This window comes from Mchenga conophoros, linkage group LG15 (genome assembly GCF_057382185.1).
Source record: "Mchenga conophoros isolate Kocher_MC1m ecotype Shallow Benthic linkage group LG15, M_conophoros_male_GT1.1, whole genome shotgun sequence".
NCBI classification, from domain to species: Eukaryota; Metazoa; Chordata; class Actinopteri; order Cichliformes; family Cichlidae; genus Mchenga; species Mchenga conophoros.
Genome location: NC_140540.1, coordinates 2110836 through 2182924, shown reverse-complemented (window position 1 = coordinate 2182924; position 72089 = coordinate 2110836). Strand labels below are relative to the sequence as shown.

Sequence of the window (72089 nt, the reverse complement as noted above, 5' to 3'; positions counted from 1 at the left end):
CCACCATTTGTCACCGTCAGCTAATAGTAAATACATTTGGTAACACAAGAGATATTTATTTAACTATAAAAGCAAATATATTTGACCATTCTTCAGCCAAGAAGGAATGCAGAAAGGTGAAGACATCCTTGTTAATCTGATCGATATTACAGGGAGTGCAGAATTATTAGGCAAATGAGTATTTTGTCCACATCATCCTCTTCATGCATGTTGTCTTACTCCAAGCTGTATAGGCTCGAAAGCCTACTACCAATTAAGCATATTAGGTGAAATATCTCAAGACTGGTTTTTCTAAGGTTTTATGGACTGATGAAATGAGAGTGAGTCTTGATGGGCCAGATGGATGGGCCCGTGGCTGGATTGGTAAAGGGCAGAGAGCTCCAGTCCGACTCAGACGCCAGCAAGGTGGAGGTGGAGTACTGGTTTGGGCTGGTATCATCAAAGATGAGCTTGTGGGGCCTTTTCGGGTTGAGGATGGAGTCAAGCTCAACTCCCAGTCCTACTGCCAGTTTCTGGAAGACACCTTCTTCAAGCAGTGGTACAGGAAGAAGTCTGCATCCTTCAAGAAAAACATGATTTTCATGCAGGACAATGCTCCATCACACGCGTCCAAGTACTCCACAGCGTGGCTGCAAGAAAGGGTATAAAAGAAGAAAAACTAATGACATGGCCTCTTTGTTCACCTGATCTGAACCCCATTGAGAACCTGTGGTCCATCATCAAATGTGAGATTTACAAGGAGGGAAAACAGTACACCTCTCTGAACAGTGTCTGGGAGGCTGTGGTTGCTGCTGCACGCAATGTTGATGGTGAACAGATCAAAACACTGACAGAATCCATGGATGGCAGGCTTTTGAGTGTCCTTGCAAAGAAAGGTGGCTATATTGGTCGCTGATTTGTTTTTGTTTTGTTTTTGAATGTCAGAAATGTATATTTGTGAATGTGGAGATGTTATATTGGTGTCACTGGTAAAAATAAATGATTGAAATGGGTATATATTTGTTTTTTGTTAAGTTGCCTAATAATTCTGCACAGTAATAGTCACCTGCACACACAGATATCCCCCTAAAATAGCTCAAACTAAAAACTACTTCCAAAAACATTCAGCTTTGATATTAATGAGTTTTTTGGGTTCATTGAGAACATGGTTGTTGTTCAATAATAACATTATTCCTCAAAAATACAACTTGCCTAATAATTCTGCACTCCCTGTATGTTTATAAATAGCTAAATATGGAGGAGGATGTTTTTGTTTGTTGGTGTTGGTTGTGATGGGCTTTGCTTGCATTAATCAAAAACCACACACCACTAATGCACAGATTTTTATGATAACTGCAGGGTTCTGCCCACAGTGATCGGGCAGCGATTAATAAAGACTAACGAGAAAGAAGTTTATTTATTACCACTGATTACTGTATCAAAACCCCATTTCTACAATAATATTTAGGTGGAATAACAGTAAGGATGATGGGGTCTGTGCATTTCCATTTACTGAAGACTTTCTGAAAATGACACATGTAATAGTCCTTAGTTTGTGAAGGCTGTTGACAAAATGAAATCTTTATTTGTCATAAATTTATTTATGTGCAGGAAGTATAACAAAGTTTCATTTGTGAGTAAAGTCATGCTGCACGTTCCAAGATCCTGCTAAATGGCCATCAGTGAAACACAACGGCACGGTCACCTTCATATTAAAATATGCAAATGATATCCATATTCAATACTGACAGATGTTCAGATGCAAATTTGTGAGTCTATGAACTCTTAAATGAGCAACATTAACACCACTGTTATGGGAAAAACCCACAGGGTTACTGTAAGATCTCGCTCTCTCTTTTTGTTCATTAGCCGATTGCATCTGCGTGTCAGGATTAATGCAGGTGGTTTTTCACATTAAGGGGAAAAAAACCTAAAGCGCTGATGAAAATTTGGAACAGCATTCGAACATTAGACAGATGTTTCTCAAGGGGGTGCTTAATAAAGGTCAGAACTTCAAAACTTGAAAGGCCACAAGTCTGGTTTTGATGCATCTGAGACGGATGAATCATCTTGTTATAGATAATCCCAGGAGGGCCTTCCATTATTTTTGAGACCTGTTGTGACTCGACTATGAAATTTTATCAGTGCTCAAAATGCATCGACACATAAACACGGTAAAAATCCCATTTGGTGTTTCATAAACGCTTGAAAAAAATAAATGAAGCAGTCACTGAAAGTATCAAGTGTGGCCCCCTGTTTCTCGAGACGTGTAGGCGAGGCCTCCTTGGCACCGTCTTCGGTGATGACACAAGAACATGCAGGGGTCGGGGTCACATCTGGCTGTGCCTGGATCTGATCTGAGCAATCAGATGGAGCTGGCGAAGCATCACACGCCAGCCACTGAGTTAGGGGGGGAGCAGAGAAAAAGGCAGGCCGAGGAAGCGCAGTGGGTGAGAGGTGTGCAGATGGTTGATAACAACTCATATATGCTCGCCACATTTCCTCCTGCACTGCTGATTGGCAAAATTTCATCTTTTTGCTCAGTCCATTCTGTCAGGTTTTCTCTTTTAATTTGAGCTGAACTCCAACTTAGCACTGATGCATTAGTTAAAAAACTGCATGATGTTTTTAGCGTTTACTAAATTCTGGTAACATCTTCATTCATTTTTGCTTCACTAACATTGAAGAAAGGCGAAAATCCATCTTTAAAAAACGAGATTTTGCAGCAACAAATCAGATCATGTTGTTATGAAATACACTGAAATATTACGAAAAATATTTGGTCGTCTGCCTTCACACCCATAACACTTTAGTGACGTCCCCTTCTTACTCCATTGGGTTTAATATGATGTCAGCCGATCCTTTGCAGCTATAACAGCGCTGGCTTTTTCCACAAGGCTTTTCATGATGTTCAGGAGTGAGTTTATGGGAATTTTCGACCGTTCTTCCAAAAGCGCTTTTGTGAGGTCAGACGCTGATGTTGGACAGGAAGGCCTGGTTTGCAGTCTCCACTAATCCCAAAGATTTCTGTCGGGTTGAGGTCCGGACTCTGCCAGCCAGTCAAGTTCTTCCACAGTGGCCATCCCCAAACGGATCACACAACAGCATGAAATTGCCCCAAATGTCTTTCCCATCAAACTTTATACTTGGCACAATGCAGTCAGTTTTGCAGGCAACCGGCAAACCTAGACCCATCCATCGGATTGGAAGACGGAGAGTCGTGATTCGTTACCCCGGTGAACACGTCTTCTCTGAAGTCCAGCGGCAGCGTTGTTTATATTGGGCTCAGTGGTGTAAGGCTGGGATGCAGCTGCCATGGAGACCCATTCCATAAACTCTCTATGCACTGTTCTTAAGTTAACCTGAAGGCCACATACACAACCAATTCATTCTTCAGAAAGTCTCTACAAACGATGCTTCTCAGCATCTGCTGACCCCACAATGTGACTTTATGTTGTCTACTACTTAGTGGCCGAATTGCTGTCATTCCCAATCCCACTAACTGTGATTGTGGAATATAGTAGTGAGAAAATGTCATAACTGGATTTGTTGCACAGGCGGCATCCTATCACAGCACCACGCTGGAATTCACTGAGCTCCTGAGAGAGCTCCATCCTTTCACGAATGTTTACAGAAGCAGTGTGCATGCCCAGGTGCTTGATGTTATACACCTGTGGTCATGGAAGTGATTGCCTGAGTTCAAGGATTTGAGTGGGTGACTGAATACGTTTGGCAGTATAGCGTGTTGGCAACAACTTCATAGTTGTTGAATCGTTTAGAAATCTTGATGTTTTTGTTCACAGCTGAGCTGATACAGGGCAGTGAAATGGAACCCTCCACCTATTTTTTCATGTAAAAAATCCAAGTTGGATTTTTCAAAAACAGTTGAAGAAGATAAAACAATGAAAGGTGCACGCCGCTGAGTCAATCCAGCCCTCTGTCATTCAATACATATAAGCGAGGCTTCCTTGACACAGTCTTCAGTGATGACACAATTATACACACACATTTTTGTTCAAGTCATGTAATAATAACTGGCTGCATGATATAAATATTACTCTTTCATTTTCACACCTTGTGGTTCATTTTTCAAACCCTTACTTTTCACACGTGTCTTGCGAACAGCTTAAGGAGCATGTCGCATTGAATTTCTCCTTTATACATGTGACGCCTAAACTAAAACAGGTGGCTATACGTGCACCTGCAGTCGGTGATCCATAGCCAAAGTGATTGCTTAGCAACGTGGGTCATGCACTGTGGATGGTGTCTGCATCCCCTGAACATCCAGATGCTGTATGACAGACGTATAATGTGATGTTGACCCAAATGTCTGGGAAAACAGTGGTTGCATGAAAAACACATTAAAGATATAGCGAGCCACAGCATGTGTGCAGTCTGTGGGCCAGAGCTGCCAATGGTCTGTGCCAGTTTCAAACCCTCCTTTGGCTTTAAAAAGCAACTGTCAGTCGGTGTTTACTGAACAGAAACACTGTCAGTTTGTTTTGTGGCCGATCTTATTGCATGTATAATTGCAGTCTCTCTTTTCAGAGTCTGTTTTGTACCCAATGTGGTCATTTGGAATTGGGTGAAGAGTTTATCAGAGTTGAGATATTTTGTGTGGGTGATGGCTTAAAGCTGTGAGTCTAGTACCTTCTGAAAGATTGCTACACTTACCTACAGCACGAAGGCAATAACAAAAAAACAGGGCTTCTTGTTTTTAACTCGCTGCAACTTCACATGCTGGTAGTAAATTGCATGAAATCCTACATAACCTCCAGCATATCACCAGGTAGACGTGATATATAGAAGCCATTACAGGTCTGTGTTGGATGGGGTGGTGTGTTGGTCTACTATCATTGTCAGTTTAGCTTTTTGCGATGAATGAGAATAGCTTAAAAGGCCATCTGAAGTAAAACCATCTTACAACTATTTTTTATATATTGACAAAATCATAGATGGAATAACTTCGTTCAAAATTGGCACACAGTGCAATGAAAATGATATTTGCTGTGAGTTTATATCAATTGGACGCGTATCCTGTTGCCGAGGATGCTACTACTGCACATTCACCTAGTGCACAGGTGTCGAACTCCAGGCCTCGAGGGCCGGTGTCCTGCAGGTTTTAGATGTGCCCTTGATCCAACACAGCTGATTTAAATGGCTAAATGACCTCAACATGTCTTGAAGTTCTCCAGAAGCCTGGTAATGAACTAATCATTTGATTCAGGTGTGTTGACCCAGGGTGCTATCTAAAACCGGCAGGACACCGGCCCTCGAGGCCTGGAGTTCGACACCCCTGACCTAGTGTATGTATTATATATAATATTCTCCCCCCCCTTTTTGCACAAGTCGAGGATCGTGTCAGGTTTCATTTCACTGTGTTATACCTGTAAAACTATGCATGTGACGAATAAAGAACCTTGAACTTGAACCTTGAACCACCAGCCAAAGTTTTTCTGGCAACCGTTGCTTGTTTCTCTTCCCCCGTCCTCATCATTAATGATCTAGTCCAGTATTTACTTGGGCGTGACTTAACCAATTAACCAATACCTACCTATTATATGTCAGCTGATCTATCTATTAAGTTTTGATTGGTTAATTTGAATTTTTTCTGTTTCCTGTCTTGTATTTAAGCAATGACCCTGATGAAGGCCACAAGCCGAAACGCGTTGGTCAATTATTAAGTTGTTCATCTTCCCTCAAGTGTTGCTGGAGTTCCTGCTTTGTGAACCGTTGCTTGTTTGACTTTGTAAGCAGTTAGTTGTATTCAGCAGTGAGTTCATCACATTAAATTAAGAATTAACTTTATGTGCTCTCCGTTCTTTTACGCTTCAGAAACGATCCACGGGCACTGACCGTACGCAAATAACACCTAACATTTAATACTCAGCCCAAAGTCATTATCAGTTCCTTTCTCTGCCAGCTTTATTTACAGCACGCCGTGCCAGTTTAAATTGGAAGATTACTCTTTAGTCTACGATTTAGAGAATGCAGAGTGTTTCCCTCACCACGAGGCTTTGAAATCAATACGTCAATAAACCTACATCTTACTATCCGCCCCCTCACTGCTGAGCATGTACAACTTTGCACATGCTGCTCAAGCTTATTCATATATGCAGATATTTGCATTCCTGTGTTCATATTTCTGCTGGTAAAACTATAAATAATAATAAGTCAGCAAACTGACTTGACTGTTTTCCTTTAACTGTCACATCATTTATCAGACTGTTCACCTCTATGAAAGCCTGTGTGTCTACGATTTCGATATCATATATGTTATCTCCTTGGTCAGATAACACTGGGCATGTTTTATTCATAATGCGGCCTGAACTCCAGCCTGACTAAAGTTGGCTCAGAATGAAGACGGGGCACGTTAACTATTTATCGCACATTGCGACATTTAGACATGAGCCCATCCCGGCTTGCAGTCCATCACGGCACGCTGCCTCGCTCGCCGTCTGCTGCAGAGAAACCTGCTGACAGGGGTGAAACTCTACACTTCTCCTCTCTTTAACAGATAAGGATCCAGACCTCCTTTAGTAATCGCTAAGCTCCCCCTGTGTGCCGCAGACTTGAATTGAATTGAACTGGCAAGGGAAATGAGGACAGGCGATCTCTTAACATCGGTTCTATTGCCTTTTGTCTGCTGTCTTTCTGACAATGAAGCGCAGCGGTTCCTCTCTTTTCACTTGTCAAAATGTGTGACTGTACCCAGAACATGGAGATGATCAATTACCCCCGATGTCTCAGTCAGATCGAGCATATTCACGGTGCTTTGATAAAACGAGAGCGAGTGCTGTAGTAAGGACTCTGGGAGATAGAGAAAAAGAAAGAAAAGTTTACATTTTTCTCCAATTTTGACAGAAATGTAGAGTTAAAGAAGCTTTATAAGAAAGTTAAGTGTCTCTAAAGACTAAAACTGCCTCACAAAAAGATGCAGATTTTCCATCACAGGCATCAGATTGTTCAGTTGGACCTTCTTTTGTTAATCTTTTAGCATTTATTGCTTAGTATTTATTAATAGGAGAGCCAAAAGCATTAAAGTCATAACTTTGTTTGAGCAGCTGCCTCCTGCTAACATTTATGGTTGCTAAAAAAACAAGTGTACTAACTGAGCTAACCTTTTAGCCAAGCTAGCATGTAACACATTGATTCATGGTATGAAACCGGAGGGCAGGGTTTAACCGATGCAGCTAGCTGATTTATGAATGTTCACTAAATGAAAGAACAAAAAGATTCTCTATTATCGCGGTCCCCGGGCCACCGACCGGTACCGGTCAGTGAGTCGTTTGGTGCCGGGCTGCAAGAGTTGAGGCTCAGGTGTGAAACTTATAGTTTTCAGGGTTTTTATCGTTAACTCTGTTTCCCTGGGTCTTTCCTCGTGCGTTAGAAGAAATCTTCTTTTTTTTGGTTCTGGTTTTATTTTGTTGGATTTATCCGCGACACCTTAAAGGCCGGCCCGTGGAAATATTGTCGGACATAAACTGGTCCGTGGCGCAAAAAAGGTTTGGGACCGCTGCTCTATTCCTTGAATCTAAAGCTAATATGTGCTTGCTAACAAGCAGTCAGCAAGCTTGCTAAACAGACTATATTCCTCCATTACTTTTATCTGTCTACATATATTTCTTGTTTTTAATTAAACTGCAAAAACCTGATGACCTGATGTTTTTACCAGATATTCTACTGTAACTATAATATAAAAATGCAGAATTTTAGTTACTAAATCTGTGTGCTTAAACGGGCCTGAGTTAAAAAAAATATATAAATTTTTAAGATAAAAATGCAACATGGGAAATAAACTGTAAAACAAATGATTAAATTACATCCCATAGTAATGAGTGTTTTACATATACATAATTTATTGGTTTATTTGTACAATTTCTTTCAGTAGTTTAAATTTACTGGTGTAGTAATGCGACTATAAAAAATTATGGAGTGCGTATATAACAAATAAATTGTGCTGAATGCCTGCAGTGCTGGGCACTTACTGTACTTACTGTACTGGCGTTTCAGTCAGCTCAAAACGGAGGATTTGCTGACAGTTTGCTTAGATCAAGCAGTCTTCCATTGGTTTCTATATCCTGGAAAACTGCATTTGGGGGTTTAAAGGAGCACTTTTAACTTTAATACATTGGAAAGTGTAGATTCCTGCCGCTGTGATAGAATTCTGGATTTATAAAATCCCTTTATAGCAGACATAGTGCTGCTGTAGCACTGCCGTATTATTACAGCTTACTCCTATAAGCCCCATTTTCCACAGAGGTTAACAACATGTTTTGAGCCTGGATGAATAGCTCTACATTCTGTCCTCAATTCATGCCCATATTTGGCTTGTGAAATATGAAAACCAAAACCCCACAGGTGCATTGATTTGAACTATATTTTCAAAGCTTTCCACCTTGTTTTCCTCTCATCGCGTACTCATATTTTATAGATAATATAATAGCTTTTTGTTTCCAGAGGTCAAAATATTGTTCATCCATTAGTCATAAGTCATGGAACACCAAACATATTAGATCAGGTCGTCCAAAGATGATGCCAGAATCAAAAGGAATGGCTAATACAGCATCGCATCATCGCCACAGCCTCAAATGCCTCATGAAGCTAATTATTTGTAATTAGCAAGATTTTGTTGAAGGCGTAAACAAAGAAGATTTGTGAATTCAGCAAACTTCTTCTCTGCTCCAGCTCTTTAAATCATGCAAACATTTTCCTCGTTGCAGGCCGGACCGGGCCTGGGAGATTTATCAATTCAACCGAGGCGTCAATCATTTTAACTTTAGTTTCAGTTCATTTACAGCTGGCGTGCAAACCGAAGGCCCTGACAAATTAGCACTTAGAAAATGATTTTTGGAGAATTATTCCTGTCTTTTTTTATTATATTATTTCAAATAACAGAGTAAATATTAAAGAAACAAATTATAAATCAGAATTATCAAGCATGTTTTATTTAACCTCATAATAAAGGGCAGCATAATACATCCAAACTAATTTTAAGGTTGTGCCTGACAGTTTTATTAGCGTCGCACGAGCTGAAATTCTATTATCAGAGAAAAAGCAATGAACTTGTTGGGTTTTTTTATTTCAGTTTGTCAGATGAGGTCAGAATCCTTTCAAATTTGACTTTTTTTTTTTTTAATTGTAGAATAACAGCACAGCCTGACATTTAAAAGGCGTGAAGTGCTTTTGAGATAATGAGTCTGAAACAGAAGGCATCACAAAACTACCGGTTTTACTGAGTCGCCTGGTTTTGCCTTTATGTTGGATTTTTTATTGCTGCATGAGATCTAAGCAGACATTTGTCTGCTCATTAAATCAAAGTTGGGTGACTGTGAATCTAAATACAGAATCTGACAGAGTGCCAGCTAACTTGGTGGCTTTCTTGCAAGATCTGGTGACTTCTACATTTTTCTTCTTGGGGTCGATGCAGCTCTCATCCCCTCTCCTTTCAAGACACTCAGTGCTTTTCCTCTAGTGTCTCTGTGACGTGTGACTGAGTCTGTGAGGGCTACTCACTGATTCCCTGCAGTCAGACTACTGGAAATCTTTGTCGTTGTTTTTTTAACATTTAATGTAAAATTTAAAACATTTGTGTCTGTATCAAAATCCATTCAGGATCCAATTCTAAGTCTTCTCTAATTAAACTAATTGTACAGATGTAACCTTTATAAAATGATTTTAAACTAAAACATATTCCTGTCATGTTTAGCAGGACTTTTTAAATTAAAAATTATGTCGTGTTTAATGTCTTGGTTGTCCACATGTGCTCAGTGAGACAGTCACACACAAAAAGTCTTATTTTGTTTTTGTTTGTTTTTTGGGAAATATTATACTCACACGGCCTCTTTATTAGGTACACCTTCCTAGTACCAGGTTGGACCCGGTTTTTCTTCCAGGACTGCTCTAAATCTCAGTGGCACAGAAACAATGGTGAAAGAATGTGGTCCATGTTGAGTTGACAGCAACATACAGTCATAGATTTGTCAGCTGCACATCCATCGTACAGATCTCTCATTTCACTACACGCTGAAGATGCGCTATTGATTTGAGATCCGGTGCTGAACAGTGAACTCGCCGTCATGTTTGGTTTGGGATGACTGGAGACTCCACAACAGTCAAGACTCATCGAAGCAGCCACTGTTTTTCCAGCCGCCTCTGGTCTAATTTCTGTGACCCGTTCAAGGCTGATGTCAGTTTCCCATTGGTGGTACCTGATGTTGTCGTCTGCTGCTGTAGTCCTTCTGCTTCAGGGCTCAATGTGCTGAATGTTTAGAGGTTTGGTTGCAATGGTTGGTTGTCTGCCCTGTGACCTCAACAAGGCCACTGTCCACCCAGATAACTCACTGAACACTTTCTCTCTTTCAGACCATTCTCTGTAAACCTTACAGACGGTTTTGTGTCCATAACAACGATAACAGACAGCAGTAGTATCCAGATGAGCAGAGTAAGAACTCAACCAAACATTGAAGCGTCTTTATCGAGTCAAATCATGCTCATTAAGCAGTTTGGTTTTCTACAGGGACAAACAGGTTTCCCTTCGTGCAGTTATAGTTTGGTAAACCCAGAATCTCCATTTCTTCCTTTTCTTATTTAGAAACATCAGCTCAATGTAAATAGATTTCCTGTGTGTATAGATACTATGTAATATGAGAACTGCAGTTATTTGAAAAATTATGAATTCCAAGTCGTCATTTTGCAGCATGCTTGGTGTGTATTATCCTCAAACTTTTTATTGGATTTGACTGCTGATTATTCTTCTGTCCCAGAGATCGCTGAGCCATATCATTACGGCTACAGCCGAATGCTGTTTTACACTCTCTCTGCTTCATCACAGACATTTCTACTGACCATCCTCCACCAGCTTTTAACTGCTCTTACTTTCTGACAAAGAAAAAAATTTAATCATTGCAGTTTCTTTACTTTGGAAGTGGAGCCCAATTTATTTTTGGCAGCTGAAAGAAAGAAATTATTTTGCCTGATGGATCACAGATTTAGTTACAAGTAGATTTTCATGTCAGTCTGTCTCTATTTTACAGGGAGGGATTTAAGGTATGCTATCAGCACAGCCACGGTACTCAGCAGATAAATCCTAATAACTTTAGTGACCCCCGGCCTGACCTTTCCTCTAGTGCAGGTCAAGGTTTTGATTTATCCTTTGAAATATGTCAAAATCTATTATTGGGTGGATTGCAGATGGCATTTGGTGTAGCTCGATAAGGAGACTAAGAATGGCATTGTACCTTTTAATAGTTTGAAGACCATGGAGTCAAATCCCCGTGGGGTTTATTTTATTTCTGGTTTTTGGTATCATCATGTGCTTGTAAAAAAATTCTTCATTTCTCATTTTAAGCGTGACTGGCCGCGATGCACTTTCAGAATTTTAATATAGACTCATTAACCTTGACGTATTGTGTTAGCTTTGTTAACACAATCCATTCTGCTGTAACAGCCCGAGCTGGGCACGTGTGGCAGGACTGCAGCTTGTCATTTCTGTTCTGCATTTTTAACTTCTATATTTGGAAAGGAAATCTCGTCCGGGCTGCGGTTCCCATTCGTGACATTGCTCTGTCAAAGAGATCGCTGACAAATGTTTCACAACTGTCTCTGCCACCGAGGAACATGGGGAGAGCAATTTACTACGCTCACCACTCCCTCTAATCTTCAAAGGATGCTGTTAGTGCAGCGCTTGCATCGCTCCCCGCGCAGTTTATCTGGCCCATCCTGCCAGAGAGTGTCAGGTGAAGTAGTAGATTGTGTCAAGTGAATGCCCCCCTCCAAAAAAAGACAGCACTTAAAATATTGATGCTGTGATTGATTTTGTTTCTTAATGCTCTTTACCAGTTTTTTTTAAAAGAGCAAGTGGGGGAGCAAATATGGCGATTTCCTCTCCGTATCTGCGTTACGCCAGGCCGCAGGGCTGCGGGCTGTCAGGCCAGTTCGGATGGGGATCAGCTGCGTGGCGGAACCCGATGAAGCGGCGGTGTACAGCGCTGTAGCCACCCACCGTTTTCTCCCCAGATCAAAGTCAGAACTCCAGCAGAGCAGAGTAGCTGTAACTACAATGCATCAATGGCAGCGCTCATCTTCGCCCAATTGTAAGGTGGTTCAAAGGGGAGCCGAGCTGCTCGGATTAGATTGTGCAGCCGTCGGTGGGGGTGGGGTGCAGAACGGAGGTGTAGCATCGAGACGGAAGAAGAGACAAAAGAGTGAGAGATACAAGTGGGATGACAGAGGGTGTGGGTGGGGGGTGGCTGGCACTGAGAGCAGAACAGAGTGGAGGAAAGGCAGAGCCAAACTTGTTCCCTTCTCGTGCCAGCACATTTCATCCCATTGTCCACCCCCCCATCCTATTTTCAAAGCACTTTGCCAGTCACAGTCCACAGCCCAGATGAGGCTTTGGGCCACTAGTCTGGAAGAGATATAAGGCAACTGAAAATCCTCCTGCCAAGTCTGCGATACTGGATTTGCCAAAATTGCCGCTGTATTATTTTTCCAGTTTTATTTTTGGTTAAGCAAACGAGGGCGCTTGGACTGTTCCCTCGCGTTGATATTTGAGTTTAGAGTAACAGGTCAGTGCTCCGTTAGAACTTCATTGATTAGGTCACAGTTTGTTTAGACCAAGGATCTCCAACTCATTTGACCCTAAGTGGGCCAGACCAGTGAAGAAATGTAACTAAACATTTAATCCCTGAGATATCGAAATATAAGAAAAAAACTTCAACAATATTTTTTCTTAGTTTTTCTACATGATTAAAAAAAAAATTCTGTAATTTTCCTAATTTATTTCTTACACAGAAAAAGAATGTTTCTGTCAAATGACAGGAAATATTATTAAGTTTAATTCAATTTTATTTATACAGCGCCAAATCACAGCAACAGTCACCTCAAGGTGCTTTATATTGTACGGTAGATCCTACAGTAATACAGAGAAAAACCCAACAATCATATGACCCCCTATGAGCAGCACTTTGGCGACAGTGGGAAGGAAAAACTCCCTTTTAACAGGAAGAAACCTCCGGCAGAACCAGGCTCAGGGAGGGGCGGGGCCATCTGCTGTGATTGGTTGGAGTGAGAGAAGGAAAACAGGATAAAGACATGCTGTGGAAACATCCGTTTGTTGTAAAAGACAAAAATAAATAAAAACCCAGAAATGTATTTAGTAGTAGAAGCTGCAAAACGTATTAAAGTACAATGAAAAGTCCAAAATTGACGACACCCTGTCATGGTCCTGGGTGGTTAGACCCAGCATTTTGTGTTTAACATTGGTGTCGTCTGTATCTTGTTTTCTCAGTTCCTGGGGTTTTGGTTCTTGTGTTTAGTCCTTTTATCCCTACCTGTGTGTTCTGTTCGTGTCCCTAGTTTGTAAAACAGTCTGTGAATTTCCTGTTTTACTTTGAAGGTCTGTCTCGTTATGCCCATTAGTTTCAGCTGTGTCCACCCCTGCGTGTCATTTCTTCATTACACGGTGTGTATTTAAAGTGTGTGTCTGCCTCTGCTCGTCGTTGCTCCGTCTGTGTAATTTGGTAAACGTCTCTCCGCTCTCCCTGTGTCACCTCCATATGTTTTTCCCTGCGTGTTCTGTGAGATATGGTTTCGGGTTTTGTTTCTTACTCGTTTTCCCAGTTTAGGTTTATGTTTAGTTCTGTCTGCACTTTTGTTATTTTCACCACTAAAGCTCCCTCGCATCACAGCAAGTGCCTGCATTTTGGGTCGTTTCACACAAACACCACACGACTGCAGCCGTGACACATCTTTACTTCCCAAGACTGTTTAGTGGGCCGGCCTGGATACTTCGCCGGGGCGATACTGGCCCCTGGGCCTTATGTTTCACACCCCTGATGTAGAGGAAAACCGTATTCTGCTAACAAACACGTCACCATTTAAAAATAACAAGAAAAACAGCAGCATTTTAATTCAAGCACCCATGCAGGAGCCAACACGCCTCACCCCTCGTCTTTGTTCACTTGGCAGGTATTTGTAAATGATTCTGTATGTTAAATTGAAATAGCATGGCAGCTCTGCAGGCTCTTGTGAGGTGGTGATGAATGCAATTAGTTTCACATCACTAATGCATAAATAATGACTCCCTGTTGGAAGGCAGCGAGTGTCCTCTGTCAAAATGCTGTCGTACGCTCTGGATCTCTTTCTCCTCTGAGCTCGTTCTTATTCTATCGGCTAATAGAGATTGTCATTATAAATGAGTAACACTGTTACTTGTGCTACTAGCTCTCGTCTCTGGCTTTGCTTCATTGTAAGTTTATGTAAAGTTGGTTAATGTTGTTGCAGCCTGTAGACAGACGTCCACTGAATGTTACGGGTTGGAGTCGGTTTGATAAGCAAGCGATGACACTCGGTTTGGATCAGGAAACAAAGTATGAACACATGTCGAGTCTGTTTATTCACCATATTTCACTAAATCAATCAGGACAATTTATTTATTTTTTGGTGCGATTCCACATTTCTCAATCAAACCTGCAACTTGTAATCTGAGGTTTCTTCGTACAGAACGAGCGAGATCTCGCTGCTTTGATTTGATCCCCGATCAAAGTACGCTTCACTTTGTCTGAGCTTTCCCACTCACTCTCTTTCTTCCACTTTTGAAACACACTTGGAGAACACAACGAGGTTTACAGGCTCACATGTCGTACAGTCTTATTACTTACTCAACACGGTGACAGCAGCTGTTCTGTGTTTGGGTGTGGTTACCAATCGCATGCGTTATGTGCCTGCGTGCAGCTGAACTGTCCGAGCCAGGATTGGTTATGCAGTAATCACACTAGGCTTGGACATGGGGGGATGTTAACGTCATAACTGTCAGCCTCTTGACTCAAAGAGGGCCAAATCTGTGGTGCACCGTCGAGACGAGGTGTGATCAGAGAAGCAGAAGTATCCGGTTTAGTCGTGATGTTCCCTCAGCAGTGATAGTCAGCGTTGGGAAGGTTACTTTTAAAATGTATCCCACTACAGATTACATGCCCCAAAATGTATTTTGTAATTGTAATGTTACTTATTATATTATTGTGCTTTTTACAACTACATGAATGTCCTACTGCTGTGTGATTTATTACTATTACTGAAGGTTACTCTCCATACCAACACCAACTAGATGTTTAAATCTTAATATAAATGAGTAACAGTAGGTGGACATTAGGTAAGGCTGCACTTTTTGCAGCGATCTCATAGAAAACTGTTCCGCGCGTATATAAAACAGGTCTGTGGCTCTGAACCGTAGTAAAGGACCTCTGGCTAATACGTCGGGTTCGTGTCGGGCTCGTAGCTGAAAACTAGCTTTGCTTTGTTGTCTGGGTCAACTTTGCTAGCAGAGACAGAGAGAGGCGTTGAAAGGCTGCTTCAATGGAACTTATTGTTTCAGAGGAAAACAGGAACACGGTGTACAGTCGAGTCTTAACAGCTTACTTACAACTGGGCTCGTCAGGCTCTCTGTTTGGCTGCAGTGGTTATTATTATATTTACATGCTTCCAGCTCCCGTTTCTGCTCGGTGACAGCTCGTACTTTTCCTTTCTCTCCTCCCTCGCTCACAGACACATCACGGGTATGACAGTCCATCCTCCCCAACACTGGTGATAAACCATCTGTTTATTTCAGTTCTGATCAGTTGCAGTATTTGTGATCATGTCACAAAGCTCAGACTTGGGCAGAGAGCAAACGTCACATCAGCTTTGTGAATTTTAGAAACTGTTTCATGTGAGGTCTTCAAACTGCTTTAAATAATATGTGGATGTGTTGAAAATATGAACTGTGATGTCTTCTGCATGTTTGACGTGAATGCTTAATGACTGAAAAGAATAAAAACGTTGAGTTTGTGCTTTTTACTCGCTTCGAGGTTACTGAGAGATATTTTATTGAATTATCCATAATATACATAACTGGCAGCAGGAGACTCACCCAATCTAATGACAGCTGACAAAAGACGATGATGAGCAAATTGTGAAGTGGAGGCTGACAGTTTTCATAAGCACTTGTTGTTTCCTAGCAACATGCTGTAAACCAAATGTATTACCTGAGTGTATGACATATTTCTGTTATGTTATTTTGAAAAAAGAAAACGCTTGAGCTGAAATCTGACAGCTTGAATTTATTCAGCGTTCGGTGACAACCGGAGGAGGCGGGAGGAGTTTAAAAAGTAGAAAACAACAGTAAAAGACAGAATTGGACTTGTTTAATTCAGTAATCATCAGCCTTTTGATTGGGACAGTGTTGATCTACAATCATCTGATTCCCCAAACATCATAACACACAGCTGCTGAACAACATCATTAGCTTACGGCGCTGTCAGTTTCAATCACATTTTCCATGTTGTCTTCTGGATTTGATTTTCCAACAGCACAGCTCATAGCTGGTGCTCACAGCCAACTTTCAAATCTCAGTTAATGTAGCCTTTCATCATCAGCTGCATCAATTCTGCTTTAAGAAAAAAACATTCAGACAACTGACAAAAAACTGCTTAAAAAATATTTTAATATTTTACATGACCTACTTTCAAGCTGGCAACTTGGAAGTGCATGTCTGCAATCTTCAGGACAAGGAGCTCATAAAATCAGTAACAGATTGAATGTAAATAAGAAGCTTGTAATCAAGGTTGGAATAATTACCACAGACTGTACAGCCCAGAGCTGTTACATTTCCCCTCAGGCAGGTCCTTCAATGTTGAGGTTTCTCATATCATGTCATGCAAACTGTGCTTAAGAGTTGTCCACAGCATTGGACATGATACAAGCGCCTTTGTGAGGAAAAGCCAGCAACCTCCCAGCACCACTGCCTGGGTAAAATCAGTTGCAAAGAAGGTGCTGTGCCAAAAACCCTACATGGATGCTTTGATTGCTAACAGAAGGGATGGTCTCTACATGCATGGTTCCCACCGGTGTGGGGGGGCTTTGCTATGACAGTGTGAGGATTTATTCAAAATTGAAGATGCAGAGAACCAGCATCCTGCAGAGACATCCCATCAACTATCACTTGGAGCTCTATTAAATATTGAAGTAAATATTTTCATCTTTATCTAATAATTCATTCCTAGTTTTATATCTCTTGGAGATATATCTTTTATATACTTGCACCATGGGGGGCTTGGGGTGAAACAGCATTTCGTGCGCTGTTTACTGTGTTTACTGTTGTACTGACAAAGATCTTGAAATCTTGAATCTTGAAATAATATAAAGAGCTTGAACTGGCGCTATCATAAAAATGTAGGTAAAACAGTAACTGCAATATTGTTGCAAAGAGTGTTTGCTTCAGGATGGTGTAAAAAAAACAAACAACCTCCTTATATGGAAGATCCTGATACAAAAGTTTAAATATGTGATTCAGTGGACAACAGCACCCACCGTTTATCTTGAGGCTATTCTGTAAGCAGTTTACCTTAAAGTCCTATTGTGTCGGCTTCAACCTCAGGAGATATTAGTCAGAGTGATGTTGGTCTGACTCAAGCAAAAGCCTCTGTCCTCTTATCTGTCAGTTCAGGTGTCCCATGAAACGGAGCTTTGAACAGATCCTATCTGCACTGCTGAGAGTCGTAAGGAAATAAAGGTGTAATGTTCTTATATCCCAGTCCCTGATCACAGTGACCTGCCTCGGGGGAAATGTGCAGTGTAAACAGTTGCAGATACTTAACAAATGCAAGGCTATACTGTGCAGTTCTTAATTAATTTCCTTACTCCTAAAACAGGTTTCTAGTTCTCCCCCTCTGCATTAAACAGGATAGAAATGTTTTATTACTGCGGTCGTTTTTTCTACCTGTTTTATATATATAAAAAAATAAAAACATTAACCTCAAGCCTCACGATCTTTTTTTGGTCATGGCCTACATTTAAACAGGTCTTGAAATCGCTATTGGACTCAACAATGATGGGCTTGCCTCGAGCCAAAAAGCAAGAAGTCTCATTAAATTTCACAAAATAAGCCCCGAACACTCAACCACGAACACTGCATTCCTCCCGCACAACAGGATGTTCTGTCAACAGCTAAAATTGGAAATGCACATTGGACATGGTTGAGTAAGACAAAGCTTGTGTCTGTAGAATTAAAACTTCTCCAGTCTCACCTCTTGACACGAACTGGCCCTGATCTACCCGATGGCCTTAAATATCCACACCACGGGGGCGTGTGCCACTCGTAAAGTTAAGCACAGACATCAGAAACTGCAGCCAGATGTTCTCAAATGTCACCTGCCTCCTGCTGAGGAGTTAGCTCCTGTGATTGGCTGAAACACAGAATTAGACGTATTACAGTTTGACATCCCAGCCTTCATGTTCTCCAAGATATAATTAGTGCAAAATCCCTCAAAGCCACACATGCATATACCCCGCCCCTTCCTTTCGTCTACCCCACCACCGACTCTGACTAATTTATTAATGATAAATGTACTTCATCTAAACTCTGACAGGATGATTAATGTGAGTCAGAATATGAGTATGTTTCACGCATGGAAGATTTTAGCTGTGTTTTTTTTCTGTCAATATGACTAAATGACAGTTCCCCCTTGTATCAACAAACATAGCGGTTTACCTCCACTAGCCTTTGTTAGCAAGATATAAGGCCGTCCGGGGGATTTGCGGTGCTCATTACTATTCAAACCCAGCAGCTCCTGTTCCTTCCCTTCATGTCTGTGCACGTTAGGCAGAGTCAGATGTGCAATTTGCTCGGCTGGAAGCCATATTTTGTTTGCCCTTGAATGTGCATTTTGTAATGTCAATTATTTTTAACTTCAAAAGAAACCACAATCCAAGTTCATTTTCTGCTACGCCAGCTGTAGCGGGCCGCACTCTTTTTAGTGCGCAAGTAGCTGCCTCGTCAGTGGTCCACGCCATTTAGGGGCGCAGACGAAAATGTCAGGACAGTTATTGTTTTTCGAGCAATACGAAACAACCATGGCTTATTCGGAGTTTTTACAAAGCATACAGCTCGGCTCACTTGGGACCTAACAGAGGACAGGGAGGCATTGTGCTGAGTGTGCAGCGCTGATGTAAATCCAGCGCTGAACCTGACGGTGAAAAGTCGGCGTAGTCAAATGCATCATTACTGAATAATGAGGATGCATGCGCTCTGCTCGCTCCACAGACACCTTCAGCAACATGACAAGTAGCCACAGTTGCTACACTAATGTTGTGCTTTAAATTGAAGGTGGAGGACGGCTGAGCTGTTACTTACAGTCTTTACTAAAGGCCTGACTTATATCTGGCAGTTAATTGATTGCCGGTATTTTTCTGCACTCTAAAAAATGATTATAAATATGTTCAAATCAATAATTTGGAGTAAAATGTAATGAAATACATAAAATCAAAAGGTTTATTTTATTGGTATAAACTAAACGTATCCTTGAAAATGTGTGATGATAGTATCTAAGACCATTTTACCATTTCTAATTTACAGGTACAAGTTACATACTGTAGCAGGCTGGCTTGACAAAGCCTAAAACCCCAGTCGGAGATAATGGATATCATGCATGATGCTGGTTATCCATCCATCCAGTTCATGGTTGCAGACGGGCTGCTGGAGCCTATCACAGCTATACAGGTCACCGGCCAATCACAGACCGTGGTTATCATCTTTCTCTATTATCCCAGACTCTCTGTTTCAGGCTTCTGCTTATTCCACATAAATATAAACCCATCGAGTGTCACCTACTTCAGTCACAGGAACAGGTTATAAGGGGGGTTGTGAAAAATATTAAAAATTATTCAGGCAAAACGCAGGCAAATAAGGAAAGAGAGCGAGGCTGCAGAAAACTGTTAATCTTGCGAGTTGATGGGTGAATACATTTATTTTACCCCTCAGTGCGCTCTCGGTGCTGCAGTTTATTTCCAATGTGACAGCTGCACATTAAAGCACTTAAAGCTGGTACATTTAAACATAATACTTAAGAAGTGCACTGAGCTCTGACACGGCATGATGACGATGTTGAAATCACTTCAGTTTTTAGCCTCATAAAAGTTAAATAATTTTCTAAATTGAATATCCTCTGTGGACTTTAGCCTCAACTTACAAAGCTAAACTGTTAATCTCGCTTTGCAGTTTGGCATTTGTGGGAATGCCTATAAGTTATTTGCGATATTATCAGTACACAAAGATGCAGTCATGATACGTTACAGCTGTGTAGTTGCCCTACTTGTGCATGTTACGGTTACTTAGTATAGTATAGTTACACTGGCTTAACACTGAGGTTTGCTATCAAACCTGGACTTCCTGCTGTTTAGCTCATCAGTAGCCTGTGTGTTTCAGATCGAAATACTATACAGGGTCTGAGTATTAAGGTTGATGCTTTATTAGGGATCTAAAACACTGTTTGCTATCAAATTATTCTCTCCTATAGTTTGTGCTTCGTTCTGACTCTGTGCTCTTCTTTTTCTCTTTCCCCTAAACCGACACAGCATATGGCTCCGCCCCTCCCTGAGTCTGGTTCTGCCAGAAGATTCATCCCAGTAAAAATCAGCTCCTCAGTCTTTCTTACAGCTTTCACAGCATTATAATATATCCATGAATGAGCCAGTTTCACTGAATTCTTTAAGAAATTTTCAAAGAAAAAAATGCAGTGAGAAAATAAAACGTTTGGAGCTCTTTGGGGAACGTGTGCTGTGTTGACGTGCAAAGCTCATTCTGGAAACACCCACTAATAACCGAAACAAAACCTGATCAGTGACACAATGTTTTGATTAGCTTTTCACATTCTGCGTGCTGATTGCACTTACATCATCAGTAAATAACAAAAAAAAGTATAAGAAACCCGAGTAAAAGGCTGGGCAGTGCAGCTCGGCGTGTCTAAGATGATGCGTTTCCAGAAAGTTACCTCAATAAAACAGCAGGGAAAATGTTGCCTGTCATCTCCATACTTGGCATAAATGAATATGCTGGCACACGAGGTGATAAGTTGTTAATAATGCTCGCTGGGCATTGTTAGGCAGTGGGTTTTTCCACTGTTCAAAACCAATTAGACGCGATTCAGGAATGGCTGTTTTCTTTAAACTGTGGGAAACTATCAGGATATCAACAACTCGACATTTTACACGTTTACATGAAACGGAAAGGAAACGTTTGATTACGGGACTGATATTTAGAACAATTTGCAACAATTAAACGTTCCCTGTAACAACCTCCAGAAATGACTGGATTTTTCTTCATGTCTGGAGGATTCAAATATAAACAGGGGTCACAGACTGCAGCCCGAGTGCACGAAAAGGCTCTGGCGTTCATAACAGGACGTATTATTTTCAAATGTTTTTCCCAGTGAAGGCCAGACGCATTGTGAATATAAGTTGGTATTTGATATACTCAGAGGGGCGCACTTCCTGGGGGGAGAAACATATGACAGTGTTTCATTTTGAAATGAAAAAGTTCCAGTGAACGGGGGGAAAAAATACCCCGACGTACACGGAGGACGGCGAATATCACATTTTTGACGAAACGACCTTTCCTTTGATGGTTGCCTCGGCTGTGAGATGCTGCTCTCACACGCGCGTCCTTCAAGGTAGAGCTAGAAGTCTTTGGACGACTTCTCAAGAAAATGAATCAAACTTGCCTTTTATACACATCCTGTAAGATGTGCTTAAACCTTTGCCCTGATTATACAGCTTAAAACCCGCTCTGGCATTTATGTGGCGCTTTTCTAATCGTGTTGATCAAAGCTCTTCTTCTGCTCTTACGTGTTCACTGGATCTTCTGCTGTGACTGAAAACAATCACATTGCTTTAGCAGTTTTGCATTTGGGGGAGACCTACAAATAAATTAGAGGTAAACATAATTATCTGCTCCATAGTCATTAAAGAGGAGAGCTGATGGACTCTTACAATAACTAATAACCAAATTACTTTATCATCAGCTTAATAAAGCTCGTGTTTTAGCCTCCACTGAGCATTGATCACAAACAATATATTTGTGCTTTGCAGTAATAAGAATGACAGTGAAGGTTGCATTACTGATGGTAGAGAGCACTGAGCTTTAATGTGCAGATCTGAAATCCCAATACATTTTCCCAGAAAGGTTTTACGAGTAACAGAAAAACAGAGTTTGTAGATTAAAGAGCTGCAATTAAAGCCGGCGTGACCCGGAGAGACTTTTGATCAGATGAATGGAAAGCCGAAAGTGAAACAAAGTGCAAGCAAACAACTGAAAAACATGTACAAGAATATTTGTAATAATAATTGGAAATAATGTGCATTAGTGTAATTAGACTGGAATATTGAAATTAATAACTGCGTGAGAATTTTATTACTGGTGTCAACAACATACCAGGCTGACTTTATCAGCAGATCTCAGTTATTTTTTTCTCAAGTTAAAGCTTTTCTCTGTAAAATTGATGGTGTCTGTATTTGGGATGTTTGTGATAAGATGATTTCTTACATCTGTAGTCTTAAACATTACTTAATAAACCAGCTTTGAGCCCGGAGTGGAGCCCATTTGGAGTTTTATGCTTCAGTCCAGCCCACAAATTGAAAAAGGAACGAAGAAGCAGCTTAGCTCTCCCATTCCTGCGGTTTTATTATTGCCATCAGTCTGCTTGTCTCACTAAGGTTTCAGTCTCGCAGGCTTCAGACCAGCCAGCAACCACGAGGGAAATACATGTAATCTCTGACCAGATGGCTCCAGGTGAAATCAGCTGCATACAGGATGCTGCACCAAGAACTTCCTGCTCAGACTGCAGCAGTCACTTGTAGTTTTCATGGAAGATGCCAAAGTAAAAGTTACCAAAAAACAAAACATGCATCTTTGATTTGAAGACATCAGGTCTCAGTGTTTGCAGAGAAACTCCATTCTGCTGTGGAAGAACACACCGACCTCCTGTGACCAAAGCAATCACAGAGAGGTTTTACTTGTGACCAGTTTCACCTGCCAGCTAGTTGCATGACACTCATTTTTCAGTGACATGTCTCTAGACTGGTCAGACTGGGCCCTTACATCTGTCTGTGGCCTCGACTCTTCGCCTTCTCTCAGCATCAGACTGCATTAAATGTTACTAAACAATCAGCTCCATTATTTAACTAAAAATTATTTTACATGCAAACATTTAACTAGATATCAGCCAATCGGTTTCTTTATTCCTTCTGAAGCTGCTGAACATCTGGATATCGTGCAGAGTCCATCCATCACTGCATTAGCTTTCATTTATACGTTTTGTTTATGCTGGCGTCCTGCCTGCCCTCTCAGCAGTCCTATCCTCCTTCTTTGCCATCATCACTCTCTGCAGAATATCGTGAAGTTTGTCCCTCAAAGGCAATAAAACTATTTGCAGTAATGAAGTAAGTATTTCACTTCTTCAAATGACTTTTGAGGCAAATATTGTTTTGCACCGAGCTACACGATAACAAGCTATTTGACTTTTATGGGCATTTTTCTCGATAACAGGTTGACTTTGACATATTCAATAAGAATTACTGGACTTATCTTCTTGGCGTGCCCTCTGGAACAACTCTGTACAAAACGAACACGTAGCCTCCTCTTACAGCAGATTAACAAAAGTCAATGTTAAATCAAATCTGCCTGTTTTTCTTTATGATCAGAACTGTGGGTGAACAATTAGACAGGACAAAGCAGCGGCCGCTGTGCTACATCTGACTCCGACACTAAATGCCGCTTCTGAAATATGAATCGGGCCACAGGAATGCACAAATAAGGAGAGGAGCTAATCAAACAAGAGCAGAACCAACAGGATTATCACAACCTGACACTGCAGTCCAACATAATGGAAATATCGCTGCAAATATTTCCTTCCAGTTTCATCCTGTGCCAATTCATAAATACCAGAAAAAGAACCTTATAATAATCTTTGCTATAAACCTGTGTAATCCATCACTAAAGGTCTTTCATGTTTAAAAGGATAATAGGGGTATATCGGCTAATATCCCTCCTTAATTAGTCGACCACGCAAAACATATATTTCACGCTGATGAGTCGTCTTCAGCCAAAACACGTGTTTGTATCCAGAGATGGTTTTGAACGTGCGTCTCGGCGTGACGCTTTAATGAAAGCGTTCTAATTACTGACAAAGAGCAAAGGTTTTCAACAACAACAACAACAAATCTTTTCTTTGGCAGCGTCTTTTTGAAGCACTTTTTTATTTTTAACTTGGCTTTTTCACACAAACTCATTTTTGGTGTAGAAAGAAAAACAACCTGCGATAAGCGGCGAATAAAGTGAAATTCAAAGTCGCGAATCGGACCGCGTGCTCTAAGATCTCGGGGATTAAAGCCGATCGTCCTGTCAGGCTCGAATCATCGAGAGAGCAACAAAGAAAAGCAGCCTCCCGCTAAACGCAGTGTTCGACGGTGTAACAGCTACAATAACCACAGACAAGACAACGGTTCTTCTATTCTTTGTCTGTCTTTTCACCTTCAGGCTGTCAGTGTAACCATTTCTCTGACCTCCACATTATTATTCTTGAGTCCGGGGCTGGCTGGGAAACTCTAGGAGGGGAGAACTCCCCAAGCAGACAGCCTTGAGGTGCCAGAATTACTCCACTTGAGCTGCTCAGAAAACTTTGGGTAGTACTTGGCAGCTCTTAGTCAAATCAAAATGTAGCAGGTACAGATTTTATTCACCCACACGAGTGGAAGCGCACACAAAACCACATGCTCGGGCTCACACATGCACACACGCACTTACTGACTTAAATGGAATCTTTAATGGACTTTAAGGGTCATCAGCGGCTGGCTGCGCGAGATAGCATCTGTGCTGCAGCTATGACACCACTGGGACGACTGGGGCGGCAGTGGAATCAGACTGGCCTAATCTTCCCGCAGGACTGACGCTATCGGCCGGCTCATCTCTGCTGAGAATGAGATCCCTCTCTCGACCTTCACCAGATCTTTATCGCGCCTGCACACACAAAAAAAACGAGTGTGTGTCAGAGCTTGTGGACTGGCAGCTCTCAGCGAGTCGGTGAATGTAGAACTGCAGCGCCTGTGTGAGCTCTGGAGACTTTTAGAAAACCTGTCAAAGGCTTTTTGAGTTTGAAAGAATTTGTGTGGGGGCGCCTGTACAGGCCAACTGGAATGCTGCTGTTGCCCTCTGCACTTTAATTGCCTGATTTTTCCAATCACCACATAAAGCTTTGAAGCCCAGAGGAGCACAGAAAGCTTGCAGCTTAATGTGGTTGGATTTTAAGGGGAAATGTTTTTTTCTTCTTTTTGGAAACAAGCACATTTACATTCTTATCAAGAGCTCGATGAGAAGATTGATTACACTCTGTTGATGAACGTTTGTGCTGTAGCTCGAGCCAGATGATGGTTAGTTTAGCTCAGCATATGAAGTGGAAGCAAGAGGAACTTTAGCATTTTATCTTTCACATCAGTTACTTTTAGCTGATTGGATGTGACCATAAAGGAGGGTTTTTCCTGCAGGGAGAAATTCTTGGCCTGAAGGAAACTCACAAGTCCTGAGATTGTTTTTATAAGTAGTGCTCAGATCCTTCAGAATATTTTTTGATAAACCAGTTTTGTTCATTCTGTTTGCATTTACTCAGGAACAAAATAACCGTTTGCTTTAAATTGCAAGTTATCAGCTAAATATGCTTCAAAACTAACAGTGTGGGATTGTTGAATGAAAAGTACAGTGAGGTGAAGTCCAGTGTTCTCACTCAAAGAAATGAACAGTCTCTACTTTTACTAATAGTTTCATTTTAGTGGAGAGAAGCAGAATATCAACCAAAAATCCTAAAAATAGACATAAATATATGACTTAAAAGGTTTAAATGGATTTGCACGTCACTGAGTGAAGTAAGTATTTGATCTCCATGGAAATCATGACTTAGGGTTAGGAAGCACAGCAGTAAAACATTTCTTGGAGGTCGTCACCGGGTTCATTTTAGACTTTGGCTCCAGTCTTTGCAGAAACTCTAAACCTGAAGGATTTAGAGTCTAAATCCTTCAGGTTTCTTGGCTGCTGCTTGTCAGCTCTGAGCTTCAGCTGCCTCCACAACCCAAAGCATGATGTCTCCACCTCCGTGTAGATGGTGTTGCTTGGGTCATACTCAGCACTTTTTCACTGGGCATGTACACGTGCCTTGTTGAGCAGGAAGACGTGTAGATGCAAGATTTCAATCCACTGCAGCGTAGTGTGGTACCAGTGTTGGTGTTGGTCAGTGTAGTCCCAGCTACCTTCAGATTAACAAGCTCCTCCTGGGCTGATCCACCACTTTTCTCATGATCATTCCTGCATCAGAGGGTGTCTGATATTCATTTTGAAATATAAAGGAGCACAAGATAGATGGTGTGCACATGCAACCTCTAAGTATCTTCCTATATTAAAACTGCCCAAATGTCTCATTTGCAAATATCCATAATCAATGAGAAACAGTCTTTCTGCTTTGCAGACGTGGTTCATTTTTCTAAGGATTTGTCACCGTTTGATCCAAGAATCAAAACACTGTTACAACAACATATGTTAATAAAGATAATTTGGCAGCATTTAAAATGCAATTATAAATGGCTTCTTGCTTTCTGTGTTAATTTAAACTAAACTGGCGCCACTACCAGCTTCAAATGCAGCATAGAGGCTCCATTCAAAGCTTCATTCACATCCATTGTGTTAAGGTTGCAGCGAATGAATCAAGGTCCGTGGCTGCTGTGGTCAGCGAGTGGAACAGTGTGTCTTTTGTAAAGCGGTCAAACCAACACTTAGACTCCAACTGAACTTTAGAACACAAGGTGATTGTGGCTGAAATGTGTTTCTCATTTGATCCGTTATAAAATATTACCACAGATTTCCAGAACAACTTCAAAAATCTTGGAAGGCTCTAAGATCTCAGATATGTGTAGCTTTTGTAACACGCTCAGTAACGTGAAAACTTAAGTATGCAAGAATACAAAACAAGGGAGTTCTTAACATCAACCACTCCCCAGAAATGAAGTGTGAATCACAGAAGCACTGTGTGAACGCAAAGATGACCACAGCTCTTAACTTTTGAATTCAGGTGTTTTAAGTTCCCTTTGCCACTGGTGTATAAATCAGACTCCTGATCATGCAGCCCCTCATTAGAAACATTAGCTGGAAGTGGAGTTACTGGAACTTCAACCACGGCGGTCCACATAAAGAGCAGGATGACTGAGTACGGCAGTGAATAGATCACCAAAGCTCTGCTGACTCAGTAACTGTAGAGTTACAAACCTCGTCTGTATTCGGCACAAAAACTTTCCTCTGAGAGTGAACAGAGGCACGGGGAATACGTGTGAACAAAGCTTTATTTACAGGTGGAAAACACAGAATGACAAATTAAACTGTGAACTAAGAGCAAAGTGTGAGAGAGTGAAGCCCTTAGGCTGGCGTTTATACATGAACACTGTGGCGTGGGGCTAAGGGGATGGTGTGACGGGGAAGCCAGTATACTCAGTCAGTGCAACGAGAGGAAACCGCTATCAGGTGGCGCTCCAGAGTGAGCCGCCTGCACTAACAATGGTTAGCAGAAGATCTGCTGAAGGGTGATTGCGAACGCTTAAATGCCAGCAGCTTAATTACCCACAGGTGCAGCCAATACACGCTGACACGCAGCGACTCCGCCCAGAGGTGGAGTCACCGGAACTCACCCGGACCATGACCATGAGAGCTTCGTGGCGTGGGTGTCTATGGTCAAGCAGCTCCTGCTGGTCGCACATATCAACACGGTGCTATGTGCGTGTCCACATCATAGATGGACATAACACCATGATGTCACCAGCTGGCTTGTGAAGCCTCAGGTTGAGTGTTTTCTCCACTGTCATTTTGGGGTTTTGAAACTGGAGGAGGGACTCAGAAATGTAGGGACAGTCTGCTAAACAACCTTGAATGATCAGCCAAAAACCAATGAGCACTCCTGGTTTACTTTCAGGCTCTCAAAGGTGCTGGTATGTTCTCGGGGAAGTTGTATCAGGGCGCGAAAAGAGACAAAAAGTTCGTAATAATAATTAAACTTGATGGCCGAGCTGCCATCGTGACCAAAAACAAGCATGAAAAGAAGCGTTGCTGCATCTATTTCTGTAGTGTGGAAATAATATATTTCTAGGTGAGTTGTAGTTGAGTATGGGGGATGTAAGCAAGCAGTATGCCAGTGCTTCATACTTTACATAAGTAAACCCTACGCTACATATTACTCTGACCAACATGAAAACACTGCATGCAGATGAGAATAAAAACTTGCCAGACGGCGGCGGCCATCACCCTAACGGAAAGGAGTCTACCTTTGGAGTCACTCCTGAGACGGATCAGGAACAGGAAGTTTTTTGGAAGCGTTTATTTCCATTAAGAGAAATCTAGCTTTTGGCATCGTCACAAATATGAAGCTGGAATAATAACTGGTCTGTGTGAAACTGTGTGAAAGTACTTTCCTGACTTGTGGGAGATATATAGAGTCTGACTGCTGGTGTTAATATTCTGATCAGCATGGCAAACGTTGCCTTAGTAAGTACTCGCCATTAGCCTGTTTCACCTGCCTTTGCTTGTCTCGATACAACAAGATGAAAACGCAGAGATCATTTTCTTAAATAAAATATTAACGAGCTTTCTGAATAGCAAGTATCACACTTTGAGCAGCGTGAAGCTTAAAATGAGAAACTGGTAGGAAGCAAATGTAATCAGATATACGTCTGCCTTTCTTTTCACAACTCAATCAATGCAGCACTCGATACAACACCGTCTATTTTTTATTTGCTTTTTTTATATTACCTTAAAAAACTAAATAGACTTTTGTTTCTCGCGTCTATCACACGCAATAATGCACCGAAACTGTCAGATGTCACGTAAACCAGTCGTGCAGGACCAGCGATCGTATCATAATGACTGGAATTAGCAGTGAGTGGAACCACGATGCAGATTATCAAAACTGAATGAGGCCTTTTGCACAGCTGACAACAGGTGGCTGCTGATTTTTTTTGTTTTGATGTGTAAAATGAACAATTAGACTTACAGATAGATCGATCGATCGAGAGCAGCTGCAGCTGGTGAAGAGGGAAATTGAAAAGTGCTAATCAGCAGCTCAACTGTTTAATTGTAGAAGTGAATGGAAAATCCAATTTGTGTTTTTGCTATTGTATCACAAACCACAGTCGACTGTGCTTTCTGCACCTGCAAAGCTTGATTAAATTGTGCTTAGAACCTGAAACAAGCCCAAACAACATAAAAACAAAGCAGCCCTTTTAGAGGAGACACGATTTATGTGCCTGACATGAAATTAAATTGTGTTTGCTATATTGATACAGTTTAATTTTACGAACAATTTGCTATAATTCGCCTGAGCCAGACCCGGTAATGTTTTCCTTTTTAAAAAGGCATTCGGTAGTTTAACTTATCCGTAACACTCACATTTGAAAAAAGACACGGGAGCAGCGGAAAATGGCACGAAAGCTCTGACATGATTCATTTGCAGCAGATTTTGGGAGGAAAGATTGTTTTTTCATCTCAAATCATGCGCAGTATCCTGTTCTTAGTATGTCTGGAATTACAGATCAGAATTCATTTTCAGGGGAAAGAAACAATGGGCTCTCCTGTTGCTGTGGGATGATCTGTCCTCTATACTCAACACAAAGAGCTTACAGGATCACATGACTCAGCTCTGTTGCCTTTTATCACAGTGAGCCGCAGCAGAATCCATTATCTACCTTCTTCAACACCATCTATGACAGAATGGGAAGCAGAAGTAAGGAGAGGCCAAGAGGAATTACAGGAAGATTGGTTTTGATGGAAAGTCTCCCGTACTGTGGCTGCATGTCACAGGCCTGTTTCCCTGATACAGACTCCACAGAGATCCTGTTAAAGCTACATGACGTGGATTTATCAAGCTGTGCTCTAAATCATTCACAAACATATGAGCAATATTCGCCCAAATGCAGCAAGTCTGTTGCAATCCACATATCAAAGTGGCGGAGCTTCTTCGCTATCTCCAAATCTCCCACCGGGAGCGAGTTGTGCTTCGGATTGGAGGAACTGGAGGCAACATATAAAATCGACAGAGGCCAAAAAAAGAGGCCAAAAAAGAAAAAAGAAAGGCTACATGTTTTTAGCTAGTAGCTAGCAACATGGCTCCAAGCGATGTTGCTCTTTCAGTAGCGCTGTCTGGCCTAATGTTGGTCATTCACTCCAGCATTGACTGAAATATCCAAAATATCAGGTGGACTGAGAAACAATTTTGTGCTGTTATGATGCAAGAGGACAAAGACAGCACATACACTGGATCTCACCTAGTTAACTTGCTTGCTTTTGCTAGCAATCTCCAGCAACCACTTGTAATCAGTTATACTCATTTTTTCCTACCAAGCATGTTTAGGTGACTGGTCCTAAGCTGCAAATTTCCCCCCATGCAGGTTGGGCAAATCTATGTTGCCCTGCATTGGTGGTTGCTTGTTGAACCCCTCCACCACCCCATCATCCACCTATAGGCTCTGGGGGAGTGATGGCTCATAATTCCCAAATTTTGTAGCACTTTGAGTCAAAGTCGTAATCCCACTGCATCCCACTGTAATGACATAAAGCGACATATTTAACTGATTGTGGTAGAATTAAATAAATCAAACCCAACAAAAAATCGGACTCTGTCTTCTCAGATATCTAAATGAGATTTGGTTTTCAAATGAAAGTTCAAAGCATGCAATTTTATCTTTAAACTTCTAGTTAAAGTGTCCTAAGAGATCGTGGACAGGTCGCTTATTTCCAGAGAGACAAATGATTCAAGACACACCTCCACAAACCCCACCGAGCCAGACCCCTGCACACGGAAACAGACTCGGCTTGCTGTGAGGAGGCCAAGCTGCTAGCATGAGACACATGTGTTTTATGTCCAACTGCTCCCACTGCAATCTGCATTTCTGTTCAACAGCGTCTGAACTGAACTAAACTTTCACTTTTGAACCTAATTTAACTCAATTTTATAATTTGGACACCTTCAGACCTCTAATCTACAGTGTGTCCACATGTAAATGGACCTTGTTCAAGTTTTACTTGTCAGATAAAGCTCAACCTTGTTCAGACATCTGGGAAAGTCGTCTCTTCAGTGTCTTTTTCACTGTTTTTGTTGGGTGGTATACGAGCGTATCATCTCAGTCATTTCATGCATTAGGGCTATATACACATCTATATGTGGTCCAAAACAGACAGCCATGAAATGGATTAAACATAGCTTGGATTACTTTTGTAGTTAAATAAATGACATGACCGGGAGACGAGCAGAGGTCAGTGGATGTCTGCTGCATGGATGTCAAGATTAAGGAAGTTTTAGGACGTTGGTTACATTGGCTTTGCTTTCACTGAACCCACGTGTTGCCTGAAATGTAAATATGTGTTAGAATATTATACACACAGCTTTGAGTCCTAGTTTAATCGGGACTTCTGATAACTCCCTTTACCTGCTTTAGTTTGCGTACAGTCCTGGGGAGAAACAAAACATGAAGAATGGAGGGATATTGCAGAAGCAGTCTGGAGAATAATGCACTGAGTACACACATATAAAATGTACAGGACTGAGGACCTGATATTTTTCTGAACAGCCTGTAGCTGTTTTCCTTGCACTCCATCTTGGTCTCGCAGTAATTCCACCACCGCTTGTTCCTTCCACAAAACGGCATCACTGGCGGCAAAGGAATAAATCTATTTTTACATTCATATTTTATTATTGCTGCTGTTTTGTGCTTTAACTGGCATTAGACTTCCACTAATGCATGATTTTGCCTAGAAGTTTAACTCCAATGACGCACGGCTTCCGCAAACATGCGACCCTAAGAAGTGGGATCTTTTTCTGGCAGTTCTGCTTGCATGGTTGCATCAAACTGTGCGATGCTGTTGTGTTGTACTCGGCAGGCAGCTGCGTGTTGTAACTGTAGCTTGGAAATGTTTCATAAATTTCAGGGAATAAAAAGTCTGCCTTGATTTCCGAACACTCGCTATCTCAGGGACCCAATTCTCACCAATTATGATAATCAGGCTACACTTAGACATAATGGATACAGGAAGTAAATGGCGAAAAAAGAAAACTGACATTCTTGTCTAATTGGTATTTTACTGAACGCTGAAAAAAACTGTGAAGACACATCTGCATAACCTTGCAGTCAAATATACACAGAGACACAAGCACAGCAATCACCCCCAAAGCAAGAGGTGTGTGCTGTTATCGCTTTCAGGAGGATAAACAATGTTAGTGAGAATACTAATCTTGGTGTACCAGCTCAAAGCGTCTCCTCCATTGCCGGGGTATAAATAGCATAATTAGCCACGGGAGGAAACACAAATGCCACTTATCTCACTAACCGCTGCACCGCGCTCCAGATTCCTCATGCGCATTTCTTCCTCCGATCCGTCCTCCTGTGCCTTCCGTCACACTCGGCATCTGAGACTGAACGGAAATGCAGCGATGTCAGGTTGGGGACGCGGGGAGAAGACAGAGGAGGAAGGAGGGGGAAAGAAATGACAATTTATACTCAGTTAATATTCTCTTTCATCTTCAGGTTTTTGGAGGCCGGGACGCTCGGGCCTGAAGGGAGATGGAAAAGTGAAGAGGAGTGAAGGTGAGGTGTGCTTTGCCGGTCCAGGGAAAGCAGCACTGATATATCACTTCCTCCCTTGCTCGCATGCAAAACAGCAGAAGGTGGCACTGGAAGTCCAGCGAGTCCTCTCTCAGAGGTCATCGAGCCAGATGTTGTCCGCTGGGGCAGAGAGGAACACTGGGACATCCAGTACACTAAGTCATTACTTAGAGAGCAGTGGACTGAGCAGTTACATACTGCTTAAATAAGAAAGAAGAGACATGTAGGACACCTGAGCATAGTAGCTGCAGTCAGGCTTTAGTAACATGCATGGACTGCGTCTCATCAGGAAGTCATATATCCTACACTTATAGCAAGTGTCACTTTGCATTAAAAACATTCAGCCGGCTGAACACCAGGTGGCTTTGCAGTTACACATGATTGGTTATCTGAGTTTCTTCACTAAAAAAATCATGTCCCTACCTTCCAAACAACTGCCTTTTTACTCTCCCTACACAGTGCTGCTGCTGCCCTTTCTAAAATGCAGAGTACATGCTATCTGTACACACAGCTTCATCGTGACATTAACCCCGACACTTCATCTGTTTGTGCATGCTCTGTGGATAAAGCTTGTTTTTCACTTGTGCTGTTTGTTAAGATGCTGGTTTATAAATGTAAGCACATGCATCGGACCTTTTTGGTACAGTGAACTTCACGTTTTATAGACTCGGACAGCACGAGTCTGTTTGACACACGCATGAAAGACATGAAGAATCTGATCAAAGTTTGAAAAAGGACTGACAGCGGTAGGACTGTGATCAGAGAAGTGCAGCAACTATGATCCGATTAGTTTTTTCTAATAACAAGTAAAGGAATAACTATTGCAAAAAAGTAATTAGATTACTGTTACTTTCTCATAAGCACGCTGCATTGCTGCGTTACAAAACCGTGATTGTGAGTGTCTCATGACAATGATGTACAAGCCTGCAACGTCCTTGGCAGCCGTGTGCAGATCAACAGCGGATAATATGGAGTGTTGGAGAGAGTAGAAGCGTGCAGCATTTAGAGCTTCCAGATACAAAAATAAGTTGACCAATATTATACGTGTATGTAGAAAGGAGTATTATAGTAAAATATTGAACAACAATAAACATAATATGAAAGGAATATGGGATGTTTTAAACGGTATCATTAAAAATAATTCTGGACAACATAGTTATCCACAATACTTTATCGATAATGGCAATATTATGGAAAACACTGCTGATAAGGTCAACAGCTTTAATCATTATTTTGTAAATATTGGACCAAAACTGGCAGAACAAATTCCTGAGTCACTGCCATCAGTAGACTGTAGTGAAAACCTGATTGATAGGAACTCTAACTCAATGTTCCTCACATCAGTGGAGGAAAAAGAAATAATTGACATTGTACACATGTGTAAATATAAAACATCTACTGATTGTAATGATATTGACATGAAAATCGTCAAGAAGGTCATTGAAGGAATTGTAGGACCTCTAACATATATTTGCAACTTATCATTTCAGACGGGAAAAGTGCCAAACAAAATGAAAATAGCTAAAGTTGTGCCGCTGTATAAAACCGGGGATAGACGCCACTTCACAAATTACAGGCCTGTTTCTTTACTACCACAATTCTCCAAAATCCTAGAAAACCTGTTTAATAAACGATTAGACAAATTCTTAGATAAATATAAATTACTCTCTGACAGTCAATATGGATTCAGATCAAAAAGATCAACATCTCTGGCATTAATCGAATCAATTGAGGAGATTACGAATGCTATCAGAAACAGTATGCAGCTGGAGTATTTCTGGATCTCAAGAAAGCATTCGACACAATCAATCATGACATATTAATTAATAAACTGGAACGGTATGGGATTAGGGGGGTTGTACTGCAATGGGTGAAAAATTATTTAAGTGACCGGAAACAATTTGTGAAGCTGGGTGTCCATTCCTCATCATGCTTGGACATTGCTTGTGGTGTTCCACAAGGCTCTGTACTGGGTCCAAAATTATTTATTATTTATATAAATGATATTTGTAAGGCATCTGATATATTAAAATTAGTATTATTTGCAGATGACACAAATATTTTTTGTTCTGGGGGGAATCTAAAGGAGCTGCTGGATACAATTACTTCAGAAATGTGCAAAATTAAAAAATGGTTTAACAGGAACAAACTATCGCTAAATCTAAGTAAAACTAAAATTATCTTATTTGGGAATTCCCTTAGAAATGCACAAGTGCAGATTCATGTAGATGGTGTGGAAATTGAAAGAGTACTTGAACATAAGTTTCTTGGTGTGATTATAGATGATAAATTAAACTGGAAGTCTCATATAAATCATATACATAACAAAATTTCAAGAAGTGTCTCAATCTTGAGTAAAGTAAAACACATTCTGGACCACAAACACTCCACATTCTCTATTGTTCCCTGATTGCACCGTATTTGAATTACTGTGCAGAGGTTTGGGGCAATACTTACAAATGTTCGCTATCATCAATCTTTATATTACAAAAAAGGGCCATAAGGATAATCCATAAAACTGGTTACAGAGATCATACAAATCCACTATTCTTAAAATCAAAAATTCTAAAATTCACAGATCTGGTTCATTTTCTCACAGCACAAATTATATATAAAGCAATAAATAACCTGCTTCCTGACAATATTCTAAAAATGTTTTCTAAAAGGGAACGGGGATACAATTTGAGGGGGGAATTAAATTTAAAACATCCTCGTATCCGTACAACATTAAAAAGTTTTTGCATCTCTGTGTGTGGAGTGAAGCTGTGGAACAGACTAAGTAAAGATATGAAGCAATGTCCAAGCATGGCGCAGTTTAAAAAGCGGTTTAAGGATATGGTTTTTACAGGGTACAGGGAAAAGGTAGAGATTTGATAGGGTGTTCTTGTCTAATATTTTCATGTGTGTGCGCATGCACGGGTTTGTTGGTATGGGTATGGGTATGTGTGTATATATATATATATATATATATATATATATATATATATATATATATATATATATATATAGAATAGAATAGAATTCAACTTTATTGTCATTGCACATGCACAGGTACAGGGCAACGAAATGCAGTTTGCATCCATCCAGAAGTGCTTTAGTGATATAGATATATTACAATATATATTAGCAATAATATAGATATGTGAGTATATTACAGAAATGGGTCTATTATGGTATGTTATAATGTACACGGTATGAAGTATGTTGTGAATATTCTATAACTATAAGTATGTACAGGCTGTAGTGAGTACAAGCTATGTACAGGATATGAACAGGATATAAATATGAAAAACTATACAGAATATGAAATAAATAACTTTACAGAATCTGGGATATACAGCTATATATATATATATATATATATATATATATATATATATATATATATATATATATATAATTGTAGGTTGTGTATCCTTCAGGTGTTAATGGGGTTATTGAAAATGTGTATATGTGCGTATGTGTGTATATACGTATGTATGGATAGATAGAAACATATATGTGTATATATTAAAAAAAAAAATTACACATAACATATAATGTAATTGCAAGGAGGTATTTCTGTAGTCTATTGATACTAGATAGTGGAAAAGGGGTGGGATTAAATAAGCTTATGCTTCTTCCTGCTCCTTTTTGAACATGGACGTTATTTGGAGTTGTGGTTGCTCGTTTTCCTTTTGTTTGCTTTGTTCATTTGTCTCTTTTAATTCTGTTTTTTTTTATACTTTTTCAACATGTTCAAAATAAAGATTCAATCAATCAATCAATCTCCCCGCTGACATGACCGCTGTGGCACCGGGCAAACCTCCACCCACCCCACTCCTGCTGAACAGGAAATAGATTATAGAGCTGCTGAGTCTAAGATTTTATTTATTGTTTTTGTGTTTTACTTGTATCCATTTGAAAGAGGATGCCGATGTTCACATTTTGGACAGAGAGGACAGATGGTTTGAAAGAGGAGTGAAAGAAGCATCTATGTCCACTGTGAGCGACCATCTTTGAACGGAGGCGGGGCTTACGACACCAACTGTCTGCCATCTATAATCCAGTTTTGAGATCCTTCTCAGACGCCTTAACGCCCACTCACATCCTGGGCCATCTGACCTCAGGAAATCGCATGATAAGGTGGGGCCAGGTTTCACAATGAACTCACCCGAAACCCTCTTTGGGGGGAAACTCCCACTAGGTTTATATCTGGGACTCTCCATCATTTGACCTTAGAACTGAAGAAGCTTCTCGGATGAGAGGTGAAACATCTTCAAGCAACTTAAAGAAGTCCAGACGCTTTTCTTTGCAAGCTCCTTTGACTACGATGACCTGGATGACTGAGAACCTTCACACTTTAAATGTTAAAGAATTTCTTCCATTCAAAGACTGTTGCATATAATTTTTGCTTGACGCACTGTGTATAAAATTAAAAGATTAAAACTAATAAAACAAGTTTTAAAAAGAGACTTTTTCAATTGGCTCAGTTTTATATGATGGACTATGCAGAAAAATAGAATTGGGCTGAAAGGTCTGTTGCTTTATTTCACATTCAGGTTGTAAATCATGTTTTTAAAAAGTAATAAAGTAACAAATTATTTTAGAAAGTAATTAATCAGTAAAGTAATGGGATTACTTTTTGGAGAAGTAATCAGTAATTAGTAACTAATTACTTTTTTCAATTAATTTGACCAACACTGCTTGTGTCCTCTCATTTTGATGAGCGCACTCCCCAAACGGAGCTCAGAGGTGAGGTTCATTTTTATGGTCATTTGGACAGTTTTCTAAAAACAGGTGAAGTCAGTTTATTTCAATACGAAGCACAAAAACATATCTGCCTTATTTCGACAGGCACGATACACCCTGCAGAAAATAAATGCGTGTTGGTCATTGCAGACATACAGTGGCTTGCAAAAGTATTCGGCCCCCTTGAACTTTCCCACATTTTGTCACATTACAGCCACAAACATGATTCAATGTTATTGGAATTCCACATGAAAGACCAACACAAAGTGGTGCACATGTGAGAAGTGGAACCAAAATCATCCATGATTCCAAACATTTTTTACAAATAAATAACTGCAAAGTGGGGTGTGCGTAATTATTCAGCCCCCTTTGGTCTGAGTGCAGTCAGTTGCACATGCACGTTGCCTGATGAGTGCTAATGACTAAATAGAGTGCACCTGTGTGTAATCTAATGTCAGTACAACTACAGCTGCTCTGTGATGGCCTCAGAGGTTGTCTAAGAGAATATTGGGAGCAACAACACCACGAAGTCCAAAGAACACAGCAGACAGGTCAGGGATAAAGTTATTGAGAAATTTAAAGCAGGCTGAGGCTACAAAAAGATTTCCCAAGCCTTGAACATCCCATGGAGCACTGTTCAAGCAATCATTCAGAAATGGAAGGAGTATGGCACAACTGTAAACCTACCAAGACAAGGCCGTCCACCTAAACTCACAGGCCGCACAAGGAGCTGATCAGAAATGCAGCCAAGAGGCCCATGGTGACTCTGGACGAGCTGCAGAGATCTACAGCTCAGGTGGGGGAATCTGTCCATAGGACAACTATTAGTCGTGCACTGCACAAAGTTGGCCTTCATGGAAGAGTGGCAAGAAGAAAGCCATTGTTAACAGAAAACCATAAGAAGTCCTGTTTGCAGTTTGCCACAAGCCATGTGGGGGACACAGCAAACATGTGGAAGAAGCTGCTCTGGTCAGATGAGACCAAAATGCAAAACGCTATGTGTGGAAAACTAACACTGCACATCACTCTGAACACACCATCCCCACTGTCAGACATGGTGGTGGCAGCATCATGCTCTGGGGGGGCTTCTCTTCAGCAGGGACGGGGAAGCTGGTCAGAGTTGATGGGAAGATGGATGGAGCCAAATACAGGACAATCTTGGAAGAAAACCTCTTGGAGTCTGCAAAAGACTTGAGACTGGGGCGGAGGTTCACCTTCCAGCAGGACAACGACCCTAAACATGAAGCCAGGGCAACGATGGGATGGTTTAAAACAAAACATATCCATGTGTTAGACTGGCCCAGTCAAAGTCCAGATCTAAATCCAATCCAGAATCTGTGGCAAGATCTGAAAACTGCTGTTCACAAACGCTGTCCATCTAATCTGACTGAGCTGGAGCTGTTTTGCAAAGAAGAATGGGCAAAGATTTCAGTCTGTAGATGTGCAAAGCTGGTAGAGACAGACCCTAAAAGACTGGCAGCTGGAACTGCAGCAAAAGCTGGTTCTACAAAGTATTGACTCAGGGGGCTGAATAATTACACACACCCCACTTTGCAGTTATTTATTTGTAAAAAATGTTTGGAATCATGTATGATTTTGGTTCCACTTCTCACGTGTGCACCACTTTGTGTTGGTCTTTCACCTGGAAGTCCAATAAAATTGATTCATGTTTGTGGCTGTAATGTGACAAAATGTGGAAAAGTTCAAGGGGCCGAATACCTTTGCAAGCCACTGTAGATACCATCACAGAAATAAGATACTAAAAACAGAAAACACTTGAGCATGTCTGAGATTACCCCACCCACCAGGTCAGTCATTAATGTTGCTGTGCCTTCTCTGGAGACAGCTGTGATCGAAGCTTAACGGCCACAGTGAAATCTTACTTTCAGTGTGGCCATTGATTCTCTTCAGAAGCAATAAAGTATTCGTGTCAGGAATATCGCTCAGGGGCGTACTGCACCTTAGTTTAGGAACATGCTACACATGAATAATGCTAATAAAAAGCTGGAGAGGCCAAAAATGATAACTGAATAGTTCTCGAGGATTATCTCTATTCAAAGACCAAAGGACAAAAACACTGCAGCACATTAATAAGACCTGTCTCACTTTTACATTACTTAATCAGCATCTTTCTAGCAAAGTTAAGTCATGTTTGATAAAACATATTTAACCCATGTGCAGTTTAAACAATATGCACACACAGAGAGTACTCGTACTCACTTCTCCCTTGAGGTCATATTTCTCTTTTTGTATGCAGGCCAACACTGGAAGCTCAGTAGACCTGCAGCAGAGACCTGTCAGTTTTTCAGCTCTTTAAAGTGATGGAAAGGTGTGTAGGGGGAAAAAGAAAGAACTGCAACTTTAGACACACTGCAGACAGCGAAGTCTCAGCAGCCAAGAAGAAGCTTTAAATATTTGTTATACACATTTCATATCCAACTGCAAACAAACGTTTAGCTAATGTTAGTTTTTTAAATTATGTATACACCACAGTTTCCAAATGTGAGAGCGGTGCAATGAAAAAGCTCTTCTGTGACGCGCTGAAACCTTCAATAAAACCCCTGAAAACTTGTCAGTCACAAGTAATGAATATTTTGTCCTTTCTTGTCTTCATTGTCACATCTAATTTCTAAAAACCAAGATGGTGACTTCGAATACTCAATACGGCGCTCCCCGTATTGAGGCACAAAAAAGGTGGAGGACCTCTGCACTAACAGGTGATACCACAATTGTTGTGTGTGTGTTTTATATCAGCCTGTTCTCACTCCAGCGGTGTAACATCCTGACAATTTGTCACCTCCCGCGGCGTTCCTGAGGAACGCGAAAGGCGACCTTCGGCATTCTTAAGGTAGGCGCCGGGTTATGGGTGAAATCCAGTAGAATGACGGTCCCGCAGTAAAACACGTTCCAGCCATGTTTTCCAGCCCTAACCATAACCTTATCCCTAAACCTAACCAGCACTTTAATGACGTGAAATTGTGTTTTCCAAATTTGAGGAAAATGAACGAACATGTGTGGATTGATTCCAAACGGTTCTCACGTTTCCTCATTTTTCCGATCTCACCATTTAGGAACGTGTTGGGCGCCCGGAAGCGTAACATGTTGACGATTTGTCACCAAGTGTCAAATATTACGCCTCAGGAGTGAGAACGTGTTGTTTATTTATAATTGCCAGCAGTTTTGCTAGCAGCATTTTAACTTTCCAAAGACGGTACAAATAATTGTGTCAGCTTTCAGACACATGATCTGATAGCGTCTTACTGGTGTTGGTCCAAGATCAACATTACAGCTAAGCAATCATATTGTCTGACCATTCAGTTAGCATTAGCCAAGAACTTAGAAAGCTAACTTGATGTTTATTTTATTGTATAAAATAATAAGGAAAACAACTGAAATGCTAACTATTAATTCTAGAAGAGAAGTTTATATAAACAAAAGCTTTTTTTGTCGTAAACATTCCAAGGCTACGATGTCACAATGATGTGATAGTTCAGATGTTGTGTTACCAACATTATTATGATGACGCAGGAACAACAGAGGTGAACGACAGCCCTACCTTCCCTCTGGGGGGGCGCACCTCGAACGATGTGATGTCATGTGAAAACTTCAGTGAATAAGCTGTTTTATTTGCTACTGGCTTAGTGTAAAAGATGTTTCGCTCAACGGTTGTACCAAAACGCCTGATTTAAATATGCTACTGCAATGCAATGCAAATAATTTCTTGCACACGCTCAGACACACACACAGCACAGTGTTGTCTGGCCATCGGTGTCCTTCATGAATAGTTCCTGACAATCTATATTTCATTTGCAGGGGGTTACAGGAAGCATCTCCCCAGAGGTTTCTCTTGTCAAACTGTCACATCTCGAAGGCCTCACAAGGAGAATGAATTTGTTGATGTTTGCCAAACCCCACACATCCTCCTCGTCTTCAGTTTCTATTTTAGTGATTTTTTTGTGCCATGACCTCTATCTCAGGATATAAGTTGTGACATAACACAAACGGCCCAGCAGTGGTATTACTTGATATGTTTCAGCGTAAGGAGCAAAATCTGACACTTTGCACCCGTTTTGCATCAGCCCAGTCTTTTCATGCAGTCTCTGTGAGTCAGGGACGCCGTCGTGTGTCTTGCGAATTAAATGCTGCGCGTCTCTAAACCCCAAACCAAAGTTTATGAGTTCATTTCAGGCTGCAAATAGTTCTGCTTCTTTTTTTAATCTGTTCCTTTTCTCCTTCTTCTTTTTTTTTTTACTTTTAATCTTTTTAGTATTATTAACTGGCAAAACCTTAAATGGTGACTTAACTTTTCAATTTTCGTTTTTTCTCCACCACATCAAAGACATACTTAAGCTGCACAAATGTATGTTTTATATTTGTTTAAAGATTAACAAGTTTGTACACTTCTGAATTAAATTAGTGCATTCAAACTTTCTTTACAACCCTCGACTAAACCGCCCATATCTCTTACTGCCAAATTGCTGCTGCCTTTTGTTAATACTCTCTTATTACTTAACTGGCAGTCATTTTACTGGGTTCACTGAGACCGTCATTGAAATGACTGCTTGTCCTCTCGGCATCCACAACCTCAGGATACCACAAGTAAATGACCTATTATTAAAGAGAGCCTACACACACACACACAAAAAGGCAATGATGAAACGATGTAATGGGAAAAGCCTTAAGGAATAATTTTTAACAGAGCTGATGATGAACAAAATTACCCCAAAAAGTTTCTCTTAAAAGTCTATATAGTCTTATAAATGATGACTACAAGTACTGAGCTTTCTCCCTGGGCTATCGTTTAAGTCATCTCACCATGAAATGTAAATTACAGTCTTCATAAGGTTGTAATGGCGCGCTCTTTTATTCATGAGGTTATGATTACACTGTTTCTGTCCCTTGAATATTCAAAATGTGTCAAGTGGAAATGATGGGATCTAATGCGATCGCTGGGACCAGGACATACACCGCGATGCATTATTGATTAAAACGCAGCAGCGGCAACGTTCGAGGTTGCCGGGAGGATTCGCGAGTTCCTGTTGGAGTTGGGATGGAGCGTGACAGTCTAAAGCCTTTCGTAATGAATTACACTCAATTGTTGCCACTTCCAGTCCTCCCGTGTTTCATTTACACGAGCAGAACATGCTGTCGATACTCATTTACTGTTGTAATAAATACACCAATGCAAACATGTGCGAAAAACGAACGTGAGAGGTCTGCTGCAGAGATTAATTGGGGGCTTGGAGGAACGCTAAGGGAGGTGTGTATGTATGTGTGCATGCATACCTACATGCTTGGACCTACAAGACCTGAATATAAAAGATGGATCACTATGGAGACGGATTGCAAGCCAGTGGGGAAAGAGAGTAATTATGATATGCTGGGCAACCAAGTGAGAGCTGTCTAAAGAACTGGCCCTCTGGCCATCAGATACTCAAGCATACTTCATTGCATCACATGGCCAATTACATTGTGTGTCAGTGAATGATTTATTGCACCGAGGCTAAATCGTGCATGACAGACAGTTGGAAATGAGTGGCTGATTGTGTTGTGTGTTCCTAGATTAGTTCTAATACTTTCGACTCTTACAGCAGACATAATAGTGCGTTTTGAAGCGGTAACCAGCTCACAGGCAAAGCAGGAAAGACGCACGCAAACACAGTGAGGTGCACAAAGTAACGCGAGGAGCAACTTTAGCTGCTGTCAATAATCCCCTTCTCTTTGTTGAACTGACTTTGCTGTTGGAGCTCGAGGCTAAACGCTTGAAGGCTTGTAATGACACTCTGCATACGAAGCACCGAGAAACAAAATCAAAGACTGTAAAGTAAGCTGAATTATTAATAAATGCAGGTATCTCGCTCACTGCACACGTATCAGAGAACTTCTGATATAATAAACAGCTCACAGTCTCTGGACTTCAGTTTCACAGTGGCCACTTGCAAAACAGTCAAGAATAAGTAGGGCTCTATGGAACTGCAGCCCACATTTTTATTCAGAGCATTTCTATAATTGTTCACAGGTTTTGACTGTAGTGAAACACTTTTCTGAGTATAATGGAAGCTGCAGCATCCTGAGCCACTGAGCAGCATCCACAATTCTTTGCAGTTACTGAGGCTACGTCCACACTAGCCCGGATAAATTTGAAAACATCGTTTTCGTCTGAAAACGCTTCGCGTCACTATCGTTTTCAGTCGTTTTCACAGAGTTGTGCGTCCACATTGAAACGGCCAAAAACGCTTACGTTCCAGTCCTGCGCATGCGTGAATCACATTCTACCTGCCTCATTTCTGTCTGCAGTTTATTTACTTTCCGGCTCTTTGAAATGTCGTGCCAAAATATCGAGGAAAAGCACCGAGTTTTTTAAATGGACTAACAATGAGGTGGAGTTGTTGCTGCGAGTAACACAAAAGTACAAAGTTGCAACGTGAAAACGGCATTTTCAAACGTATTCGCTTTGGAGAGCGTTTTCAAAACGCTGCGTTTTCCTTGACCGAAAACGGCGTCTCAGCGTGGACGGGAGGCCAAAACGGAGAGAAAAAGATGTTTCAAACGAAAAACGCAATAGTGTGGACGTAGCCTCAGTAAGCAGAGAGTTGGCACTGTGCACCTCAGCACGGTCATTTCCAACACCTGCACTTTACAAAACATCCACTAAAAGTTGATGGTGGAATAACTCACTGCAACAATGGCATCCTATCCGGTCGTTAAGTCTGACGTCACTAGCCGTGTCTGGGCCTAAACTCTGCTGCAGGTCCATATATCAAACGATCACTATGGCATTACTGAGAGTTGAAAAACTGTCTAAAGTCTTTCATCTTTAATAAAATGATCAGCGTTCTGCTCTACCAGGTGTAACAATTGAGTTTAACATCCAGGCATCCATGAAAATGGAATTTATGACATTTAACGGAGTTAGAAGTTAGCAGGAAGTTAGCTCGCTAGCTTCCATCTAAATACAGCATGTCCTGACTGCGGGGTTTTGGAAACAAATTAAAACGTACAGCTCTGTTATCACTTCCAGCATAAATGAAGACAGAAAACTAAACAGCAGTGACGTTTGTAGGGTTACTGAAGTTTGGCTAGCTGGTATATAATGATGTGCTGTAAAAGGACCAAACTTCAGCCAGGAGAACAACTGAGATAATCCATCCACAATACGAGCTTAGTCATTCATATACTGCTGCATGGGCTGGGCTGTAGTTACATCCTAAGGTTTTAAAAACTGAGCTTAAATAAATGATTAGCGGTAATAAAAGCCGAGGGAGGTCAACAGTGATCACTGACTGTTTTAGGAGCTTTTTGAGATTAAATAGAAGAAAATACAAAACATTAAACATGTTAACAACACAAAAGCCATATTAAACGCAGACTACTTTAGGCCCGGAAGTAGGATTCGTCACGTCATCACTTAACGACCGGATTACAGCACCGATCACGTTCGCTGATCTCTTCGGAACAACCGATTCACTTGTAAAGGCAGACGGTATAACTACGTGCTTGATTTTATACGCCTGTTTCAATGGGACTAAAAACACCTGAATTCAAAGGTTAAGAGATGTAAGTGAAGCGTAAGGGAAAAGTGACTCGTTGCAGTAAAATCGTATGTCTCTAATATTAATTCCCTGTACTGCAACAGTCTGCATATTGATGCTCTTTTTACAATATTATTGCTGAAATACAGGAAACATTAAACAGTCAAAGTGAAAAGAGCTTGAGGCTTAGAGTGCTTGATAAAGGAAACATGCTGTTCAACAGCGTTTATAGTGATGCAGTAAAGCTCCCACACTTACATCAGCTAACTCAAGTATCTCTGTTATGGTCACCATATGCTCTAAAACTGTTTACCAATAGATGCGATGATTATTTCGAAAAACCCACCGACAGCACACAGTTTAATATAATACTCATCATGGAACAGCACATGCTGATCTTTAATAAATCTCAGCTGCAGCTCTGAGTAGGTATAAGATGTACTTGCAGTATTTGTGCCAAAGCAGAAATTAATGGGGCCCACGTTCTCAGCTGAGTAATTACTGGCTTTTTAGAAATGTTGCCCTTTGGTGCAGGAAAAAAACGGAAAATTCAAGTCCACATTAAAGCACAGATGGGTGATATTTGCATGCTGATAATTACACACCGTCAGATTTCTGCTGCACGGCTCCATCCCCCACTTGTTCCAGCGCTATGGTAAATATCAACCGCTGCTTCTTTTTTCATTTCTATCACAATGCCACCGAGTATTCATCAAAAAAATGTTCCAATTATTTTCTTTAGACAACGGCTTATAAATTAGAGATGCAGTTAAGCTCATAATGAATATGAAAAGGAATGCTAATGTCTTGTTTTTCCCCAGCACCATCCTGTCAGTGGATTTGGGGGCCATACTGAGGCTATTAGTCGAATTGTGTGAGTTTGCTCCAAAGCCACCTGCTGCTGTCACAGATCCTTCAACATGTGTCCAAAAGATCTTGCTCCCTTCGTGTTCACTGTCCTCTAGTTTATAGACTTACGACAGCAGGCAGTGTTCCCAGACAAGACGTGGTGGGTGTTACTGTAACAAGTGATGATGAGAAGCAAAAGTGTGCATTGACACCATTTTTTTTTTATCATAGAGATGCTGAAACATTCGTCAGCTACCATTCGCAAACCCGCTATCGCTCTTCGAAACCTAATCCGACCGGAGAGATTACAAAAATGTTTTGGTTTCTTGTCTTATCCTCATCATTCTCGTCATAACATTACAAGGCTCTTCAGCTGGCAGGTCCTTGTCATTTCCAGCATCTCAGATTTATCAGCCTCTCGTGACCGCATCCCCTTTGAAGCCAGGGGATAAGGTCACCTCAGCAGCAAAGAGTTTCCAGTCTGTGTGTTGTGGGCTTCTGGGGGCTTAGCTATGTGGGGTTTGGGGGAAGGTTTGCTGTAAAACATTAGAAACAGGAAAAAATCCTCTATCAGACAAACAACCTTTGAATTGGATACATTTGTGCAAAAATGTGCAAAAACCTCAAACTTCGTTTCCCCCCAAAAATTAAATGTCATCTACAGCAAGTATGACATTTCTGCAATAACTCTGCTGTGGGAGTTAATTAAGATTGAAACAGGGAGAAGAGATGTGGGATATTGTTTTGACTGTTCCTCGGCTTTTTCTGCCTGTTATTCCATCCAGTCGGTCCCTTTATTACTGTCTGGAGCTTTTGCACTTTGCAGATAGCTGTGATTAACAGTTTCTATGAATGGGAAGCATGCAGTTTCTCCTCATCTCAGCTGATCTCAGTTGATCACTGATAAATTATCGCCCTTCATTCAAATCCATGTAGCATTGCTGCTGAATTCATACAAACACAGAGGGACCAAGATTACGGAAGCCTGATGTGATACAGACTGACAGGACTGAAGAAAAAAGAATTCACCCTGATTTTCTGGGTTTTTTATCAAAATTATGGCGTTCTGGAGGTCTCTCCTTCCATTTGCTGTCTTGTGCTCCTGCAGAAGTGAGAGCCAGTGGACCCAAACGCAGGAATCAAATGGCCCAACACGGAGGTTAGAGGCGGAGTTTGTTCACATGCATTTGGTTCAACGTGCAGTTGAGGATGTCCTTTGTGTATTTGGCAATGTGATACTGTAAGTCACCTCTAAGAGTTCACAGGGGACACAGTGGTCTGCAGATGTTTCGATGTCATCATCAGTGATGCCCTAATAGTTACAAACGGATGCCCATCATTCATGGATTTCATGCCGTCAGCTCGTGATGTTCTCAAATGCTTTTAACACGCTGCACAAAGACTAAACTTCAAATCAGACTAGGCATACACACAGCTTTTGAAGAGATGGCAATGGGTGAAATATATGCATGTGAAACAAGGTAAGAGATGCAACCTTGTAGTAAAACATCATCTTTTCACTCAAATAATTCTATATCATGAGCCAATTGATTTACCCTTTTATTCACATTGGAGGCATTGCTGCTACTCTCATCATCTTGCAAAACACTTCCAGTATGTGTCAATGATTTTTAAGGACTCTTATACACTATGATCAGATGTATGTATGGCTTTAGGAGGGGATATGCAGATACATATTTTCCTGTACACACAGCCATGAATCCTTTCGATCCAGCTGATCCCAGGTCTGCTCCTGCTGCACTTCTAGGACCACTTTTCTAGCCGACGCCGGTCGTGTCAGAGCATTTTCACCAGAGACGTCATGTTTAATGTCAAATTTTCCCTCTTTTCCAATTTGCGGATCTCCCAGCATTCCAAGTTGCAAAATGAACGCAGTCGCAGTAATAAAAGCATAGCTGTGTGTGACTTACACAGTGCTGTTAGTCTTTCCTTGTGCTTTCCAGGTGCGTGGCTGACCTGTATATGCTTACTTACTTATGCCGACTCCTGATTGGTTAGTTATTTTTTCGAGTCAAGAAATAAAGCAATCTTTTAAAACCAGTTTGTTTAATCTGAAGAGAGTAATGGATGGCACATGAACACATTGTTTGTTTGTTTTTAAGTTGTCTGATTATTAAAGGCGGATCATGGCTGCTTCTCTCAGTTTAATGGCAGTCGCCTCTGAAACAGCTGATCACTGGGTATCACGATCCTTCAGAGGACAAAAGTTTTCCGGGATGATGGAACTGTGACATTTGTATTACAGAGTCGCTCTACTTCATGTATGGACGTGCAGATATGCTTCTGTAGTTTGGAACAATAAACATCAAACCTGTTCTGCGTCCTTCCTTTTTTCATTTCTGCCCAAGCCGTGGTCGTTATGGCCTGCAGAGTTTGGGAGCGCTCGGGTGTAAGACTGTGAATCATTCCTCCTGTTAAAATCAAGAAGGTGGCACTTCCATGCCTTCTTACAGCATTAAGTCTTTGTCTTGATTTTTCATAAACCCTTAGATAGAAAGCCGGGCCCACAAAGAAGCTGTTGATTAAAAAGAATAAAAGTCAGTGCTCCCCTTCAAGATTTAGCCTGCGATGAGTTTCAGTTTTTAAGTGACTTTATGTTAAATTGGATTTATGGTGATTCTCGGTGCTACAGCAGAGCCGTCTGTGTGGAATAAGTAACAGCGTATGAAGGTGAGGGCATGTCACTGCATTCCTAATGTTCTGTCTGTCTGTTTGGTGGCTCCTCTGGGTCACTGTAACCTTCTTTCTTATTCAGAGTTTGATGAATCTATGTGGAAGTTGTTGGTTTGCCACGTTCCTTTGTCCAGTTCCTCTTCCTGTAAGACATAATCAGTAACCACTGAAGAACAACGTGCTTTCATTAAAACAACAGAGAACAATATTGACCAGGCTCTTGACTGCTTGGAGCTCTTATCTCGACATGATCTCCACAGCCTCATTTCTCATACTGCCACTGTTTTTGTCTTTTGGCCTCTTCCTAATAAAAAAGCCACTTTTGTCTGTGTTGGTGATAATTTATTCATTTTCTCAATCAACTCTCCAACTAAGGTGCTGGTTCGATAAGCTGTAGATGCCATGAACATGTTTCATGTCCTGGTGGCCATCCTTGGCATCTTCTTATTAATTAAGATAAGGCCTGCCCTCGTTAGCCTGAATTAATTACCCAGACACTGCCCATTACAAACCGTAGTGCTGACTGGCAACGACCGACCACAAGGATTTTGTAATCCGATTATTAAGTGATGACGTGACGAATCCTAAAGTAGTCTGCGTTTAATATGGCTTTTGTGTTGTTAACATGTTTAATGTTTTGTATTTTCTTCTATTTAATCTCAAAAAGCTCCTAAAACAGTCAGTGATCACTGTTGACCTCCCTCGGCTTTTATTACCGCTAATCATTTATTTAAGCTCAGTTTTTAAAACCTTAGGATGTAGCTACAGCCCAGCCCATGCAGCAGTTTATGAATGACTAACCTCGTATTGTGGATGGATTATCTCAGTTGTTCTCCTGGCTGAAGTTTGGTCCTTTTACAGCATCCTGCCATGCGATTACATTTGTTCCTGACCACCGAGAACACTCACGTTAACTTTTATCCAGTGGAAAAAAAGTTAGCTTGTTTATATTATGCTAACATAGCTGTGTCGCTAGCGGTCACGTAGCACATCATTATATACCAGCTAGCCAAACTTCAGTAACCCTACAAACGTCACTGCTGTTTAGTTTTCTGTCTTCATTTATGCTGGAAGTGATAACAGAGCTGTACGTTTTAATTTGTTTCCAAAACCCCGCAGTCAGGACATGCTATATTGTATTTAGATAGAAGCTAGCGAGCTAACTCCCTGCTAACTTCTAACTCCGTTAAATGTCATAAATTCCATTTTCATGGATGCCTGGATGTTAAACTCAATTGTTACACCTGGTAGAGCAGAACGCTGATCATTTTATTAAAGATGAAAGACTTTAGACAGTTTTTCAACTCTCAGTAATGCCTTACTGGGACAGTGGCGCGGCTGCCCCTCTGTTGGTCTTCCATGGTCTCTTGTGTTCTGGGGGCCTCTGGATGTCTGGAGTTTTGATCTCCTCCATACCCGCTTCACACCCTGGAGGACGGGGCTGTGGCCCCCCCACACTCCCTAGCAGATCATTACATGGAGAAACCTTTGGAATGCAAGCATGCTGATCCACACAGGTATGCACACATGGGTATTCACAGACGCGGACTAAAGCTTTCTTGGCTGCTGCCTCAAAGCACACTGTGCGCTGTCTATCTTGCGTGCTGCACAATATCGTTTATTATTTAGTAAATATTGATATCTATGACTAGCTAGTTTATTGTGATGGTGCTTTGTTTTCTCTATTATTATGTTGCTCTTTGTTGTTTGCTGTCTCCTCTGTTTGTTTTTTTTGTTTGTTTGTTTTTTTTTCTCCATACAGGTGACCCAGGAGTTCTTTTTTTTTTTCTCTCTCTTCCCCCCCCCTTCTCACCGTCTCTTCTCCCCTTTGGTTTTCTTTCTTTCTCTCCCCCTCTCTCTCTCATTCATTCCCCCTGTCCTATTTATTAAAAAAAAAAAAAAATGACAAAGGATGAACTGAAGCTCTGCCATCACGTAATGTCGCATACTGCTGTTTCTGATGTCATTTAAAAAAAAAAAAAAAAAAAAAAAAAAAAAAAAAAAAAAGATAGAAGCTAGCGAGCTAACTTCCTGCTAACTTCTAACTCCGTTAAATGTCATAAATTCCGTTTTCATGGATGCCTGGATGTTAAACTCAGTTGTTACACCTGGTAGAGCAGAACGCTGATCATTTTAAGATGAAAGACTTAAGACAGTGTTTTAACTCTCAGTAATGCCATAGTGATCGTTTGATATATGGACCTGCAGCAGAGTTTAGGCCCAGACACGGCTAGGGACGTCAGACTGAACGATCGGATATATCATTTCCAGGATTAATAGCATCAGTACATCCTCTCCTAAGATGTTCAATAAAATAATATAGCGGTGTTGATAATGGCAGTATTTTTTGGTTGACAAGTGACCCTGTGGTAGTAATACTACTGATGAGTTACATTTTATTCTAATGGTAATATGGAGGCAGGTCATGACATCAGTACAACCCGTCCGGCTCTACAGACTGCCGTCGTTAACCATTTCCTGGCATTAACTCTTCTTTGGCTTCCAAACTTTGGCATCACTGAGCATTAGAAAAATATTTGGGGTCTAGAAAAGCTGAGCCCGCGGACTGAAGTCACATCATGAGCTTTTAAAAATTGAACTTAATTTGTTGCTACAAGCTGCTAACTGCTTTAGATGCTAGTGTGTTGCCTTGGTCAGTACTTTGCAGTGAAGGTGCCGACTTTGCTGCAGACACTTGCAAACTCCTCACCAAGTGGTAGTTAAACTGTCAAAAAAATGTGCCTTCAAAGTAACAGCTGTCTGGTGGTTTCAGCACCAAGGTGCAACTTTCACCTAGCCAGAGGTTGCTATGGTGCTCACCAACCAGTCTCTGGAGGCCTAATGCAATATTTTTGTTAAACCCTGGAAATAAAGCTGTAAGACTGCACTTCAACCTCATATTGATCGTCCAACTTAAAGGAGAAAAATTAGAAAAATGGTGTCCTTGTCCAAATACTCGTAGGCCTAACTTTTCCTAAACAGACACACTCACTCGTTGTGTTTGATGTCAGCATTTTTCTCGTGCGATCATGGCTGGACTTCCTAGACTGGAGGCTGATCATCGACACTTTGCGAGTCCTTGATATAAAGCCAGTGTAAAAATGGAGCAGGACACAAACTAAAAGCAGCTGTACTTTGGTTCATTTTGGTTCAGCCAACAGAGCTGAACTGCCCGTGTAGACATAATAACTCTGCCTTTAGTCAGAACATAAGGCAGAGAGTTGATGCAGTTTTGCTTCTATTAGTTGTTCACTCCAAACGAAGGAGGCTGATCTGAGCAAACTGAGCACCATAGATGAAAAACCGTATATTGTTTATGCATATGTAGCTGATAGATGTGCTATTATAGATTGCTGTTGGTATAAGCAGTGTAATTACTGCGTGATCACAGCGATGGATTGTTGTGTGGGTAAAAAGTCTGTTTCTAAGCTTAGAGAATCTGTGATCTCTCTGCCTTTGCTTGCTTTGACAGATCAAAGCACACCCAGAGGTGTGGGAGTCTCCAGAAGCTTTCTTCAGATGATTCTTTTAGAGGAAACTTCTTTCACGTGTTTAATATAACATGACAATTGACCACAGGGTACAAAGGCCTAAAACTCTCCAGGTGAATCTACCTAGTTTTGTACTCCTTGTGAGTGGAAACAAGACTCCATTTCTCTGTCAGTTTAAACTCGGGAACCTTCCAGGATATAGAAACACAATCTGAAACTTCTCTTTTAAATGCTCTGTTTTCTCACTTATTTTTTATGGCTGTAAGCGGAGCAAGCTTGCCAAACAGACGCATATTTTTGAGCAACCTGAATACAATGCCAGATGCTCAACCAGACTTGAATGAAGATCTTTGAAATGGCAAAACGCAAAGATTTCTTAACAAAGGGATGCACTGTTCTTGGAAGGCAAAATATTACAGCACCTCAAGGGCAGCACTGAGAAACAGTTTAGCATTTTCCCCATATCCAAGATCACATGCCACCTTTTTTCCCCTTTCATTGCTTTATTTCGGTTTGATCTTTGAAGCTGTGTAATTATTTCAGGTGTAACAGAAAATGTCAAGGACGTTAGGAGGTCAGGAGGTCCAGGCTCCATTCTACGGGGACTTCAATTAGACAGTGGAGCACCTGAAAGGCGCTCATACCAATATAAGCTACATATATAAATAGCAGCCTGGCAAAAATGTTGAACATGCTTTGCTGCTGCGTTGATCCATATTCAGTAAGTTCAGCCATGTTGCAAATTAGCAGTAAACCTAAATCTACTCATTCACAGAAGTACTTCATGCTGGATTATTAAATGGCAACACTAAAGTGGAAAGCATCAGAAAATATCAGCTTTAATCCAAATCTTTGTTTCACAAAGACGCACGCTAAATGGTCAAAATGTTAACGTTAAAGAAGCTTCTAATGATTTGTTCATAACCTTCTTATTTTAAACACTTTGTGTATCTCAGACTGAATTCTGCTGCAGCGCCGTTTTTCACTCTGTTTTATCTCCTGCCTCTTTAAGACGTCCCTGTCTCCAGTCAGCTTTGATAGGTCACTTAGCCCCTGCAAATGCAAGGCAAAAGAATATTGGTTATGTACTTTAACCCCAGATTCTATAAATATAAAGTAGCTGTCAGCTGGTAACATAACCCAGAGTACAACTGTGTCTTTGAAGCTGATGTATAATATGCTAACTGGAGAGCCAGCAGAGTTTAGCTTGCGAGCAAAAAAGTTACCATTAAACACAGAGAGTTGTGAAAATTTCATGACAGACTTGAAAACAAACTGAGTGTGCTACAGCGTTAGCATTTCTAGCACACCTCTGGCCTGTGTACATGCAATCAAAGCTAATGTCACATTAACCGTTAACCAGCAGCTGTCAAGGATTTTCCTATCATCCTTCGTACTGGCTTCAAAATTAAAGGTCTTCACTTCCTCACTGCCTTTGACATGCTTTGCCCTTGGTTAAGATAACAGTCGATGTCGGCATTGACTTTGGAATGTGTAAATGGGTTTTTATACAAAAAAGCTATAAAACATAAACAAAATGTTAAACTTTTTTGCAGCTGTTGAGAACGTAGAATTGCATCAGTCTTACCATCTTAGCACCAGATCTATAGTTGCTAACAGTTATTAATTAGCATTTAAATAATTGCATTAGAACTATGCCATATCTACCAAGACGCTTCACTAAATAACACGGCAGCCTCATGCTCATGGTGTGATTAAATATCCATCCATCCATCCATCCATCCATCTTCATCCGCTTTATCTGAGGCCGGGTCGCGGGGGCAGCAGCCTAAACAGAGAAGCCCAGACCTCCCTCTCCCCAGCCACCTCCTCCAGCTTATCTGGGGGAACATCAAGGCGTTCCCAGGCCAGCCGAGAGATATAATCTCTCCAGCGTGTCCTGGGTCTGCCCCGGGGCCTCCTCCCGTGCTTCTCCGTGAATCACTACCTTATCATGATGGAGGGGTTTGTGTGTCCCAGGGATCCCAGGGGCTATGTTGTCTGGGGGCTTTTGCCCCCTGGTAGGATCTCCCATGGCAAATTGACAAAGAGCGATTCAGAAGACCCTTATGAAGAGAACATCGAGGGAACAGTTTACCCAGCCCGGGATAGGGTTACCGGGGCCTCGCCCTGGAGCCAGGCCCGGGGAGGGTGCCCGAGGGCGAGCGTCTGGTGGCCGGGCCTTAGTCCATGGGGCCCGGCACAGCCCGAAGAGGAGACATGGGCCCATCCTCCCGCAGACCCACCACCCACAGGAGGCGCCATAGGGGTCAGGTGCATTGTGTGCCAGGTGGCGGCCATGAGCGGAGGCCCTAGCGGACTGATCCCCGGCTGCCAAGATTAAATATTAATTATTAAATAATTATAAGGGAAGCATGGATGTTTGTAGGAATTTAAATTGATGGGTAAAGTTGGGAGAAGCTTCAGTAATGCTACAGTCACACTATGGACACTCCGATTGTTAAGTGATGACGTGACGAATCCTACTTCCGGGCCTAAAGTAGTCTGCGTTTAATATGGCTTTTGTGTTGTTAACATGTTTAATGTTTTGTATTTTCTTCTATTTGATCTCAAAAAGCTCCTAAAACAGTCAGTGATCACTGTTGACCTCCCTCGGCTTTTATTACCGCTAATCATTTATTTAAGCTCAGTTTTTAAAACCTTAGGATGTAACTACAGCCCAGCCCATGCAGCAGTATATGAATGACTAAGCTCGTATTGTGGATGGATTATCTCAGTTGTTCTCCTGGCTGAAGTTTGGTCATTTTACAGCATCCTGCCATGCGATTACATTTGTTCCTGACCACCGAGAACACTCACGTTAACTTTTATCGAGTGGAAAAAAGTTAGCTTGTTTATATTATGCTAACATAGCTGTGTCGCTAGCGGTCACGTAGCACATCATTATATACCAGCTAGCCAAACTTCAGTAACCCTACAAACGTCACTGCTGTTTAGTTTTCTGTCTTCATTTATGTTGGAAGTGATAACAGAGCTGTACGTTTGAATTTGTTTCCAAAACCCCGCAGTCAGGACATGCTATATTGTATTTAGATAGAAGCTAGCGAGCTAACTTCCTGCTAACTTCTAACTCCGTTAAATGTCATAAATTCCGTTTTCATGGATGCCTGGATGTTAAACTCAATTTTAGAAGAAGAAGAAAGTGTGTACTTTATTGGTCCCCGTGGGGAAAAGCCCTCTCTGCATTTAACCCATTCACTCTGTGAAGCAGTGGGCAGCCATTGGGCGCCCGGGGAGCAGTGTGTAGGGACGGTACCTTGCTCAGGGGTACCTCAGGGTAGCTGTTCAGGGGAATCGAACCCCCGACCTTCCGATCATGGGGCCACCACTCTACCTACTGAGCTATCCCTGCCCAATTGTTACACCTGGTAGAGCAGAACGCTGATCATTTTATTAAAGATGAAAGACTTTAGACAGTTTTTCAACTCTCAGTAATGCCACAGTGATCGTTTGATATATGGACCTGCAGCAGAGTTTAGACCCAGACACGGCTAGTGACGCCAGACTGAACAACCGGATAGTGGCTGTAGACTGTGGCACCACCAAAACTGTAGCAACCACACTTACAAGGACTGATGAAGAAAATTAAATTTACATTAATTTACATTAAGTCAGACTTAATACTTACCAACTTTTAATGTTTAAAATAAATAAGACAGACACTATCTCTACTTTTAAGATTAGGCTTCAAACTTTCCTTTTTGCTGAAGCATATAGTTAGGGCTGGACCAGGTGACCCTGGATCCTCCCTTAGTTATGCTGCGATAGGTGTAGGCTGCTGGGGGATTCCCATGATGCACTTCGCTCACTATGTGTTAACAGACCTCTCTGCACTGAATCATACTTGTTATTAATCTCTGTCTCTCTTCCACAGCATGTCTTTATCCTGTCTTCCTTCTCTCTCCCCAACCAATCACAGCAGATGGCTCCGCCTCTCCCTGACCCTGGTTCTGCCGGAGGTTTCTTCCTGTTAAAAGGGAGTTTTTCCTTCCCACTGTCACCAAAGTGCTGCTCATAGGGGGTCATAGGATTGTTGGGTTTTTCTCTGTATCTATTATTGTAGGGTCGACCTTACAATATAAAGCACCTTGAGGCGACTGTTGTTGGGATTTGGTGCTGTATAAATAAAATTGAATTGAATTGAATTGAATAAGACTTTACTGGGCAATAAGGAAACACAAAATCCTGGTTTCCAGTACATTAGACAACAAATGCAGCCACAGCTGACCTCACACTGAGTGAAAAGAACTCGATCTCAGGTTTCTCCATACTGAACCCGCAGTGAACTTTAAGCTTATTGGCCAGTCACTGTCCATGTAACTGATGGACTCTGGGGATTAACACTTGAGATGACCTTTTATCAAAACCCCAGTGAGACTTTGTCGTGTGCCTGTTTAGCTGAAACTTGTCAGCACATTCATGTATACCAGGAGACTAATTTCCCCCGTGTCCATCTGCCGTATTTGTCAGTATTTCAGTTTAACCTCCACTGGATTTAATGAGACAAACAAACCAAACGATGAAACGTGTCTAAAATTACTTACTTTAAAGAAACTTTCCAAACTCCCAACCAGATGGTTTTGCCTGGGATGTAAGAATACTGTCACAGCACAATCGGTAACTAATTGGACCAGCAAAGCTAAGTGTGCTCTAAAAGCAGATGCTCCTTCCAGTCACGGTATAAGTTTCAGCAGAGTAGCAGAAACCTTTCTTGATGAGCTTCTTATTGATTAAGGATGGCCATCACCCTTCTGGGCTCCATCTTAAACCAGGCCCTTGCAGATTTATGTCCTTTTCAGAGAGGTTTATCTTTGCCTTAATGCCTCTTTGTTCAGCACTGTATTGGTGTTTCTGTCACGTTGTTAAAATCTATGGTGCAATATCACTCGCTTGGAATAGGCTCATCGAAGTGTCAGGCCTTGTAGATCTATGGGACAATATGGCTGAGAGGAAAAATGAGGAAAAATAAGGAGCCGTAAACTCGTAAACCTATATCTTTATTCTGATTTATGCTCTTCACTGTCAGTTTACAGAACAGGCAAAAGAGATAACATTCAAGCGTTGTGTTAAATATATAATCCTGATGTTCTTTATGAAATTATTCCATTTTTTTCAGACGTCTGAGTGCTTTCACTCTCCTACGCCTGGACAATTTCCTCTGACATCTTGGCTCATCGTCCTCCCCTCGCGTCTGCATGTGATTGATATGTGGTTGGGCATCTGCAGTGTTTTTATCTTCTGCACGTAGATCCTTTCAGCTGCTGCATTCAGGACCGGGCCAGCTGTTCTAACCTGCTAACCGTTTTGGTCAAGCTTCTGAGTCAGGTACTCTCGCTGATTGAAACGTGTTCTCTGTGATTATGGCATTCAGCGAACCACTCCTGTAGTCGTACTTCCTCCAGCTGGCCCATTTGGTCCACTTCCCTGAATGTGGAATTGCGTCAAGGTGCCAATACTGAAAAGCTCTGGCTTCAAATGACTGGTCTGAATATGTGAAGTCCTGTCATCTCTGATAAATGGCAGCCATTACACCAAACACTAATTATTCCAAACCGGATTTTAGTTGAATAATGAATTTTCTTATTTAACAGTGTATTGAACATATTAATAATCTATCTTTCATTTTCTACTCTGTTTAATACGGATACTGTGCTTGATTGTAACACGTGGGAGAATAGTGAGTTCACTTTACTGAAGCTGAAAGAGCTTCAACATTTTAATCTACAGTGATGTTTGCCTCTGAGCACTACAGCAGCATTAGTGCCTTGAATTGTCTACATCGCAGATCAGTATTTGCCCTTTTTCTGATTTCTTATTTGTTTGTCACATTTATAGGTTTCAGATCATCAAACAAATTCTAACCTTAAAGATAATAAAATGAATATTTTATTTTTTATGAGGAAGGAGCTGCAAACCAACCTTGTTGAATCATAAATTAGCTGATCACTGCCGGACCTGCTGTAATAGAGCCTGTCTGACAAAGTGAAGTAAGCTAAAAGATGTCACAAAGCAACATGTCACATCACAGCTGAGAAACAAAGTCAGTGACATCTATCAGTCTGGAAATGGCTATAAAGCTATTTATAAGGCTTTGGGGCTGAACCACAGTGAGAGCTGAAAACCTTGAACAGTGTGAACTTTCATCACCAAAATTAGCCCAAGAGCGCATCAACCGGTGAGATTCACCCAGAGGTCAAAAAAGAACCCAGAACACCACCTAAAAACCTCCAGGCCTCAGTTATTGGGTAAAAATGGCACCAACAGACGAGTTCTTCTGACCAAAAAGAACAAAGGCTCATCTCACATGTGCCAAAAAACATCTCAATGATCCCAACACTGGGAAACACTGTGTGCACCGATGAGACAAAAGTTGCATCTGGTATTTCTTATATCTGGGATAAAACTAACACAGCGTTTCATAAAAAGAACATGATACCAACAGCCAAACAATGTGGTGCGAGTCTGATGATTTGGGGCTGCTTTGCTGGTTCAGGTTCTGGACGTCAGGTTCTGGACGTCTTGGTCTCCAGCAGAGATTCCTGAAGCAGACTGGTCATGCCCTGATGTTAAAGCTCATTTGGGTTATTTTACTGATCCAAAAAACACCAACAAGTCTGAATGTCTAATACAACACAACAAAATGCAGTTTTTGGAGTGGCCTAGTCAAAGTCTGGACTTAATTCCAGGGGCGATCGTGGCTCAAGAGTTGGGAGTTCGCCTTGTAATTGGAAGGTTGCCGGTTTGAGCCCCGGCTTGGACAGGTCTCGGTCGTTGTGTCCTTGGGAAAGACACTTCACCCGTTGCCTACTGGTGGTGGTCAGAGGGGCCACGGCGCCAGTGTCAGGCAGCCTCGCCTCTGTCAGTGCGCCCCAGGGTGGCTGTGGCTACAATGTAGCTGCCATCACCAGTGTGTGAATGTGTGTGAATGTGTGAATGACTGGTTGTGTAAAGCGCTTTGGGGTCCTTAAGGACTAGAAAAGCACTATACAAATACAGGCCATTTACCATTACCAATTCCAACTGTGATGCTTTGCATGACTATAAGCATGCCGTTCACCCTCCGGTGTGACTGAATTAAAACTATTCTGCAAAGAACAGCGGACACATGTCCTCCCCAGCGATGTGAAAGACTCACTGCACAACCAGTTATAAGTTTTAGGAGGCAATGACGTTTTCATGCAGGCCCAGGTAGATTTGAACGACATCATCATTTGAAAACTGCATTCTTCGATGATCTGAATGTTGTGTGACAAAAAAAGGAAATCAAAGTATTTTTCACAGCTAAATCGTGTATTATTTTCTATTTCTACATATTATATGGAGAACATGTGATGTGTGGTATCGGCTCTGAAGCTGCTCATTAACAGCGATGTGCTGTGTAAAAAAAGGTAAAGCAGCTGCTAACGTGACTATTATTTTAGTTGCTGTGTAAATATAACCGCAAAAAGTGTCATTTTTAATTATTCACATATAGCACTTAATTGAGAATTATAAGTCGTCTAACAGTGCACATTCATATTTTGAAATAATCCTTACCCATAAGGTTGAATTTACCTACACAAATGTGCACAGCTGTCAAGGATTCTTTTTAATCTGCCAACATTAACCGTGCATCACCAGATCCTTTTTTTCTGCTTCTTGGCATCCACAACAGCTTAAATTGCCCAGAGGAATGCTTATTTTCAGGCATGAGAGCACAGGCCAGACAATGTCTGTCCTTTTCAAGGGGTATCAAGGATTGGCAGGGCCATGATCTCCTCTACTTGCAGGTCTTTTGTGATTCCCTGGAGGGGCTGAGGCCTGGCGAGCTCCCTGGCGCCATTCTGCTCTCTCACCCAGTCAGCCTTCATTAACCTCCACCTAAACATTCCTTTTGCTGGAGATTCAGACTTTATGATGGAGTCCGTGTGCTACCAGTAGAACACGCTACAGAAAAAATTCAGAGCTAGTTTAAAAAATGAAGAGGGGCAAATTATTAATGAGATAATAATAGCTATCTACTGCTAAAAATGATTGGAATTTAACTTCCGGGGACTAATCAGCAAATAACTAAGTGATGATTGGTTTTAATGAGTGGTTTTCAGGAGCTACTGTAATAATTATACGGTTGTGCTCATACCAAAATGAGATCTCTGGAATCAGAACAGCTATGGATATTTATTTTATCAAAATGTAATGAACATAACACAGCCAGTCGAAATTAACCAAGTGTGTTTCCTGCTGTACCTTTTCTAAATATCAGAGTATCCGATATAGCCACTAATTACTCAGATTATTCAGATTACACAGTCACGGCTCAAAAAAAATTTAAGGAACATTTTAAAAACACATCAGATCTCAATGGGGAAAAATTCATGCTGCATATCCATATGCAGGGGGAGCGTGTTAGGAATGAAAGGATGCCACAAACCTACAAATTCAAAGACAAAAATCAAAGTTAAAAAATGATGCAGCAGGCTGGTCCATGCTGTTGGGATTTCGTTGCAGCAACTCAAAATGGTACTTTTAGTTTTTATGACAACACTGGGGCGCGATCCTAATAAGACGACGGATGGTGTCCTGGGGGATCTCCTCCCAGACCTGGACCAGGGAAGCACTGAGCTCCTGGACATTCTGAGGAGCAACCTGGCAGCGTCAGATGGACCCAAACATAAAGTCCCAGAGCTTCTCTATTGGATCTAGATCAGGCAAGCGTGGAGGACGGTCAATGTGTCAATTCCTTCATCCTCCAGGAACTGTATGCATACTTTCAGTGCATGAAGTCAGCCACTGTTGTGCATAAGGGGAAACCCAGGATCAACTGCACCAGCATATGGCTGACAGTGGGTCCAACAGTTTCATCCTGATAATTAGGAGTCAGGACATCCCTCCGTAGATATATTGACCCCCCACCAAATCAGTCATGCTCAACAATATTACAGGCAGCATGAGATTCTTAAACCTTCTCCAGACCCTTTCACATCTGCATGTGCTTGAGGGAAACTTGTTTCCATCTGTGAAAAGCACAGGACACAACTGTTGTACCTGCCAATTCTGGTATTCTATGGTAAATGCCACCCAGGCTCCATGGTGACAGGCAATGAGCACAGAGCCCACTAGAGGATGTCGGGCCTTCGGGCCATCCCCATAGTCTGTTCCTGATTGTTTGGTCGAAGACATTCACACCGGTGGCCTGCTGGAAGTTATATTGTAGTCCTGGCAGTGCTCATCCTGGTCCTGCTTGCAGAAAGGAGCAGATACTGGTCCCAGTGATGGTTGAGGGCCTTCTATGGCCCTGTCTAGCTCTCCCAGAGTAACTGCCTGTTTCCCAGTATCTCTGCTTTTGACACTAGCCAAATGCAAAACTAGTGAAAAAAATAGCAAACATGAGGAGCCTCCACCTGTAAAACCATTCCTGTTTTGGGACACAACACCAAAGCAGCCGAAACTGATTAACAACTCCCTCTTCTACTTAACCAACCAGATCAATATCCCAGGGGTTTAACTGACGATGCTTACTCTGATTAAAAAGTGTCCCTATATACTATCATATAAGCATTTCCACAGACAGCATCACAGGGCGACATGCGGGCTGAACCATGGAGAGGTCACCCGTCCATCGTTGGGCAATGTCTTTCAGTTATCTTTTCACCTCATCGTTATTCTATAGTCACTCTGATTTTATAAGGCTGAAGTGCGACATTTGGATCAATGCAGTCAATGCGATGCATCATTAGCTTGTGCTAGCTCAGCACAGATGCCGGCGATCAGTCATACTGATAGGAGAGGATCTGTGAACCTTGGATTCAACGTGCGCTCGCCAAGCCCGGCAACGGAAGTGCGCTTTGTGTACAATGTGATGCTATCAGGTAGGCCTCAGCTGCAGAGCTCGCAGTCATAACAACATTTAGAATGACTAAAAGTCATCTGTGCTGAGGCTGGATGTTATACAGACAATCAAGTGATCTCCTTTTGAACCTCCACAATGCTTCTGTTAGAGCATGTCATGAATACCAAGCCATCGTTTTAATGCACAACTTATTAATGCCTATGAATCACTTGCCTTTCAACACTGTGTACTATAGGCTGTAATTAAAGGTTAACCCAACCCTTTGCATGTCATCCTCTGCAGTGGATGCTGGATGTTGACTGACATGGCATGACACTTGGCAGCACTTTATTTATTACACTTTATTTATTGTAAAATGGCAACACTTTATTGTTTCTCACTGCTTACTGTCACGGTCCTGGGTCTCCTGACCCAGCGTTTTTAGTTCTTTGTGATTTTCGTATTATTGTACTTGTGTGTGATTTTATTTTATGGCTTCTAGTTTTGATCCCTTGCCCTTCATGTCTCCCTGTGTGCCCCTCTGTGTATCTGTGAGCCCTCGTCTCTCCTTATGTTTTATTCCATGCTTCCCCTGCCCATCATGTCTAAGTTCTCCCCGTGCTCTCTCTTCCCCCTGTGTGCCCTCTATGTATTTATGAGCCCTCGTCCCCTTTCGTGTTTATTCCGTGTCTCCCCTGCCCGTTACGTTGGTGTTCTACTCGTGCTCTCTCTCCTCTGTACTTCCTGTTTCACCTCTCCCGTCAGTGTTCAGTTCACCCCGCCCTGTCTCGTTATGATTATCAGTGTCACCTGTGTTCCCCGTGTGTTCCCACTCCCCTCGTTAACCCTCTGTGTATTTCTGTCTGCGTCTCCCTCTGTTCAGCGTGACGTCGTCCCTCATGTTGTGTGGATCTCCCTGTGTCTCTGCGTATGTTAGTTTACTTTTCCCAGTTTAGTTTTGTATTTCCTATGTTCTGCCACTCCAGCATTAAAGCTGTGATTTTGAGTTCATCTCCGTGTCTGTGAGTTTTGCGTTTGGGTCCTCCTCCTGCCTGCCACACAGCCGCGCCTTGACACTTTCAGTACAGGAAAAGAGTAGCAGAGAGAATCAGTCCTCCACTTGTTAAACCCTCGAAACGTAAGTATGTCATTATCTCAACAGGATTTCAAGAGGGATGAAGTTAACAGTTTGAGACAGATTCCTGCATAGACGCAGTATTGTGCTTGGCTGCTCTATTGTTCCGAGCGTTCGAGATGCAGAGCTGAATGAAATGTGCTTTACAGAATTGACAATATCTATCCAAACCTGCCCCTTTCATAATGCCCAGCAGAGAAAAGCACACTTACTGCTCCTCACACTGTCATGTCACCTCGCTTACTAAAATATTTGAGAGCCACAATTCTTCCTTTGTAATCTTATAACCATCGTGACCATAAAACTAGTTATTCTCTCTCTTGTAAATAACAAGCTATTCACATTTTATATCAAAGTGCTGCACTTTAAATCCATATATAAAATCTATAAAATAGCAGGTGTGGTTTTTTCTCCTAGTAAATGCTTTCAAGGTGGCCTGCATGTATATTTACAGCTCTATAATTTGTTTTTTGGACTCTACAAGAGAAGCTCTGCATGGTGTTGGTGCACAAGCAGGTTGGACTTCTTTGCTGGAAATGAGATGTTTGCTCTCACGGTCATGACAGAGAGTCAAAAGGAGAAAGAATGGTCTCAAATGGAGTAGTTATAGCACCCTGATCAGTACCTAATTATTATCTCATTATTTAAAACTTTCTTTAATATGAGCAGCTGCTATTATAAAAGTTTACGACAGAAAATAAAGCAAAGCTAAATAGTTCCCCATTAGTTGGCTATGCAGGACCAACTTTGGCCAATAAGGAAATGAGTTAGCAGGTAAAGTCTTACTTTAAAAAAAAGTGAGAAAATGATATGCAGTGGACATGCCACTGTGAATAAAGCTGTGTGGGAGCTTTTCCTCAGTTACAGTCTCAGGCGTTTGTCACACTGTGAGATACATGTGAAAATAGAATTGCATTAGAGTTAATGACCAAGACCAGGATAATGACCATGGCCAGCCTCCAGAGCACACATGTGCCAAAAACCACAGCTCCTCCTGTGGCCACTTGAAGCTAGTGCCAGTGCCTGTAGAGTCGCACGGTGCAACTCACAGCATTACAAAGTGTGTTTATACCCAAGAATGAAATACAGTGGGCTCGGCCTCTGTGTACAGTTTAGGGTGGTGAATATTTTTCTAATGTGTCCTGACGCAGGCTGTTTGTGATTTTCTGACAATTAATTTAATCTCTGTTGTGTACTTCAGCTTTGATGATGAAATACTAGCATTTTATTAACCTGACCTAACCTACTCAGGAACATGGCACGTATCCATCTGTCTAACTGAGCCAGACACATCCCACCCATGAGATGGGCGATTAGGAGGTATACAAATAAAATTTACATCTCATTTTTATTTGTCAGAGAAAAATATTAGAATAGAGTAGAATTAGAATGGAACAGCCCTTTATTGTAATTCTACATGTACTACAACATGCACTGATAAAAGCTATTTTGGAGAGAGGTATATATAATTATGCAAATCATGTAAAATTTACTCTATTATTGCACTCAGCCAAGGAATTATAAAGTAATGGGTTAATTATACCCTTTTCCTAACAGTAACAACATTACATTAGAAAATACAGTAAAACAATGAGTCTTATGTTCCTAATTGCGCCAGACCGCGCTTTTTGACCAAGCGGGACAGGAAGCAAATTCTGGGTCCTTTTTCCGGCTTCCAACAAACCCGATCGAACCACAGAAGTGAAGGTAATCTATTTACACAGGGTGAATAATATATAATAGCGTATGCAAATGGTAATTTTTGATGTTATGAGCTATTACACTTCACTTGTATTGCTTACGTCTGTGTAATGCACCATTACTTGAAATAAAACTTTGAATCTGCTGCTTTCTGTTAACCGTCTAGACAACTGCCGGTAAGTTGCAATGAAATGTGTTCAGCGAAAGACTGTGGTGATCTGAAAATGATGTGCCGGGATTGTGGCGTTCTCGGCGGCTCTAGTGACCCTCGAGCTCTCGGCTAGCTATCAAGCTGGTGGGTAACAGACGTCTCCGAAAATGTTGGAGCACTTTTGCAAATATGTGATGTCTCGATAAACGGAGCAGATATTTGAAGTTTACACACCCACATTCTCGCCTGAAAATATGTTAAAAGTTTATTTTGTGACCCAGAAAGATTAATAAGAGTAATTTTAAAACTTAGTAGCGGCCGCCATTGCCGGAAACTGGAGTTTGGCTGGGCCGCAATATGAATTCTGGGATATAGTGGGTCACGAAGGACACACCCGACCCATCCTTCAAATTCGAGGAAAAGGAGGACGCATTTGTCGGCTGCATTCGGAGGAGTCCACGAATTTGGACAGCCTTCGCTGTGGCGTAATCGGTCTACAAATGCGGCCTCGGGAGGATGCAGCCCATGAATTTGAATCACAGTCTTTGCAAACTACTTTCCTGCTTTGATAGAAAACAAAATGGACATCAGACGATTTTTTTGAGAAATGAGAGGCGCAATCCTTAAGTTGTGTTGGCTCTGCTTCTGGGTCAACACATAAAACAGGTAAACAAACTTAAATTCTGTATGTCTTTGAGATTCTATGAACATTGGGCAGATCATTCCCAGCAGTCGTGTTTTAAACTCTTAAAAATCAGCTGTTGTTTCTGTCTGCGTCTCCCCATTGATCTGTAGCTCCTCATCATCGCGGAGAGTTCACGGAAAGCTTTCTCTCAGCTGTAACTGGCGGCTTTGGTATAGCAGCACCAGAACTTTCTGAAAAGCTCTGAAGCATGCTTGCTTGTATTTAAAAATGTGCGCGGCAGTAGTCGCTTGTTCTGTCATGCAGACACAGCTTTGCTCACGTATCTGCTTCATTATCCGCTCAGATGATCGCACTGCGTGGAAACACAGCAGCATCATGAACTCCAGCTATAGAGAGATTTTTCAGAAGGAAAACAAATAAATAAAAAAACATTCATGTTATAAATATGAGATCTGGTCTGTCATTTAAAATGTATTTTTTTTTGTCCCCTTCTTAGATCATCGAAGAGTTCAGATGCATCACCAGTTTCGTTGGTGGAGACATTCATGCTGAAACTTACTGAGTACACACCAGGTCTTTTGCAGCTTATGCCTGCTAAAGGAGGAGCTGCTGGTTCCAAGATGAGACCTCTGCTGGACACTTTGAATGACGCATGTTATTTGACTAAATTCACAAATATGTAATTATGGAGGGCTGCAGTGGGTAGCAAGAAGGTCCTGGGTTCGAATCCTGGCCCAGGGTCTTTATGCATGGAGTTTGCATGTTCTCCCTGTGCATGTGTGGGTTCCCCCGGGTACTCCAGCTTCCTCCCACAGTCAGAGAGCATGGCTGTTAGGTTAATTGGTCTCTCCAAACTGTCCTTAGGTTTGAGTGTGTGCGTGCATGGTTGTTTATCCTGTCTGTCTCCGTGTTGCCTTGTGATTGACTGTCCAGGGTGTACCCAGCCTCTCACCTGTTGAAAGCTGGAGAGAGGCATCAGCCACGTTTTTGTTTTTAATTCAGTCTTAATGTAAGTAAATCACTCGACTTAGTCTTTTCACTAAATTGTATCTCCCTACAGACACAGAGCATCGAGAAGAAAAGGGATCTCCTTATCTGCTGCCTCATTAGCTACCTCGGGGAAAGACAAGAAGATCTTTTTCATGACTGCCAGGTTTGTCATATTGATAACAGATTACTTATTAACTCAAGGGATCCTAATGTTCTTCTCTCCTGTCCTCTCCTATCCCCTGTTCTCCCCTTCTCCATTCATCTTCTGTCCACTCCCCTCTTTAGATCAACTGAAATGTATTGAAAAAGCATCTTAAATAAAATAAAACGTGTGCATGCTTTTTGTTTCTTTCTTTTTAACACGTAGGAATGTGAGGATTACACAGACAATATGATGAAGGTGATCGTGATCCACAACATCATGGCTGAGGAGGATCCATCAGATGTGACCGTTGTGATTGAGGGAAACCAAGTGATGGAGGGATGTGGAAGCCGAACAAAGGCATGTGTACTGCTGATGGGACTGATATATGCCCTCAACCTCGAATATCTGAAGGAGCTGAAGAACACATTTGATACTTTTCAAAAACTTTTTTTGGAGCTTGACGGGGCCAAACTACTGAAAAAGGTCAAAAATAAGCTTGTGCAACACACACACGTTTCCCCTCCTGTTCCCAGAGGATCTTTTGTCCAGACATAGCTTGATGGAGCTGTAATTTTTCTTCTGACAGCAAGCACAGATTTAATGTTGGTGTTAGTGTTCTGTATATGTATCCACATTTTTGATAACGTACATGCACAGAAGCAACCTTGTAGAGTTTCTGTGCTTTTGGCTTTTAAAATGGACTAAGTGGCCTTTTTTGTCCGCATTAGCTGTTGTGTTGCACTTTATTCTGTGATTTTATGGAATAAAAACATTGAGATGATGAACCATCTGAATGTCTTTTTTGGGGGGTGCATTTTACCTTATATGAATAGGTGATGTTTATCAACTGACAATTAAATTTTATTAGTAATTATAAAATTAATTTTACCTAATTTCAATGAGTAAGTAGCTGTTGAATATATACGTAAATATGGGGTAAATTTTAAGTATTTCATAGCTTTTTATTGAAGCTATTTTATACACAATATATTGACTTAAATCTACCCCAGAAAAGTCCATGCAAATTGTTACCTCAGATTTATTGGGTAAATTCTTACAGTGGGCCCTTTGTTGATTAAATTGTTTCTAGCTTAAAAATCTAAACTGCAGACAGAGTGCAGGTTAAAGGCGCTTTGATTTTCAAATTTGCAAGATAGTTCCATCCTTTATTTACAGTGAGTGTATTTCCAGATGGAAACACATCAACACAAACCAGCCAAACGTTTATAGCAGACTGAATGTTATGGAGTGATTTCTTTCTACAAACCTCGCTCACCCATTCACACACTTCCTGTTCCTAAGCTCTTTTAACCAACATTCAGCCACTCTGAGGCCGACTCAGGGTTCACTATGATCATCGAGGACACTTTGACGTGTAGACGAGCCGGGGACTGAACACGATAAGCAGACGATCTGCTCTACCGACGTCCTGATTGTTGCCTGTTGCACATGGAAACATTTTACTCTGATTGCTGCACACCAGTGACCAGAAACCCGAATGCTGCAATGATCATGCATTCGGGGGACGTAAATAATCAGGCTCCTCATTTTTTCAATAAAAAAGTCATATTCAGAAAACGATCAAAACCCGGATAAAACTCAAAACAGGAATATTAATGTGCATTCAGCGTGAAGCTGTCACAGTGGTAGAAGCAGCAGCAACTTACCCTGATTTCACTTTCCCTCTCTGCACAGCAGCTCTGTGGCATCTGGACTGCCTCCATTTTTCTTTTTTTTGCGAGCATTCATTTTAATTCTAATGCTGGAATATATATAGCGAGCGAGCTGCAGAGGCTCAAAGGAATGGCCAGCCGAATGTTCCCAGGATATCTCTCCACTGCAGAAAACTATTGATCCATCTGGTATAAAGAATCTGTTTTTCTGGGCACAAGTATTGGCTTCACCTAAATTCACTTGTTGTGGAGGTATTTTCACGGTTTGACTAGAAGAACATCTGTCAGCCAGCACACACAAACACACACACGAGCAGGCGCATAGATTCAACGCCCTCACAGAAATGAACAGGTTGTCTCCAGTGGAAAAAAAAAATCACATCCAATGCTAATCAAATGAATCAGTTTAAGTGCATTTCTGCCCTCCTATTTATCAGCTGGCTCTGTCTAAACAGCCGCTGATAATGCTGTGCGGTGCACATTGAGGCAGGGGCTCGTATCGACACACAGTGGGCGCCCATTTCACGCCTGCCCAGTTCAGGGGCTAATGAGTGCAGTTAGCATCTCACAAGTGGGCCTGCACAGTAATCGAACATCATTAATTCTAGTGCGATTCATTTTGTAACCAAATCACTGATCAAAGTCCATTTCAGCCTGCTCTAATAGTGCCCGTGGAAAAAAATAGATGTATTAATGTCAGGTCTCTGCATATCAGTAAACAAATTACGTGGATTCCATACGTGTCGGCATCCTTGATTAAATGCAATGATTACATCTGAGGTTCAATATTAGTTTTCATCTTTGAGCAAAATGATTTTTGATTAGCTTAAATCGCATCCCGTCATCCGGGGATCCGACTCGGATGCCAGAGTCTTTCAGTCAGTTTTACTAAAAGTTCTCTCTGAAAATTAAAAAGAAACACGTCAAGAAAATTCTGGTTTGTTTCTAAATATATAAAAAGTGTTAGAAGTGATTAAGTTGTGAAAACATTAAAAGTTTCTTGTGGCACCAGGACATTAAATAGTTTTTCATAACGTTTGACATTCATTTGCAGAAGTCATGCTTTGATGATGCACTGAAGGCATATTTATCAAGATACTCCCCCTTCAGTAGTCCACATAACTCTTAATTTTATAGATGATGTATGTCTTTCATAATGACAATCCAAATTCATTCTTCAGACAGGTGGGTAAGACATGACAGTAATGTTTAATGAAGCTTCCTCAAAGAGCAAAAATCCCTGCATTGTGCAAGCAGGAAACAACAAATGCTCGATAGAAGAAAGTCTAATTAAAGAACAAAATGGGAAAAAGGAATCCAGAAGAAGAAAACAAGGCAGAGGAGAAAGTAGAGACTAGGGCTAATTTGGAAAACAAGATAGAGACCCACCTAATTGGACTGGGAGAAGACAATTACAAAGGCAGAGGAAATAAAAAAGGCAAAGACAGGAAGGCAGCTGATTAGCAAAATAAAGCAAGAAACTCCAAAAAAAGACATGAAACGGAAAGTTAAACCCTTAGAAACTCAAGAGAACGGACGCCACCAAATAAAAACAGGAACCATACGAACATTTATCCTCTAAGCTGACCTTCATATGATTATCGTCACTGGCAGATGCGCACACCCACCGCTGATAACAATACGCGCTGTTGTCATAGTGTTTTTAAGTCAGCTTTGTAGGTTACAAGTCTAGCTGGTGAGAATGCGCCGCTGTATTCACTGTATAAAATCCCAATACAGAAATCTCAAAAGCTGTAGTTCCTATAGTGACCACATGAGGCAGATTCTCTAAGCATGTTAAAATGTAACCAGCCAATGTTACCAGCATTAAAAACATAAAAGCATATTGTTGTTACTAATTTGCAGGTACATGTGCCTGTGCCATAGGGAGTATAAAAAATGGACGTACCCCTCGGGGTCTCAAAAGTGATACTAATGTAGAATTGCTTTAAACTCGCCTTCTTTTTAATGGCCAGCAGGGGGCGACTACTCTGGCTCTGAAAGGACTTGCTCTGCCCAGGCTGTAAAGAAGCCTCCTTTGTTCTGTGACTTCAGTAGGTTTAAAAAAACTACTTTATGGGCTCATTCACTAGTTTTAGTTGAAATTATTATTATTAGTTTCAGGTTATCAAGAGAATGGCTCATAACTAACAGATATAAATCAGTGTGTTAAGGCACAGCGGGTTTTTATGTAGGAGCAGTTTGGTTACATAGAGTCAGTTTCATGTGATGCTACATAATGTTACTGTGTTTGGATTATTATGCTGGACTTGTTAACTTTAAAAAATCTATGAAAAAAATATAGCTAATTCATGAGTAATCTATTAGGAGCAAGAGATGGGTGTATATAAATATATCTATGTGTCACACTTTTACATTTTTGGGTAGTGACAAGCATGAATAAGTAAGCAGTTGCTAAAGTGCTCCATTCCACCTCTTGTTTGAGGTTTGAGAAGCCACATTTTTAACACTGAGTTTCTTACTCTATTGAGAGGCAACAATTGTGTAGTTGTCTCCTACACTTTAAATGCTCATTTTACAAGTATTTGGCAGGGCAATTGTCAACAGCTTGAAGCACAATTGGAACAGACTGGAAGGAGGAGAACAATAGAAGGAAGCTACAAAAACCCATCTTTCTACCTCTGCTCTTAAAGGCCCGCAGGACCACAGAATGCACAAGCAGAGTTCAAGAGCAGCACAAGATCTGTTTTCTTCCCCTTTCATAACAGCTTTGAGATTCCTGGGTATCGTCACCCAGCTCTCTGCAAAGCCCCCTATGCTTAGTTGACCTGGTAAATATTCCCATCTGCGAGCACGGTCCAGCAACTACTGGTCAAAACCTCCAGGTTTCCATCTTACAGCTGAAACATACTAAAAATATGCAGCAAAGGAAAACAACCCAAGAATGAAGAGTCGTACACAGAAGACCCTAAAAAAGCAGAAGACTCAATTTCATGTGTAATCTATCACAAAGGCTTCCCATGGAGCAGATAGCAGGGTCACTAATGATGACACCTCCTTCATCAGCAAGACTGAAGGAGGTGTGTTTTTGCCTTAAAAGCCATCATCATATGTATTAATCAAAATGAGTGGTGTCGAGTTTCTTTTAAAGAAAGAAAATTGGAGCAGGAGCCTGTTATTCCCTAAATGTTTAAATGAATATTGTACTTTAGATTTTGCCTTACTTAAAATTAATGCGTTCAATTACATTCGCAGATGGAGAATAAAGGAAAGCATTTGGGCAGAAGTGCAGAGAAGAATAAATGCTGCAAATTTTATTGTGAACTGTTTTCTTTAGTATCAGCTGAAGTGAAATGATCACAAATTCCCAATTCATAATTGAAATAATAATTCATAATTATAAACAGCGTGTATCAAAAATAATGACAGGATTTCAAAGTGCTGTAATTCCACAGCCGTTCGCCGCTAACAATAAAAACGTGGACTGCTAGAAATAACGGATTCGTGAGTTTCGCGGTAGCCACTGTTACGTGCTGGTACAGCACGTTCTCACTCCCAAAGTGTAACATTTTATGCTAGGTGATAAATCGTCAACATATTACGCTTCCGGGCACCCGACATGTCCCTATATTACGATAACGAAAAAATGAGGAAATATGAGAACCGTTTGGAATGAATCTACACATGCATGTTCGTTTTACTTAAATCACTTCGGAAAAAACGATCTAATGTCATTAAAGTGCTGGTTAGGGTTAGAGATAAGGTCAGGGTTGGAATACAATGCTGGAACGTGTATTACTGCGGGAGCGTCATTCTGCTGGATTTCATCCATAACGCGGCGCGTAGCATAAGAACGCTGAAGGTCACATTTCACATTCCTCAGGAACGCCTCTGGATTTGACAAATCGTCAGGATGTTACGCCTCGGGAGTGAGAACGGGCTGGTTCGCAAGTACATGTCTGACTATTGTTTGGACATGTGTCGTACGTGTGGAGGGGGACAAACTGAACACTTGTGACCACAGTCAGTTTTATATGTAACACTTTATACTCAACCATGAATATTATGAACTAGTACCGTAAGCTTGTGTCC

General features: G+C 41.3%; 1 pseudogene; it reads left to right on the top strand.

Moving 5' to 3' along the window:
- Positions 1-42532: 42532 nt before the first annotated feature.
- LOC146557474 (uncharacterized) lies at positions 42533-66918 on the top strand (annotated as a pseudogene).
- The last annotated feature ends 5171 nt before the right edge of the window (positions 66919-72089 follow it).